Source organism: Eupeodes corollae, chromosome 1 (assembly GCF_945859685.1).
Source record: "Eupeodes corollae chromosome 1, idEupCoro1.1, whole genome shotgun sequence".
Classification (NCBI taxonomy): domain Eukaryota; kingdom Metazoa; phylum Arthropoda; class Insecta; order Diptera; family Syrphidae; genus Eupeodes; species Eupeodes corollae.
The window spans coordinates 218,786,431-218,857,896 of record NC_079147.1 but is presented as its reverse complement, the minus strand read 5'-3'; the positions used below and the strand labels follow the sequence as shown (position 1 = coordinate 218,857,896).

Sequence of the window (71,466 nt, the reverse complement as noted above, 5' to 3'; positions counted from 1 at the left end):
CATCAAGTGTTATTGGGTGCTCTTTAGGACATTACTTTTCTTTATATTATAATTCAATAACATTAACCTGCTTTTTTGTTTGATAAAATAATTTATGCAGTATGTACTTGAAATACGAAGTTTCCCTCGTTTTAACTTTTTTTAAAAACCAGCGTCTTTTTTTCGTTTGTCCATGTATGTAGTTATTTCTAGAATTAAGTTAAGAAAATTGTTTTATATTGTTTTTAATTATTCTGAAAACTTTTCTATTGTATCTTTCACAATTTCTCACTGTAAAATGTATGAAATCCCAAATATACAAGGCTGTTATTACAAAATTATTCTTACTAATTAGTATTCTTTTAAATGTTAGTTTTCCTGAAGCATCTTTATATTGCATATTACTTAAATATTGTTTTAGTATCTTCTATGCCTTAGTGTTAGGGCCCTTTTCTACACGATTATAGTCAATTTTTAAAGTTAAACCAACGACAGAAAATAATATATGACTACTTCAAAAATATAAGTTTATTGTTAACCCTCTACTCATACTTTAGCACAATTTTATCACTGTTGCCCGCCATATCAATTTGGTATTGTTCCTCTCCCATATACACTTATGAGCCACCCTAATACCCATAGATATTTTTGTGTGCTGTTTGATGTTGGCAGAATATGGCAATGGCAGAGCTGTGCTGTGGAAGCCAGTGAAGCCACCTTACCGAATAAATTAATATTAAATTGAATAGGGATAAAGATGGGGAGAGAAACTATGACTTTTGTAGCTCAGCTAGCTAGGTTAGGTACGATAAGTCGGTTCGGTAGGTACCTATACTTTATTGTGTTCCAACATAGATTTCTATGTTTACATTATTATTACAGTACACTACAAATATGCATGTGTACTGTCCATACATACATGTTTACATGCATACACTACACACTAGACTTGTGGTGTTGTTACGGAAAATTGTATGCTTCTTTGGATTCCGTTTATTATCTTTTAAACTGTGTGAGTTGTTCGTATATTGTACTTATATATTTATTTAGTTGGAATTGGAAGTGTTTTATGTGCACGCAGTTTTTTCTTCACTTCTATTGTCCTTTCCCGCCTAAACTGTGATTGAAAGAAAATCAAGAAAAAATGAGATTTTTTTTTGGTTTCTTTTCTATTCCTACCAGAAGGTATAGATAGGTTTTTTAGTTAAGAGAGGTTATCATCATAAAAGTCTGGAAGTTATTCATTATGCAGGTATAATAATGACGCCTAGGAAGGTATAGGTGCATGAGAAGTAGGAAATATCATAAACAGCTGACCAGCAGCTGACTGTGGATACATGACTACATACAATCAGTTATTTGTTTCGCTTCGCTTTGCTTTGTATGGTGTTGTGTAGGAAAGATTGTTGATTTTTCTGTTCCGCTGTCATTGAACAAAGATTTACAAAAGTAGATCTCTGCCTTTGGCACTATAGCTATTTTTCCAGGGGGGGAATTTTTGTTTAAAAAATTACATAAAAACCAAATCAGCTGTTCTTATGAGTTTCAGAAGCATATACCTTACCTACCTGAGTCTATAATAAAGATGCAGGTTTTGTGTTTGAAACTTTCTTGGCATATGTATATGACCTGTAATTTTAAAGAGGTGTTCCAATTTTGTATACTATGGTAAGCACACGAAATCTTCATGGTACATATTCAAGATATGTCCCATTTTGATGATCAGAATAACGTGACAAATCATCACTCAATCACCCTTATTACGATTGTCGGATCTTCAAAGCGATTTCAAAACGACAGGGTTTTAATGGCTTGACCACAAACACGCTTCTTGAACGGAGTCAAAAAATTAAAACAACTTTCAGTTGTTCACAAAAATCAGGGAAACATTTAAGCTTCGAAGTCAAAATTCGGAGATAAATAGCTTCTCCATCGTCTATGTCACAGAACATCCTCAAATACAACTTCAACTTACATTTTGTATCTTTTTGTTTACCAACAAAAACAAAAATTTGAAATCAATTTTTTAAGTTTCTCGTAGTTCAACCATGTCTTGAATCAGCTGTTCTGTCAGATACCTACATACCCAGATTTTCTTGGATACCTTTGGATTCATTTCTTCACATCTCAGCTGTTTTTGATCAGCTACTAACAAAAAAGTATCCGGATACCCTATCGGTCTGAGATTGAACACAGCCAATGAAGCTTCGACCTCTCGTTTCATTTGACAATCGTAAGGAAATAACGTAATGTGACTTCAAACGGAAGCTCTAGTTCAAATTTGCTTTGTCTGACAGCTCAACAGCTGTAAAAAAGTCAACAAAGAAAATAAATTTGCTTTTGAAATTATTACCATTGGTTATTATAGGCTGTGTAAACTTCTTCCGCGATTAATTTATTTGTTTCGATTTCAAAACTCGTATTATTTATTTTGTTTATTTTGAGAAAAAATAACAGCTGCTAATGACACAAGTGGCATTTTAGAAATGTCATATTGGAAGTGTCATTCAGAACAACCTCGATGCAAGCCCAAAGTTATATTAACATTCAGACTTATCAAAGGACCGACCGTGGTAAAATTCGTATATCACAAGTTTTTGAAGAAATGTCTCAATTTAAATATTTTTTTTAATTATTCAGAGTCAGTTTGTTAAAGACTTTCTTTTAATTTGATGAAATCCTAAAAAATTGAGCCTTTCTAAGATTCATGTAGAACCACTAGGCTATAACAAATTATTAAGTTTTTTAAGGGATTAAACCCTGAGAAATAAGCCAATAATCACTCCCTATGCAGTTAACGTTACGTTTAATTTTCAGCTGGAATTGTTCTCGATTCCGCCATAAGCTACTTCCAGCAATAGAAATATAAAATTTGATATTATTGTGACGGATAAAAAGTAGAGTAACTAGGTATGAAGTTTTGAGAACATATACTGATTATATTAAAAATGTGTTGATGAAACAGCAATCTTAATAAGGGTGAATAATCAGGTTTTAGCTATGCATTAAATATGCACGAAAACACACCACCCAGGCTGGATATATGTATGGAGAAAAAAAAGTTGTTCATCGTTAAGTAAGAAAAAGCTAAGAGTATAATTTCTCTTATATTATAAATAAGAATGTTAAAATTACTTGGATCCGATCAATGAGTCATTAATTGAAGTAAACGGAACTTTTTATCCGAATTAAAATCTTCTCTATTTCACAGTATGTATTTATGTGTCATGTGCAGGAAGTGAGTTCATCTCGAACCCTACATAAATTAGAATTTAATGAAATTATATGAAATACGAGTAAATAAAAGGAGCGAGCTAATATATGCGGCACGATGGAGACTGCATAAAACTGGCATAGTCGTGTCAGAGGCCTGGTTTCAATAACTATGTACTTCTTACGAGCAATTGACAAATCCTCCAAATATTAATTCTTGTCATGGAAAGTGCTTTCTCAAATTAGACGTTCCGATTCGGCATATAAACTGTAGGTCCCTTCCATCTCTGACTACATTACTCGCACACAGGAATGGTTGAGAGTTCTAAGTCACTAGGCCCTAGTTCTTCATGGACTGTTGCGCCACCTAGTTTATTTATTTTTTTATTGATAAGGCACGTTTATTTTAGTATGAAAATATACACTTGATTAAAATATGTAGAGCAAGATGATAAAAAAAGTGCTTGAGTGTTCTTTGCTATAACATCTAATAAGGTTTAATTTGTAGTATAGAAACTTACAAAGAGTAAACATATAAAGAACGCTCCAAATTGTTTTAACATAAATTGCTCATTAATATTCCAAAGAAAATGCAAATTTCATAATGAATTTTGATTATAATATAAGTAAATTATCTCACCACCTATTAATTCGTTACTGGTCTTATTTTTAGTCCAAAATGTATATGTTTAATGTGTGTATGCAAAAATATATGTAAACTAATATAAACATACTTTTTAACAATTCTGCAATTAGCTTATATTAAATTTTTCTTTATTTTTTCTATTGCAGGTCTGAGCCCAGGCCAGAGTCAGCTCACAAAAATGTCTTCAACGCATGCAGCAACCATTGCAATAATATCGAATGTAACGAAAACTCAGCACATGAATCCAATAACAATTCAACAGCCCTCGATACAACCTCGATTCCACATGCAACACAGCCACATAGCCTCACTGCAATGACCAATACATCCGGATGCAATCATCACATTAAACATAACAGCTCAAATTGTTCAAAGAAATCCACAATATGCTCAGAAAAGCGCGACCGCAAACGTTCGTTATCTAGCAACAGTGTCGATGCCGATTTGGAAAAGCTCGATCGTGAATTAAGTGCTATTAATGCATCAATGCCTCTTATTGATCCGGAAATAACCCAAGGTGCCGAACAGCTTGAAAAGGCAATGTCATCGCGCAAGCGTTTGCGCAGCGAAGACGAAAGTGACCGTTTGGTTCGTGAGGCTCTTTCACAGTTCTACATACCACCGCAAAGACTAATATCGGCCCTTGACGATTGTCCCTTAGATAGTAAGAGAATTAAATTGGCCGGTGATCTAGATCTCGATCTGGCACATGAAATGAATCAAAGCCAAAAAGAATTTGAAGTTATTATGGATGCATTAAGATTCGGCACATCAAGCCCGACTGGCAATGACTCCTGTGGACAGGCAGCCATGATGAGCGAATCGGGGTTATTTCATAATTTAGTTGTGACATCGTTGGAGACGTGAAAGTATCAATAAGAGATACCAATAAAAGCTCTTCAATAAAATAAAAGATTCTCTATTGTGTTGTTCCAAAAGTAAACATACATACATACATACATTATTTCAGTTTGTATTCCTTAATTTGTATAGAACTCGAACAAAAATAAACACACCCAAAAATAAAAATAATTTTTACACGACGTGATACTAGTCATCACTAATTTGTCAATATTGTTATCGTGTAAAATACTCAAAGTATTCCAAAATTCCATTAGAACAAATCTAAAATGTAAAGGCCAAATTTTCCTAATTTTCCTAATTTTTGTTTTTACTATATTACTACATATTTCAAAAACAGCTATTTGTAGTACCTACATATGAATAATTATTGCTTTCTTTTACATAATTTCCAATGCCTAGTAAACAAACATCAAAAATAAAACAAAACTCTTCATGTTTTTTCAACAAGTATGTAATTTGATTAACCAATATTAGATTATTAGAAGTGCTGTGATATAATTCAGTAAGAGACAACAAAATATCCAAAAATACCGAAATGGCTAATAAACAATGCTTGAATAATAATTAAAAAATACACACAACAAATGTTTATATTACATACATACATGTACGTACATGTAGGTACAAAATGTAAATACCTTTCAGTAAAAGGTTTTTCAAAATATATTTAAAAAAAAATATATATAAAATATGAATTAAGTTTTTACAAAAAAAAAATCAAATACAAAATTTAAAAAAATGTAAAAACATTTTTTAAGGAAAATAAGAAAAAATAAAAGTTGTTCTTTTTTTTTATTAATCATCTTTTTGTTGCATTTAAAAGCTTAATAATAATAAAAGTGTTCTTCTTAAAAGAAGGTATTTTTGTTGAGAATAATTATTGCTAGTAGCATTATTTACTTGTAAGACGATAATTTTTATATTGGAAAATTTACTTACTTATTTAAATTAAGAGAAAACAAGAATTGACATTTTGTTTTTCCTTTTTGTTTGTTTGGCTTCTTTAGATTTATGTAGTTAATATTTTTATTTTTATCATTTATTATTTCAGCAAAGATAAAAAAGTTAAAGTAAATTTTGTTTGTTTATTAAAAATTATTATTATTATTATTATGTAGCTATTTTAAGTTTATTGTTTAAGTTATCTTAAAAATATACAAAAAAATATTAAAACAAAAAAAAATTAAGTAAAATAAAATTATTTAAAATTGCTTAAAAATGTTTGTTTCTTATTCCGAAATGCTAATGCGTTGTGATGCCACATGGTTCTAAGGATGTCCTTGGCTTCGCTCATTTCGTTGCGGTGATTATGTTTTATCATATTTCGAGGAAACTCTAAAAATCAAAATAATCCCAAACTGATCTATAGAGTACAATGACAATTATTAAATTGGCTAGCTTTTTTGACGGACGGGGCGGGCGTTGGGCGTGGTTACTTCCTTATTTTAAAAAATCATAACACAAAAAGTATTGGCAATATTGATTTAATTATTTTTCTGTGTATAGAACGACATTTAAAGTTTAATGTTATTTGATTTTAAAAACGACATCTCGAAGGTGGCCACCGTTCTCATCAATGTAATGAGAAAGTAGAAATTTTAAATTGTTTTCCACTTTTTCCAGCATATCTGTGCTTATGTCGGTTATAGCAGCACGAATATTATTTTTAAGATGACGAAGGGTGTTTGAACGATCAGTGTATACCAACGATTTAAGGTAGCCCAACAGGAAAAAATCACATGGGACTAAATCTGGCAATCGTGCTGGCCACTGAAGATCGCCTCTAAGAGAGAAGAGCCCTATGGCTAAGTGTTCACGCCAAATATTCATTGACCTTCTTGCCGTGTGAGCTGTGGCGCCATCCTGTTGAAACCACATTTCCCCTACATTCATTTCTTCAAGTTTGAGCAGAAAAAAATCCACAATCATGCTGACATAACGTTCAGAATTGACTGTAACTGCTCTTTCGTACTCTTTAAAAAACCATGGGCCAATAATGCCGATTCTAGATATTGCACACCAAACAGTCACACGTTCTGTATGCAGAGGCTGCTCATGAAGATCTCTCTGAGTGCCTCGTCACTAAAGAAAACAAGGGCGCCCTGAGGCAGGTTTTCTAGAAAGGCTTCAAATGCATTTTGTTCCAGCAACATAATCGCGTGGAATAAGTTATTGCACCACTGCCAATATATATGGATGAAAATTAAGTTCCTCATGAAGAATTCGTCTCACTGTGCGACTAGAAATCCCTAAAGCAGTCAAATGTTTGTGTGCAGATCGCCTAGGGGATTTCAAAAACAACGCGCTTAACCTTTCGATGTTTTCTGGTGTCCTGACGGTTCTGGAAGGTCCATTATGTTGCTTCTGCACGCTAACGGTATCCCTGAACGTGTCCACCCACAAGCAAATCGATTTCAGATGAGGTACACGACCTGCAGGTGCGATATTGAAATGGTTTCTGAAAGCACGCTCAATTGCCAATTGCGATGATCGAACAGCTGAAAGAAAAGTAGGCCTCCACGGCGAATGCGCGCTCTTGTTTTGTCCACTACATTGTTTACACTTAACTAGTTATAACGAAAACCTTAGATAACGTGCTTTCGAACAAGCCATAAACCAAGGCTCTACTATTAATAGCCGCTCAGTAGCGAGAGTTTCAGATAAGGAAGTAACCACGACCCACCCTGCTACGAAGCCAAGGCATTTAGATTGGCTAAATGCAGCTACAAAATGTGTTGGATAGCTGTATTGAGAAGCTGTCAAAAACTGAAAACAACTTTCAGTTGTTCCCAAAAAGCTGAGAAACATTTAAGCTTCGAAGTCAAAATTGTTGTAAGATAAAACATTTAATAGATAATTCAACTGATATGTCGGACGATGATGAATTGATAGGTGCGTAACAATTTAATAAATAAGGGATACTTTTAATCTGTAATCTATGTTAATTTCTAATAAAATTCGGAGGCAAATAGCTTCTTAATCGTCAATTATTTACAGAACATCCTCAAATACAACTTCAACTAACATTTTGTATCTCTTTGTTTACCAACAAATACAAAAAGCTGAAATCAATTTTCAAGTTTCTCGTAGTTCAACCATGTCTTGAATCAGCTGTTCTGTCAGATACCTACATACCCCACAAATTCTAGGATACCTTTGGATTCCTTTTTTGACATCTCAGCTGTTTTTGACCAGCTGTTATTTTACACGTAAAACACTAACAAAAAGGTATCCGGATACCCTCTATGTCTGAGATTGAACGCAGCCATTGACGGGTGGATGCGCTTTCTTTTCAAATAACACATGAGGTACATTTTCCACAATTACCAAACAATTAACACTTCAAATGCAGGCAACCTCGGGTTATGCCATGTTTTGGGACCTAACCGGACGTCAATAGCTAGTAAAATTTCCTGAAGTTTTAATAACTTTTATTTTTACCTAAACATTAAAGATTCATATAAGAAAAACATGAAGAGAGGTAAAAAAACGCAACACCAGCATCTTGAAGACGAGCAATTTTGTGGTGGGCATCAGATTGTTCTGATATTGTGGCAAAAATAAAACAGACAGATAGATTAAATTCAAGTCACTCAACAGTTTTAAAAGTTATCAAAAATTCGAGGAATTTTAAACAAAACTAAAAAAAAGGGGAGAGTACGATAACTTTGGCCACAAAGTTTGATGACGGATTTGTATAGAACAGTTAAAAACAAGCATTTTTTACTATTGGAGGGGGGTCTATCTCCCAAAGTTTAGGCGGTAGGGGCAATTTAAAAAAAATATGTACATTAAATGGAAAAAAAATAATTACAAAATAACGGCAATACTTACAATTAAGTATTATACCTTTTTTTAAATCCAAAATTTTTTGTCTTTTAGCTTGTTTTTAAATCAAGTCAAAACTATGCATAGTTTTTGATAAAAATAGTTTTAAAGTCAGAATTTGTGCACAAAAAAGTAAAAAAAAAGGGTTAAAGTGTAATTTTTCTTCAAGATACTTCAAGATTAATTAACACTGTTTTTATTTCAGAATTTATTGCTCTTATTTGTTTCTGATCAAAAACTGAAAACTAGATGATTTTATTTCTTTTAGCTTTTGAGAAAATTGAAAATTACCAAAACAAAATATTTCAAAAGTCGAAGAAAACCCAAAGTGAATCCTGTTACAAAACGGAACATCTTTAGATCTGTCATCACTGGAACATTTGAAAAAGCTGTACAAATAAAACAGAACTTATAAGCTACTCAGGGAGTTGATGTCAGCCCAGAAACGGTTAAAAGACTTCTAAGACAAGCCGGAATGAAAGGAAGAACAAAAGCTGCGTTTGCAGTTTGCAAACAAATATAGAAACTACACCATAACGGACTGGGAAAATGTTGTGTGGACTGACGAAACTAAAATCAATCGTCTGCGTTCCGATGGCAGAGAATGGGTTTGGAAAAAGCCCAAAGAACCTCTATCAAAACGTTCGGTAAAATAAACGGTAAAATTCGGGGGCCGTAATATTATGATATGGGGATGTATGCATTCTTCAGGTGTTGGGGTGTGCTCTAATGTAGATGGTCGAATGACAGCACAATCCTACATTCAAATATTGAATGATAGCCTTGTCTCATCGGTCAGAAAATGGGGTAATAGACCTTCGAACTTTGTCTTTCAACAAGACAATGATCCGAAATGTTTTAGACTGCCCACACCAGCCCCCTGATCTGAACCCCATTGAACATTTTTGGGGGATCCTTAAACGCATGATTTCATCTTTTAATCATTGTGCTAGATCTAAGGATGGAGTATGGCAAAGAGAGGAAACTGAGTGGTAAAATATTAGCATAAAAGAATGCCAAAAACTAATTTACAGTATGCCAAAACCGGATAAAAGCTGTTTTAGCTGCAAAAGGAGGGCATACAAGATATTGAATTGCCTTAGATTTTCCATATTGTATAAACTTACTTCCAAAGACTTGCCTTCTTAGTTCTCGTAGCGCTGGACATTTATCCATTAAAAACACACATTTTTTTTGCATAATTCGTAAAGGATAATGGGTAAAGGTCATCATTTTTAAGTCATCTCGGAAGTAAGTATTTTGATTAAGATTGTAGTTCAGCTTGCTATATGACATTCAATAGATGGATTCTTTTGCTTCGAATATACACCTCAGTCTATTTCGATCGACTACTGCAGCAATTAACTGCTACAGAAGGTGTTTCCACCTAAAATAGTCTTCAGATGCCAGATTTATACCTTTTTCGTCAGCTAGCTCTAGCCACTCTCTGAACCAACCTGATTTTTTCACTCTATCACCTGCAGTGCTGCTATTTTCGACAGACGCTCATTGGACATGTGAAGGTCTTACATGTGTAATCAATATTTAACTTCACTGTTTTAATAAACAATTGAGATTACCTCGTTTCAAGTATTAACATGTAGTTAGGTGCATTCGGTGGTAATCGAAATATCCTTTTTATACAAAATCGAAGCAGGTTTTCAACAGTTTTATATTTTTTGCTACCCCAAACTTGAACTGGATACATTAATGTACTAGGCAGATAACTTGTTTATTTATCATGAGCTGTAGCGATTCTGGTGAGTACACAAACAACAGTAACTTATCGGCGAAAAGGAGATACTTGAAGAAAATACTAGCAGATTCTACTTCTGCTGGAAGACAATCAGTTATATCGTCAATAAAGAGTGCAAATAAGATTGTAGTCAGCAAATATCCTTTCCTTAGACCCCTGTTCGTTTTAAACCATATCGAAATATTTTCTCCATCCTATACTGCAGTATATTCTGAAATACCCATCTGAACTTGAATGTCATTCCTAATCCAAACATCTTGTACAATTATGCATTGTGGTTGATCGTTTCGAAAGCTCTCTTTAAAATCGATGAAGAGAACATACAGCTTTTTGCATCTATCCAAACTAAAGTCAACAATACTTCCTTGTCTGAAGCCAACTTGAAATTCCTTCAATTGCTTGTGTTCGTTTCGGAAATTTCTGCGGTAGCGATAAAGAAAAGTGAAGCAAATCATAGACGATAACTTTAATGATAATCATTGTGACGATTATCGTTTTAAAAATTACGGCATGACTCAATGAATGAAACATTTTTAACAGGATTAGAATTTTGTTGACCTAAAAAAATTAAAAAAGGAAAAACAAAACACTCGAAAAGGCAAAGAAAAGGCATTTATTAAAAAATGCTAGAAAAAAAAAACAAAAATATATTCATTGGACTACCAAGAGTTTTTAAAAGTTCTCAGGTAGAAATCTTCTTCGGTTGTCCCTTAAAAGTGCTTTGAAGGAGCTTAATGATGTCTCAACTTCAGCTGAAGCGAATGGAGCCCACCTTAAACTTTCAACATTATTCTCTTCAAGGTTTTCTGGAAGTTTGGAATCCACGTCGCCGTTTATTACAGAATTTATCTGCTCAATCATTTTTAGCCCTGTGTTTCCATTCAAAACGGCAGTAAACTTCTTCAAGACTTCCTCTGCAATGGGCCCTTTTGCTTTTTTTAATTTTCTTGAATGTCTTTCAAAACAAGCAGTACTTCGCCAATTGATGTTCCTTGATGAGAATATTGTTAGCTTAAATTATAAGTCGGATCGACTTAAAACCCAAAATTGACTTGTACTTGACTAATGTACGCCAGCAGGTATGCATTTTTCGAGGAAGAAGTACCAAGCATTTTTGTGCAGATAAACATTAATACATGCACAAATTCGAACATTTTCCATCATTCTTTTGTGCTTGAAACTGCACAAGATTTTTAACTAAAGATTCTCAACGGTACGAAAAAATATTCGCATTTCTTTAAATGCTAAACTAATTATTAGATATTTCTTAACATAAAAAAGCAGAAAAAGTAGAAAAAGGCAACTTTGGTATAAAAAGGCAAAACAAAATACATATATTTGCAATCACCAAGGCTTGAAACATGTCTGGCGAAAGTCGATTTTATCTTCCGCTTAACCAAAAAAAAAAGTCAAAGTTAGTAAAACCCTATCCCTGATTATTAAATATACTTGGGGATGGTTAGCAATCATAAATTTTATATTTTTATAAAAGTTTTTTTCAATATGGCAGTTTTTCCTATTTGTGTGTCTTATCTTTATATTATTACACAATCGAATTCGTCTTATTAACCTCTTTTTAAGGAGAGACTCTTTGTCCAGTGACAATACAACGCATGATGCAGAAATAGCCTTAGTCAACGCATTATTTTTTGCATCGAATCACTTTCCTAGACAACATTATCCAAAGCGTCCAAAAATCTTCTTGAGTTGAAAAATGTGTTTAATTTTTTCAAAAACATTCTTCAAACAATGGATTATAAAAAATAAAAAATAGAGAAAAAAAAACAACTTTAATGTAATATCAACAGCTTTAACTTGTATTTAATATTGTTTGTGTATACTGATTTTCAATTAAATCCATATCCATGGGAATAGTCTTTCAACCGCGACCGCAGCGTACTTTTGTTTGTAAACCTCACATAAACTTCGGTCGCTCGTCGAGACTAGAAATACTATTTTCTTCTAACACAGAGAATGCATAAGTTGTTTCGAAAAATATAAGACAACTTTTACTTTAATTTTTACTTTTTCGTAGATAATGTAGATAATTCGTGGTGTAACTTTTTCAAACTATTTTATTTAGTTTTTGGCACTTATTTGTTTTATATAATACCGAATTTATATACTTTAAATTTATTTATTTATGTACACTATACAGTAATGTAATTGTCTTGAAAACTTATGTAAGTGGTAATTTTGTTTGTTTGTTTGTTTTTGTATTTGTTTTTGAGCAAATATTAGTTTAATATCTTAACATGTTTTGTTTTTCTATTTTACGATATACAAAGTATATTGGTTAATTAAAAAAGCGATAAAGTAAAAGCTAGATTTGTACAATTTTCAATGATAAGTTTATATAATCAACAATATTTGTATAAGACCTATTTGCCCTCAACTTTTGTATGGAGGGTTTTTTTACGACTCTGATGAATCGAGGGAATATCTTTAATTGAATATTTGTTCCTGCCAAATTGTGATGGCGGACATTTTGTTTGACTGCTCTCAGTCATGGGTGCTCTCTTGGCATCTGGTTGTCGTTTTTTGCTATCAGTTGGAATGTGTTTTTGTGCTGAAGTCTTCTGTTCTACGAGTTTCGCATTCAGCTTGCGAACTGTGTCTGGCGATAGGATTGTCACTTTATTGACGTTTGATTTTGGGTAGATTTCGCTCTTTGTCTCAGATGGTGACTTTTTCGGATGCTCGGACCTTCGCAGATTAAATCTAGTGCTGAATGGTAGTTCCTTGCTCTGCGGCGATGGCGGTGGCTGTGAAGATGTCTGGCTCTCGATTTTTTTCCAAATTGATCTACTAGGAGGTTTTACTTCCGGACTTCTGTTAGAGGGAGCCATTTTCCTTCGTAAATAACTGAATCGTTTGGTTGGTGGTTTTTCAGGAATGACTTCAGTTGGGGACGAAACATTCTCATCCGAACCGGCCTGTTTAAGAACAACTTGGGTGGAAAATTTGTGCCGTCCAAATATGGGAGTCTCATGTACTCGATAAGCTTTGGAGTCCGAATTATGCTTGTTGTACATTTTGAGCGGAGATTCATCTCTTGCATCACGATTTTTGAAGAAAGTTTTCATTGAGTTTTGAGATTTTGAAATATTATTACGATTGGCTTCGTCTAAAGTCTCAAATTTAGACTTGCACAGGTTCAGTTTAGCCCTGATGTCATCAATGGCCATTTGATAAGATTTATGGGCTGTATTCTTCTTTACTTGTATTTTTGTGTTCGCTTTGGAATCAATTTGTTCGTTTTCGTTTACATTTTCGTTCTGTTCGGTAAGTTGAGAATGATGCTGAGGCACTATTTTGTTGTTATCTACCAATTTTGATGAAGATGGAACCCAACTATTAGCTTCCATGAAATCCAGGCTCGTATCGCAACTCGTATCACAGCTATCCGAGCACTCAGTCAAGTCTTTGACACTGTTAAGAGTCAGACTGCCGTTTTCTTCTTTGTGAATTAGAAAACCTTTTTGGCCAATCATATCACTCTTGCATTTGGGCTTCTTATTGAGAATATTGTCGTCTTCCAAGGCACAGCGGACGGCTTCCAAAACTCTGTCAGTCTTGAGCGTTCCTTCAGATGACTTATTCAATACTTCATGGCGCTCTTCTTCACTAACTGAACTTTGTTTCATATAACGATGAGGACTACTAGAATTCTGTTCGTTTAGCATCTTTTGCTGCCGTCTCTCTCTTATACTTCCACGAATTCTTTCGCCATTTGGTGAGAAATCTTTGCCCAAATGAGGCGATTTTGGTATACTCGTCGGTACGAATACTGGTTGTGTTTGTGTTACTACCGTTTGTTCTTCTTTTATGTCACCACAATCCTTTTGATTTTTGTTTTTCTCTGCGAATAGATTATCATTGCTGAGATTTGATTTTGGTGATAGCAGGCCATCTGGGGTTGAAGTTTGACTGGAATCTCTTGAGGAATGCATTTTAAATTGATCAACTTCGTCTACCATTTGTGGAGGTATAGGTTGGCCATTTGATGTGAGTTTGTATAAACGTTTCAGCCAAAATCCAAGGACTTCGAATGGAGGCCTAAGGGCAAAAAGAGAGAGAGACATTTGAAGTGATCGGTTGCAAAATTTTAGTTCGGAAGTTTAAATCTATTTTTTTCATAAAATTAATGTAATTTAAAAATATTTAACAGTGGATATTAACAGATAAGAAAAAATAAAAGACAATATTATTGAAGAACAATAAAAAACAAAATCTTTAAGGACAATGAGTGGTAATTGCCACAAATGTGGCGGAAAGTCAATTAAAACTGATGCATTAATCCAATGCAATGGCCAATGCAAAAAATTGTTTCATGCAAAAAGGTGTCTAATGCTAAGTGAAAGTGAAACTAAGGTTCTAAATGAAAAGACCACTGCAGGTGTCGGATATACTTGTGAAAATTGTTTGAAATGTATGCATTTGGCTATAAATAATTCAGATTTAATTGACAAAATTGATTTAAATAAAAGTTTAATTATTCAAGAAGTGGAAGAAAAAATGAGAATCTTATTAGAAGAAAAATTTACACAGTTAAAAAGAGAAATAAGTGAATCTATTGTTATGGATAAAGAGAAAAAGAGTGAGAAAGTGGAGGATACAAAAAAAGAGAAAAAAATAATGTATTCAGATTTATTGAAAAAACCAGTTGAGATTGCACCTGTGTTGGTTAAACCAAAAAAAATTCAAGAGACTAATAAAACAAAGAGTGATTTAAAAAGTGCTGTTGATCCCGCAACACTCTCAATCAAAGTTAATAATATATTTGAGCGAAAGAATGGTGCGGTGGCAATCAGCTGTGATAGTGAGAAATCTGCAAAGATAATGGGCGAGGAAATAAAAAACAAAATGAGTGAAAAATATGAAGTGCATATGCCCATAATGAGAAATCCAACAATTTTAATAAGCGGTTTGAGTGAAAATTTAGAAGAAAATACAATAATTGAATCAATTAAAAACCAAAATAATTTTGAATTTAGAAATATTAAAGTTATTAAAGTGTATCAATCATTTAAAAATCGTTCAATATATAATGTACTTGTAGAAATTGATAAGGAAGCTTTCAAACAAATGATGGATGAAAAGTTTGTTTATATTAAGTATGATAGATGTGTTATTTATGAAAAAGTGAACGTAAGAAGATGCTTTAAGTGCTTAGGATTTAATCACAAAATAGAAAACTGCACGAGTGAAAAAATTTGTTATAAATGTGGAGAAACAAACCACGAAGTAAAAGAGTGCACAAGTGAGATTATTAAGTGTATAAATTGCAGTAGAGTTAAAACAAAAACAAATTTTGACAACATAAATGTTGATCACGATACAAGAAGTATAGATTGCCCGGCGTATAGAAGGCAATTACAATCTGAGAGAAGTAAAATTAACTACTAGCAATTATCAGAAATTAAATGTTTGTGTCTAAATATTCAGGGATTGATAAATAACTTCAGTGAGCTTGAAACCATTATAAATGAGAATAATTTTGAATTCATATGTCTGACCGAAACCCATATAACAAGTGCAAATGAAAATAAAGAAATTGAAGTTCAAAATTATAGTGTAGTGAGATGCGAATCCATATCTACATATACAGGTGGTGTTGTTTTTTACATTAAAGATGGTTGGAACTATGAAGTGTTGCAAAATATTGTTATTGGAAAGCAAATATGGTGGTTATTGATAAAAGTGTCACACAAAAATTTAATGTTTGTACTTGCTGGTCTATACCGATCTCCTAGCTATAGTGAAACGATTTTCTTAAATTATTTCGAAAATTGGGTTGATAGTTCCAACTTTGCTCATAATTCAAATTTAATAATAATGGGAGATGTTAACATAGACTGGTTTAAAAATAATTCATTCAAAAAACAAATAAGTAGTGTATTTAAAGACAACGCGCTTCATCAGATGGTTTTTGAACCCACCAGAATCACAAAGAATTCAAGATCGTTAATCGATTATGTAATTGTAAACGACAAGACAAACATAAAAGCAAATACGGTGAGTGAATTGAAAATCAGTGATCATGAAAGCATTTTAGTAAAAATCAAAGTTCTTTCCGATATCACTTTAGAACCTAAATCAATAACATTTTTGAAATATGACAGTGAACAATTTTTGAATGAATTGCAAACTAAAAACTTTTATTTTGAACAAGATAATGTTGAAGTAAATTCACTTGCTGTCAAATTTAGTGAAAATTTCATAAGTGTATTGCAAATGTTTATGAAAACTATAACTATTGAGCAAAATCAGAACGAATGGTTTTCTGAAAACTTAAGAACATTAAAAAACGAAAAAATATTAGGATATCATATCGCGAAATTGTCTGCTAATGAAAATGATTGGAATTCGTATAAGAGGAAAAGAAACCGTTTTAAAACTGCCTTGGAGACCGCAAAAAACAACTTCGTTAGGAGAAAAATTGATAGTTCGAGAGATCAACAAACTATGTGGAGAAATATTAAACAGTTAATACTTAGAGAAACACCTAAAGAAATAAAAGAAATTTATCATAATAATACAGAGTATAGAAATAATATTGATATTGCTAATGTATTGAATAATTTTTTTGTAAAAAGTATAACTGAAATTAGAAACCAGATACAAGATATTGAGTATGTAAATCAAATAGATGATTATTATTATATTAAATTTGAATTCAAACAATTAAACACACTAGAATTAAAAGAAATTATGAAATTGATGAACAACAAAAAAGATACAAACTATGCTAATATTAGAATGTATTTAGATACTTTTGAAATCTGTGGAAATTTATTGACAAAGGTAATAAATAATTCAATTCTTGAAGGAATTTTTCCAGATTGTTGGAAAGAATCAACTATTGTACCAATTCCTAAAGTTAAAAACACCAAAAACGCAGAAGAGTTTAGACCTGTTAATATGTTGCCACTAGAGAGTAAGATTATTGAAAAAGTAGTTTACATACAATTGCAAAAATACTTAGAATCATTCAATCTTATATCACATTATCAATCAGGATTCCGGAAAAACCATAATTGTGAATCTCTTCTCAATTTAATAATAACTAAATGGAAAATTGAAATACATGACAAAAAGATAATTGTTGCAGTTTTTTTGGATCTGAAAAGAGCCTTTGAAACAGTAGATAGAGATATTCTTTTAATGAAGCTAGAGAAATATGGCATTAGGGCAAACGAACAAAATTGGTTTCGATCATATTTATACCAAAGACGGCAAAAAACTAAGATAAATAGCTGTTTTTCAGACTCTATAGATATAAATTGTGGAGTACCTCAAGGATCTCTGCTTGGAGTCCTTTTGTTCTTAGTTTACATAAATGATATGGAAAAAGTTATTGAATTGTCCAAGCTGGTATTGTTTGCCGATGATGCCCTTCTTTTTGCTTCAGGAGACACTGCTGAGGAATGCATTATAAAGATAAATAATGATTTAAAAAATTTGCAACGATGGTTCAATATGAACAAATTGAAACTTAATATCAATAAAACTAAAGCAATGGTTTTAAATGGTAAATCAAACAGTGATATTTGCATAAATAATCAAAAAATTGAAATAGTAAGTGAGATTAAATACTTAGGAGTCTTGATTGATAATGGTTTAAGTTTTAACTCTCATGTTGATTATATTTGTAAGAAAATTGCCAAAAAAATTCACTTTTTTGGTAGAATCAGAAAAAGAATTTCAAAATCAACTGCTATAAATGTTTATAATACTATTATTAAACCTCACTTTGAGTATTGTTCTAGCATCTTATTTATGTGCAATAACACAATGATGAATCGCTTGCAAAAACTTCAAAATAAAGGAATGAGAGTAATTTTGTTGTGCAATAGACTGACGCACATAGAAGACATGTTAACACAATTATATTGGCTCAGTATTAATCAAAGAATTATATTTAATGTTTTGTTATTTGTTTATAAAATGAAGTTTAACCTCTTGCCAAATTATCTATGTGAAAATTTAACTTATGTAAATGAAGTCCATTCTTATCAACTAAGAAATGCAAATGATTTTAGATTATTAAACTACAGAAACCAAAGAACTAGGAATATGGTAATGCATAAAGGATTATCTATTTTTAATAGCTTACCAAATGAAATAAAGAATGAATTCAATATAGATAAATTTAAAAGACTAACCAAAATATATGTTAAAAATAGATTTTAAGATAAAAATATGTATTTTTAAATAGCTTTTTTTAGCTAAATAAAGTTTAATAAAAATAAAAAAAAAAAAAATAAATAAATACGTATACATTATGAAGATTGTGGTTTAATTAAAGAACCTATTAAAAACAGCTAGAAAGCTGTGAACAAAGGATCTAGGATTCAAATAGCATTAATTTCTCATTTGCATTTCTTTGCAACAAGCTTAATAGTTTTTTATCATTTTGGAATTCTGAAACAAATAAAAATATACAAACCTTTTATCTGGATTGAGGTCACAGCACAAGAAGGTTATTTTGTAAAATATCTCTGGACACTGCTGGCAAAATTTTTCCATAAAAACCTGCTTATTTAGCCCAAAATCAGATGTCCTTGGCAAGTAGTCAGGATCAGCTTCAACACGCCCAATTATCTATAAATAAAAGATTAAAGCATGTCAAACTGCTATTCATTTGTTCCTATTCATAAAACACATACCTCACACAATATTATTCCGAATGAGAATATATCAACTCGCTCATCATATTTGTTTCCTTTCATCATCTCCGGCGCCATCCAATAAGGGTTCCCAACGACAGTGTACCTTTGTCGCCTCTGTCGACTTCGATTTCTTCCAATCGAACCTGTTTTTGATGGTTTATTTGAGCATCTTTCGAAAGTCCCTAGCGTAGGTGATGTAATAATTCGTGCTAGTCCAAAATCAGCCACTATTACCGTCAGGTCATCTCGGACAAGGCAATTAAGTGAATTCAAATCTCTATGTATAATGTTCTTCGAATGAAGATAGCTCATTCCACATGCAATATCCTTAGCAAACGAAATTCGCTGTTCCCATAACAAGGGGCATTCTGAGTCATGGATGAGTTCCTTAAGCGATCCACCAGCAATAAATTCGGTTATTAAGTGTAATTTCTTTTCTTTGTACAAAACTCCAATGAATTTCAACACATTTTCGTGATGCAATGATCTCAAGACTGCTACTTCTTTTAAAAAATTTTGTTGAGCTTCTGCATCCACCCGATAAAGTTCTTTTAACACCATAACCTCTTTGGTCACTTTGTGAGTTACCTTAAAAACTTGTCCGAAGAAGCCTTTTCCAATAAGTTCGCCCTGTACCAAGTCTGATGGTTTGAATATTTCATGTGGATTCTGTTCTATCCGAAAAGATTTGGTTCTGGACAAATCATAGAGTTCATTATTAGGTTGATGGTTTTCATCCAACAACTTGGACATACTTGAGCTACGCTCTTTTTGATTTAAACTAGAGGAATTATAAAGAGCTGAGCCTTCACGTTTTTCCGGTGAATCAAATGGAATGAGATTATTTTTTTTGTTTTTAAGTAGACGACTTTTAAGACCACTCATATACCCTTCGTCTTTTTTCTGAAACAATCTCTCTTTGTCTTCTTTCGTAAGGCGCGGTGAGTCAGATTTAGGTAATATCGGTAAATAATGTTTTTGTGGCGACTCATAGTCATTGTTGTTACGACTCACATCTTTGGGATCATGTTCTACGGTCAGTTGTAGTATTCTATCAGTACTCCGAATGAGATTGTCAATATGTTCAATGGAAGTATTTCGAACCGGGGTACCGTTTACTTCGAGAATTCGATCACCAATTTGAACGTTTGCTACTTCAGGATGCAAGTCGATTCTGAAGGATGTATTTTTACACAATATTCAATAAATAAATCTGATTTTATTAAATTTAAAAAATAAAACAAACAAACAAACCAACCAACTAACCCAAAAAAAAACAAAAAAAAAAAAACAAAATAGTTAGGAAAGGTTAATAATTTATTTACAAAAAGAAAAACAATGTTAGTGATTAAAAATGTACCTATGGCTATGAAGTCCATTGGGTGAATTTTTCGCCGAAGTTATAGAAGAGAAAACATATTTTCCAACTTGTCCCAAAATTCTACATACACAACTTAACATTAAAGAGAAAAAATATATTGTATTGTTTTAATTCGTACACTTAAAATTTTGTAATTTATTTTATAAACAATGAGTAAGTTTATTTTATAGAGATATAAAAATAACGATTCGTTAACGGACAATCTTAATTTGTAGTGCTTATTGCTTTACATTTTACCCTTCTCTTGTTTATCGGGAACTATTCATGGGCAAAACGACGAGACTGAACCTCACCAAAGTTATATCTGTGGTTTTTGTCTCATACATTTATTTTCAGATAACAACAAAAGAAAAATAAACTACAGAAATAATAAATGATTTCATTTTCTTTTCTGCATAAAGTCATTCAATTTAGATGACATAGTGTTCCACATGTAAACAACACACAGGCGTAGACATTTGGACTTTGTACCTATCTAACCTGATAGTCAGTATCTAAAGACCAAACGTATGAATAAAGATCACTGACGGAACTCTTTAATTTTTTTTTAATTTAGCATGCGTGTGTCCTAATATCCGAGTCTCAATTTAACAAGGGATTCCCAGCATGACAGACAAGATCCTCTTGAATCTGATTTATTAAATAGAAGAAGTTTATTTTTTGTTAATAAAATCTTATTAAGAATTAATAAACAAAACAATGTAGACTTAAAACTAAAACAACTCTAATATTCCGTTTTCCACACATAATCGGACACTTGCTACTGATGCAATGTAGAGTGCTAGGCTTTATGATAGGCTTTAGGAAATGTTCTATTGCTATTCATATTCAGTTTGTTTTTTTAAAGTTTTCCGCTAAACCTTAAAATGGCCCCGAAAGGTAAACAGACGTCTGTTGAAATACGAAAATGGGTTATAACGCATAGTCAGGATGGAAAATCAGTTCGAGAAATAGCCAAAATTGTCCAACGGAGCCATTCATTCAAAACTTCAAGGCATAATTTCACGTTTCAAAAATGAAGGTAGGATCCTTAATGTTAGGAGGAAAGGACAAGGGAAAAAGTTGGATATGTACGAAGAAAAGCTACTTGTTCGTCAAGTGTCCTCGTAATCTCTAAAGGTATTTTTGAAGGAGACCACGAATAAGGAAGTGAGCAACGAAGTGAACCGAAGAGTATTGCGAAAACAAGATCTGTCGCGTAGCTCGAAAAAGCCATTCATAAGTGAAAACAACAGAAAATAAATGCTTAAATTTGCTTGGGAACATTTAACTAAGGATTAGGATTCTGGAATAAGGTAACATTTACTGAATTTGTATTGTTTGTGTACGAATGCACATTATAACATCATAAAATAGGATTCGTTCACGGATGAAAGCAAATTTAATTTAAAAGGATCAGACGGACGAATGTTTGTATGGAGAAAAGCAAATGAAGCATTCTCTCATAAACATACACGGGCAACTGTGAAACATGTCGGTGGGTCGGTCATGGTATGCGGAAGTAAGTTGAGTTCTGGTGTTGGAAACTTACAGTTTGTGGAAGTTCAAATGGATCAAAAGGGCTACATCAACGTCTACAGCAACATTTGGTGCCAAGTGTCAGTAAGCTTGGAATAAATTCCTTCTTCTACCAGGATAAGAGCCTATATATAATATACATACATCTTACACAGCAAGATCGTGGTTGTTGTATAATTGTCCCAAAGTGCTGCACAGTTCCCTGACCTTAATGAAATTGAGCATATTTGGGATGAATTGGGACGTCGAGTCGCTCAAAAGGATTTTCCAAATATTCAGGAGCTAAAGACGGTCTTCAAGAAAAATGGAAAAAAATATCCCCTGAAGTTCTTTCAAAACTGATTTCTTCAATGCCTCGACGCCTTGAGGCGGTAATTAAATCAAAAGGATGCGCCACAAAACGCTAAATGCAATGCGTTCGATTATTTGTGAGACATGAAATTATTGAGTTGTTTTAGTTTTTCGCTTCCTTGTTTTAAATAGTAATTTAAAATGTTGTTTTTGTTTATTTAAAATACATATGAGTTCCCTTATGATAAAATATGATGTTTAATTTTAACACCCCCATACAATTTCTTAGAGAAATTGCACTGCGAACTTTTTTCTTTTCTATGTCCGATTAGTCGTGGGGGCACTGTATACAAAGTTTTATTATATTTTATTATGATTACAATTTATTTTAAAGCAATGGGGAGACCTTTACTAAGTCACTCAAGTTCAGTTCTTTATTTTGAATACAAGTTATTAAAAAAAAAATTCTTAAAACGCTAGTCCTTTGGCATGTCACAACCCCAAAAAATTAAGTGACTGTCTATTCAAAATTATCATTGATTTGAGAAAACTTATCAATATACAGTGTTCTAAACTTTACTAAAAAAAATGTGTGTTTAGTTTCATTCGTCAGTGCGTTTTTTGTTTGAAATTTGTCCGAAATATCGCCGACTCAACGTAAAATGCTACTTTGAATGTTAATATTGGTAATGAAGTTATTTGCAGATCGCACAATTTGACGGCCACCATAACTGTACCTGCAAAGCCTGTATATGGATACTAATACAGCAGTTTGGAATGGTACAGAAAGGTCAGATTGGTTTAGAACTGAATCAGACGTTAGACAAGGTTGTACTATGCGTCCAAGCATATTGGCTCAATTTATCGAAGACTTAGTCGATTTCTTACCTGCTGGTATCGAACACGCGGGAGAACCCGCACTCTTGTTTGCGGATGATATTGCGGTTCTAGCGTCATCTCCAGAATCACTACAGCTCATGATAAATTGGAAGATCATGATTTTCAAGAACGGAGGAGATAGAAACTGCCTTAATAAAAAATGGAACTACAATGGTGAAAATATAGAGATTGTCAAAGAGTTCAAATACCTTGGAGTGGTTTTGACAACAAATTTAAATATGGAAACGCATCTGAGAGAAAAGCTTTCAAGTGCAAAAGCCGCCATCAGCGCATCTTGGAGTAGGTGTTTCTCAAACAAAACTATCGCACACAGCAGTAAGTACACTGTTTTTAAGGCAGTAGCAGAATCAATCTTATTCTATGCACCTCAAGTGTGGGGAGCATAGCAATATGAAGATGTGGAAAAATTGTCTACGTTAAGAGGATCTTCCGGCTGCCACCAAATACGCCGAACTATATAGTTATGTGCTCAAAATCATGAATATGGATAATTACCGGTTACCAAAGATAGTGGCACTTCAAACTATTCGAGAGAGGTCGGAATGGTATGCAGAATGGATGAAACTTGCTAGGGAGAGTGAAATGGACCTTAACATAGATAACTTTGATTTCAATCAATGGAAAAAATCACTGTACCACCTAATTGCAAAAGTGGATGATATGTTATGGGAAAAATGCCTTAATGAAGCAACTGGGTCTCTGCACAGAGCAATTTACAGTCAACTCAATCACAATTTTGACTCGAAGAACTATTTCCGGGATGAATACAGCATAGATGAGATTTCGATGATGGTAAAGCTGCGTGGTGAACTCGTACCTCTTAACTTCATTCCACATAGGAAGGATTTACCAATATTGTTTCCCTAATATAATCTACAAGTGAGAGAAGATGTATTTCACTTCACGGGTAAATGTCCAATTCTTAAACACATCAGGAGTAATGTTCTTGGAACGGGTTTTTTGAACGAAAATGAAATTTTATCATTTTTGAACGAAATCGACGTTAAAAAACTAGTATATGTACTGCAAACAATTCCAATTTATGTTTTGTCAACTAGGCAGACGGCAGAATGCCATGCTTTTTTTTTTTTATTTTTGTAAACAATGTATGTAAATTATTTAAGACGAGCAATACAAATGCACCAGGGGGGCCATTCCGTAAAACGATTATCGTCAAACGACTGCGTTTTGACAATAGACTCACTTCCCTTAAGACGATAATCGTGAAAGTGATATCGCCAAAACGATAGCGTTTGCACGATAGCTTATTAGGTATCGTCTGTGATTGATTTCCAAATACTAACTAAGCAAATTAAAAAAAAAAAATGTTTCGACGTAATTGAGTTTTGTTAAAAAGTGAAATTGAAAACTCAGAAAAAAAATTAATATAGTAATGGAGACAATAAACAGATAAATCAGAGACTCTTTCTCTTCCAACCTTCTTTGTTTTTTCTTTCTCGCTTGTTGTAAAATAATTTAAGTCATTATAGTTTTGTTCAATGTTTTTCAAAGGAGGTCTCATTAAGATACTGGAAACAATAGATAAAAAACAAGTTAAATAACATTCTCAAGTTATCGAACAAGCATTATCTTTCGTTGAGTTCATTTTGAAATTTCAGTTATCTTATGCTGAAAGCGATAGACGAGGCGATAGTGATAAAGTTACGTGAAGCAAATTATTGACGGTATCGTTAATAATAATCGTTTTAAAAATTACGGGATGACTTCCCTGTTTATAATATGCATCAGTACCATGGCAGTTAAATTCTGAAATTTTAAAATATCTTAAAATGAACTCAAAAAAGTGACTGGCTTGATTTAGAACAATATATTAATTAGATTAGCTACCAATACACCCGAATTCGATTTAATAACTATCGTAAACAAAATATGCTCAAAAGTTACACAACTTTTGTATAATCACCCATATGTACATAATATGGCGAGACAGAAGTCACTAAGGACTATTTTAATATCTACATATTGTAATTAGTAATTTCAATTGTTTCTTCTCGCAAATTGAATTAATTTAATAACTCAACAGGAAGAAGGAGAAAAAAAGAAAATAAAAGTGAAAATAAGGATTTTAAATAAATAAATTGGGTGGCGCAACAGTCCGTTGAAAACTAGGGCCTAGTGACTTACAAATCTCAACCATTCCAGTGTGCGAGTGCTGTTCTCAGGGATGGAAGGGACCTACAGCTAATTTGAAAAAGCACTTTTCATGAAAAGAATTACCCTTGGAGAATTTGTCAATTCCTCGCAAGAGACAGTACCCGTGAAAAAAAAAAATTGGATATCAAAGGCAGGGATGGAACTAAAGACCTCTGGCATGACAGTCCAACGCACTAACCATAATGCCACGGGTACTACAAAAAAGGATTTTATCATACAAAAATTTGAAGCAAAAATGGGTAATTGAACACTGGTTGGTAATATATAAGATTGATTTGGAGAACATTAAAACTACAATGTCCGCAAAAGTCTACTTACGACTGCTACGACGATCTAAAAAATAAAAAACTTTTTATATTAAATTAAATGTTGTACTATTTTTGTTTTATTTTCTTCCTTTTACTCTGCATACTGACAATGTTTCAGCGATGCAATGTTTTAGAACTATTACCTATGTATATAAGATATGTTTTTCGGATAAATACTGATGATAGGCCATATTTTTATAATTTGTTTTACAAAACAGTGTTTAGTTGAAATTTGAGAATGAAATAAGTTTTCAATTTTAATTTTTTTAATTTTAAAAGTTCTCTAAATGAAATTTCAAAAGATTTCAAGTCTAAAACTCAAACCGTCTTTAATAACTTCGAAAACAAAGACATTGTTGAAAACAAGATGCGTATTTGCCGTCGAAAGAAGCTTAAGAGATGTCAGGTGTGTACCTTAAATAATTACTGTTACCATAGTCGAAATCCTCGCAAAAAAAAGCGAAAAAAAAATTTGAACTTTGTTTGGAATTCGAGGCAAAGGACATAATTATGGAAAGAGATTTTTTTACTGACGAGTCGAAATACAACATATTTAGTAGTGATGGAATAGAAAAAGTATGGCGAAAACCAAATTCAGCGATGTATCCGTTAGTTGCTACTGTAAAGCATGGTAGAGGCAGCGTAATGGTTTGGAGTAATGTGGCTGCTTCTAGAGTTGATAAGTTGGTGCTTATTGAGAGTATTATGGATCGTTATCAATATATATCAACTTTGGAATACAGTTTAAAAGCATCATTAGATACTTTAAACCTGTGGTTCAACTTGGATTTAAGATAACGATTCAAAACATATCGCTCATGTTGTTAGAGATTTGCTCCTTTACTATGCTCCACGGCAATTATACTCCACACACCAAAGCCTAAACCTTAATTTTATTGAGGAATTATTGGAGATTTTGCAACGAAAAATCCGAAAACATATCATTACCAGCTCACCAATGCTAAGAAGAAATCTAGAAGAAGAATGGCAGAGAATTACATCGACGGAACTAGAAAATCTAGTTTGTTCGATGTCTAGACTATTGCAAGCAGTTATAGATGACCGATGATTGTCAATCATTTTGGAACTTAACAATTCATTTGTGTTTAAGATGTGACTAAGCAGTTCGAACAGAAAAAGCGTAAAATAGGCTCACACATTTTTTTAAATTTTAGATTGCCAACAGTAGAGATGTTTTGCAAGGTTTAAGCACTATATGCTAGAAAAGACTTAAAGATCAGTCTTAAAAGAAATATTCTGGAAAAAGGGTATTTCGAGGGCAAGAAATGTGCGTTGGCGTGCTTTTAATCATAGGGGTTTACGTTTAAGGGCTTAAAATTGATTTTTTAAGATTAAATTAAGAACTTACATTTTAAAAACAAATTTCCCTTACTTTTTGATCACAGTAGAAGATTCGGAATTCAGAATGGTTTATAAAGACTTCATACGTTATTATCCCCAAAATACTTTTGCCAATCGAAACAAAACTGACATCAGAGTAAGGCATCATTACTACTTTTTATAATCCAACACATACAGTTTTTGCAGAGCAATAGCTACTCTTAAAAATATCTTCAAATATAAAAGGGAATTTACTCCTTAGCTTTAAACAGGTTGCTATCAAATTAAACTTCAAGGGCTAAAACTAATTGCTGATGTACGTACAGAATTTTGATACGAACATATAAAAAAGAAATATGTAGTAATGAAATGATAAGCGACTGTTAGTTTTCTATTTAAATTTACCATTCAAATTGATTATTTTTAAATAAGTGCAATAGGTATGAAGTTTGAATACCTAAAAATTTTACATGAGTACAGGAATTTGTATGGCCATGATTTATAAAGATAAAGAAAAAAATAAAAACAATAACTCACTCTGATATCCGGACGGCACGGCAGCACACTCCATCACTTTCGGCAGGAAATTGATGGCTATTGTTCTCATGATCTGTTGTCAGACGCAAAGTGGACGCATCCGACCACGGAATCTTAATCAAACGAATGGAATGTAATGGCTGGCTTTTGTTTGAATCACCAAGAGTTTGTTGCTTAGATTGTTCTGAATTTGTACTTATTGCACTGACTTGTTCCTTATAGCAATGGCCGCAAAACAACTTTGATCTTTCAATCAAGGCATATGTATCTCCATCTCCGATATACGTGCCACAATGCTGGCATAGAAAACATTCTGGATGGAACTTATGATCCCCGGCAACCATTACGGGGCCAGTTATTATTAGATTGCACTGCTGGCACGATTGTCCGAACTGAGCCCAGTAGTCGTCCTTGCAGAAGAGCAAGCCATTTCTTTCGAAATACCAACTCGATAAGTGATTGTCGCATACCGAACACCGAAAGCATTCTGGATGCCAATACTGACCCAATGCAGTCTTGTATTCATTTTCAGCAATCTGATTGAGGCAACCTGAGCATTGGATATCCTTACGAGTGGACTTATCTGCAAAATGCAAAAATATAAATTAGCAACCAACATATACAGCAGAATGTTTCAAAATACAACAAATAAACATCAAACTTTATAAGAGCATAAACGAGTTTTAGTCGGAGTCAAGAACAAATGATTTGCATGATTGTCAGCTCTGCTTTAAGCCCAAACCACTAACGACTAACGCATGTTAAGAAAAAGTGTATTTTCAGCAACTTCCAAATCTTTTAATTTTCTTGTTTCTAGCTTATCTGAATTATCAGGTGCAAAATTGTTATTTTCCCAATTTTCAGAATGTTTGCTGCAAAATTACATACCGTTTTTTAGGATTTCCTCCATGGAACCATTCTTTTGTTTCTTAGTACAGAGGCAGACTTGAATTTGTGAGTAGGTATATTTCTTTTTTGTTTACTTCGACTTGTAGTGTTTTAGATGCTGAATAATCAGATTGTACACAATTGAGGAACTTTATTTCTTTTCTTCATCGATAATTATTTTTGTTCGTTTAATTAATAAACATGGCACAAGATAGGAATGAAGACATAACTTTAAAGCAAAGAAGAAAACATAAAATTAACTTTTCTGAAGTACTCTAAAAACCAAACCAAAACTAGTTAGCTATACACAAATTCGTCATACAATGCACATTGCTTGAGTTCGCTGTTCACGAATCACGAATGAGTTGAGTTGAGTACGATAGGAGACAGGAGAGTACGAGACGACAAGGCCAAGGCGCCGAGGAGAGAGGAATAAATTACCCACTGACAGTAGTACAGTGGCGGCCTTATAAAAAAGTCTGTTAATTTTGTATGCAGCCCGTTTATATGAGGTAATTCGTTAGCACATCAATCATAAAAGAGCTTGCTAGAGCTTATTTTGCAAATCGATTTTGACATTTTATAATTTTTTGAAAACCAAATATTTGAAATGATTATAAATTTATTTTATTTATTTATATTTTATTTTTATTCTGCTTTTGACCAGCAGAAAAGTTGTCTGTCACTTTGTTTCAACGGGTGAAATATTCAAACCATTCTTTCGTTTAAATTAATTTGGTTATAAGGTCTTTGCTTCACTTGAAATTGTCCGGTGGCATTTTTCTTGTTTACTCGGAAATACTAAAATCAATAATAAAGCAGCGCCAAAAAAACAAAGAAAGGAAAGAAAAAGAAACGTCAAAAACTATCCAAGTCAATCCTGAACCCACAACTCTGCAGGTTGCGACTTTTCAAAGTATTTCCTTTCTCTTTCACACTTATTTGCGTCTTTCTAAAAACGTCTGAGTGTAATAGCACATAATGGTGTAATACAATACATAACAACTGTCAAAACTTTATGTTGTATTGTTAAAATTCTCTCAGGATTTTGGTGAATAAAATTATCCAAATTTTTGTGATAAATTCAACCAAACGTCATTATGTGGCTTTTTATCACAAGAATTTCATTTTTTTAAAGAAAATACACAAGCCAACATTTTTTTCGAACCCATTTAATTTTGTTGCTTATTTTTATCATCTTTGAGTTTTAACTTTTTTAAATAAAAAAAAATGTTGTAACCGGAAAAAGCAATTGTTGATGTTTTATATTTGACGTTTAAGGTTAATTCATTCAATTACTCGGAGCAATAAACAAAATAAATTAAAAGGGCCCAGATGCAAGATTTGTGTGTAAGATTACTTATTTGATTTCCATTTTTTAAACTAGACCTTAATTTAATAAAAACTGAAGGAAAGGGATTCGTTGCTAGATTACAGTTTAAGCACCGTGAAGATGTTTGTTTGCAACAGATGGGGATATTTTTGTTGACACTGACTTTTCGCAAAACATCATTATGGCGAATGTCAGTTTTTGTTAATTTTAAATAGTTTTAAAATTAAGTACAAAAATTTACAACAACGATCGTGTCACGCACAGAACTTTAAGCTCAATTTTATGCTAAGCAACGTTGAAAACCAAAATGAGTTTATCTCCACATTTTTGTAACGCTGTTAGGTTCTAAAGTTGACACTGAGACGTCACAAAAGGTTTTATGATTACAAAAAAATTGATAACATACGTTTACAAGAAAGATAAAATAAAAGTTAAGTCGTCAGCTCATTGATAAGCCCACAATAAGTAATTCGATCGACTACTAGTCGATACTAATTCTCATACGAAACCCCCTTTATGGTAATTGTACGGCGGAAAAAATTATAATTATTTTGTAAACGCAATATGTCATTTCTTTGCTTCAAAACACTTTTGTTTGTAAAAAAAAAACTAAGGTCATTAATTAGTATAGAGTTTGACATAATAAAAAATACATCATGTTCAAAAGTTTCTCGAAATTTTGGTGAACCTGTAGAAGGACTAGTACGACACGAACAAAATTAATGACTCCATTAAAGACGGCAATGAATTAGATTTCATAGCCGACTGAAAATCCAACTGCATCCTGATTAAATTCCGATTCAATTTTCCATGTAATCGAAGTGACAGAAAACATTCACCTCCTCATTGACACACCGCCTTAAATCTAGTTCATCGGTTCATTGTGCGCTTTTGACAGACCATAATGAACTGTATTACTTTCGGCTCTCCTTGTCTATCATCTTTGGTTTGTACACGTACACTTCAATACATTTAAATACTTCGGCGCACTGCTGGGCTGCCTTCTCAACTCAATTGAAGGAACACGTCAGTGACTTTCTAGAAAACTAAGATCTTTTTCAAATTCAAGTTCTTGAGCTATTTATGCTAAAAGATAATAATATCTTCAATTAAAATAGTAACTTCCACTATAACATAATTGAAGAGGTGACCTATTGAATTCTCAAAAAAAAAAGGAAGAAGCCGGTTACTCGCCGAGTATCGACAAAAGGTAAGATTAACCATTAACCTGAAAAAATAAGGAAAAGTTGAATAAACTTGTGTTTTTCTTTTTGTTTAATCCACTTTTTCATTGAAGATGGCAAAGATGCAATTAATGCCGTCTTATGGCCTTCGTGCTATTGCCATATTGGCCATCACTTTATGCAGCCTTCAAATGACCAATTCGGCTGCTGTGATGTCTGTAGATTTGGGCAGTGAATGGATGAAAGTGGGAGTAGTTTCACCAGGTGTTCCAATGGAAATCGCTCTTAATAAGGAATCTAAAAGGAAATCACCAGCGGTTTTGGCCTTCAGGGATGGTGTTCGATCGTTTGGTGAAGATGCACAAACAGTCGGTGTAAAGGAACCAGCAAGTGCTTATGCATATTTGTTGGATCTTTTGGGCAAACAAATTGATAATCCAATTGTCGAATTATACCGGTGAGTGATGTTAAATTGTCGTTGTTTCTTATTTGAATTGTAAAATTACATATTGTAAATCGTTTAAACTTTACTAGTCACGTGGCAATTGTAAAAAAAAAACGTAATATACTAAGATTTTTAAACTGCTCTTCAGTTCAATGAACTCATCACATATTGTGACGTAAAGAGGAGCATGGTCTAAGTTGACCAAGCAGAATAATATATCTACCTGCTTCCAATTTTGTTTAAACATTTCTTCCCACAAAATCTGTCGGATTTAAAGTGTGTTTTTATTATTAGTTAATTATTTGTTTAAAAGGTAGATTAATAAATAAACAAAATAAACCTAATATAAGTCTGAAAGTCGGTTTTAAATGCATAATTTATACTAATTTTGTTAATCTTAGGTTAGCCAGTTTTTGCCATTCTCTTTCATTCAAAATAATTTATGTATGTTTGATGCCCCGTAATTATTATTCACTTTCATCGATGTCAATGGTGTTTGAAATACATACTTGTCGTAAATAGTTTACGATGTTTTGTATTGATGAAAAGCCACAACTTAACTATGCATAGTTCCTTATGATTTCATTTCATAGAGTGAGTACCCAAAGCAGCAAAGCAAATATAATTATTTCCTATTAACCAAATCTCAAACCTTTGTTTGAATTAGATCAAATTGCCGGCTGGCTCAAAGACTAAAATACTTACACCCTTTAGTCCATTGTGATATTACATATGCGTCTAGAGAATGTTCCTTACTCGCAGCAAAGCCTTGTCAACAGTGTTAGACTATTACATCAGAATTTGTCAGATTATTACAACAAATAGATGCTTCGTATTTGTGATTGATCAGGCCATCTACAGGTTAGGTTAGGTTAAAGTGGCTGTCCATGATGGAATCGAACATACTTAGGCTAGTTTAATGACCCATTGTGATACCACATGAATCTTTAGGCTTCCTCCTAAGCTCAATGGAACCAGTTTTGGTATCTTACGAAAAGTGAGGGGCTGATTATGCTTATATGATTAAGATCGTTTAGATTGTTAAAGAAGAATTCTCCTAGGTAATTCTTCCGTTTTTGAGCTAGAGCAGGGCATGTACATAGAAGGAGTAGAACTGTTTCCTCCTCTTCCTCGTCCATACAGGTTCTGTAAAAGTCAATTGAGAATACGCCTAGCCGCGTGGTGTGCTTCCCTATTAGACAGTGTCAAGTTTTGGCACCTATTATCGACCTTATATGCGATCTGCTTAGAGATAGCAAGCACCGTGATCCCTTTAATCTAGTGTTGGCCAGATGTTTTTTGTGACCCGAGAGGAGGTAGAAACTTCCATCCTCCTTCCAAATAGGTTTTTAACACATAAAGTGGAGCTGCTGGACAATTGACGAGGAATCAGGTACTTACAACATTTGAAATCAAGATTTCGTTATACAATTGTTATTTTTCTTCCAACTTGAGTCTTTTCTCTCTTTATTAAAAAAAAACAGTTTCACTAAAAATGACAAAATACCATTTCCAGCCATTAAACGATGTGGTCGTCGACCTATCAACCTATAGTGGCACTTAATGTTTCTATTGATGTTTTTGATATTGCTTCCTTTAACTTTATCTTAATTATTTAAATATTTCTTTGAGAAGTCTTTCAGGCACACTCATCAACCCTTACCAGAAAAAAAAATCCTAAGGATTAAAATATGGACTTCTTGAGAGCTAATCTAGGATAAGCTTCTTCAGGAGTTGCCTGACCATTTATCTCCATTGAAAAAAATATTTGATGAACATTTCTATGGTACAACTTGTCTATTGTGTTCATATGGTGATGGTTAGGTTTGACCCTTAGAACAACAGTTTTAGTTTGATACGATGATGTCGCATAAATTATACTATTTTCTTCGTTATGAACTTCTTGAATGCTTACTTTACTTTAGATGGCGATGCAGCGCATTGTGCTCCTGAGCCTCAAGAAATAACTTTCGCCACATTACTCGATGTCTAGCTTCCTGCCTCCATTTTCGATTACGAAGTTGATGTGCGTCGGCCTCAACTTGATCACTCCGCCGGAGATGAGGCCTGCCTCTGCTTCTTGTTCCCTCAGGCTTGGCGTTGAATACCTTACAGGCTGGAGCTTCGATGTTCATTCGCTCGACATGCCCTAGCCATCTTAAGCGTTGTACACGCAGTCGCTGTACAGCTCGTATAACTCCTGATTAAATCTTCTCCGCCAGATGTTACGTTGCCTATCGACACAAACCGGACAATAGATCGTATGAATAAACTTCCTCGCGAAGATACCAAGAGATCTTTCATCCGCTTGGGATGATAAAAGTTTTGTACAGTGTCTCTTTGGTACTTCGCGTAGGGCCTTATTCCTCAACTGCTTACTTAGGCCAAAGAAACAGCGATTAGCATGGGTAACTTTGCGTTTGATCTCCGCGCTGATGTCATTCGCAGCAGTGCCCAGATAAAAAAATTCGTTTACAACCTCGAAGTTGTACCTGTCAATTGTTACATTTTGACCAAGTCTACGTTGTGAATCGACTCTATTTGACGACAGTGAATACTTCGTTTTGTCTTCGTTAATGTCAACACCCATTTTTTTCGCCTCAGACTCGGCATTAGAGAAAGGACCCGTCACTGCTCGTTTGGTTCTTCCCATAATGTCGATGTCATCTGCATATCCAAGATATTGTGTGGATTTTTGAAAGATGGTGCCACTTGTATATTGGCGTTGGTGTTGCGCACCACTCTTTCGAGAACAATACGAGTATTGAAGCAACTACAAGACAGCGCATCGCCTTGACGAAGTCCTCTGGTGGTTTCCACCTTTTATGGATCGGGCAGATAATGCTTAAGTTCCACTCGTTGGGCATGCTTTCTTCCGACCTAATTTTAGTAACTAGCTTGTGCATATTCTTACCTTCCGCTTTGTTCGACTTCACCCTGGTGATGGCTAGTTTGATCTCACACTGGTCTTCTTGAATTCTAAGGTTGGGTTAAAACAAAAAATATATTGTAAGATATTTTCACAAAGTTTTGGATATACGTTTGGGGCTGAAACCCGTAAGATGTTGTCTTGACACCTATAAATGAAAGTCTACAGTTTCCTGGTAATCATTACTGTTATTTTCCAGGTGCTGGAACTGTATAACAATACTGATTCGACGTTTAAGCGGTTGTTCCTTCTACACCTTAGCTTATTCTGGGTAGATTATCAAACACACGATTCATGCTTCTCTAATTGTTATTAGTTATCAGATTACTTATGGGTCTTCATTTGACTGTATCTAAAATTGCGAGAAACCTTAAATTTAATTTTTGTATCTTCTTGAATAATTCGTTTTAGAATTAATTTTTAGTTCTGATTCCAAATCTCAACTCTGTCTTTAGCTGTGTGTACTCAAACTCAGAAATACCCGTTTTCAGTATTATTACTGCCTTTTGCTAAGAATTGACAAATCCTCCAAGAGTAATTCTTGTCATTAAAAGTGCTTTCTCAAATTAGCCGTTCGGATTCGGTTAAAAACTGTAGGTCCCCTCCATTTCTGACAACATTACTCGCACACAGGAATGTTTGAATTTCGTAAGTCATAAGGCCCTAGTTCTCAGCGGACTGTTGCGCCACCTAATTTATTTCTTTCTTCTTCAACGTATGAATAGAAATTTAGATTGTTGCCTATAAATAAGTTTTCACTCGAAAATGGACGAAGTGCTACGAAGGAAAATAAAAACATGATTTTTAATTTTGTTTCAATTTTAAAACTTCTGAATATTTTCTCTTTCAATTTCCTAACAGAAAACGTTTCCCTTACTATGAAATTGTTGGCGATGAAGAACGCAACACTGTGCTTTTCAAAAAAGGCGATGAATACTTTTCGGTTGAGGAATTAGTTGCACAAATACTCGTAAAAGCTAAAGAATTTGCTGAAGACTCCACCAGTCAGATTATCACTGAATGTGTCCTCATAGTACCAGGATTCTTCGGTCAAGCCGAACGTAATGCCTTGCTTTCTGCCGCACAACTCGCCAACTTAAAGGTTCTGCAATTAATCAACGATTATACAGCTGTTGCTCTAAACTATGGAGTATTCCATCGGGCAGAAATTAACGAAACCGCTCAATATTTCGTTTTCTACGATATGGGAGCACAGAAGACATCAGCAGCTGTTGTAAGCTATCAATTGGTTAAGGACAAGCAAACCAAGGAAACCAATCCAGTGATACAAGTTCTCGGAGTTGGCTATGATCGTACTCTTGGTGGATTAGAAGCTCAGCTTAGGTTGCGTGATTATTTGGCTAAAGAGTTTAACAGTTTGGGTAAGACTAAAACCGATGTGACCAAGAACAATCGAGCAATGGCTAAGTTGTTCAAAGAAGCTGCACGACTAAAAAATGTCCTCAGTGCCAACATGGATCATTATGCTCAAATTGAAAATTTAATTGAAGACCATGACTTTAAACTTCAGGTCACAAGAGAGGTGTTCGAAGAACTCTGTGCTGATATCTGGCCCCGGAGTATTGAACCTTTGCAGCAGGCTATAAAATCATCGGGCTTGTCGTTGGATATGATTAAGCAGGTTATTTTGTTTGGCGGTGGTACTCGTGTGCCAAAAGTGCAGGAAATTTTGAAAGATTATTTGAAACAGGACTTGGGCAAGAGTTTGAACGCAGACGAAGCAGCTACAATGGGAGCAGTATACAAAGCGGCTGATTTAGCAACTGGCTTTAAAGTGAAGAAGTTTTTGTTAAAGGATGCCGTCATTCTACCCATTCATGTGTCTTTCGAGCGTGATCCAGGTGATGGAGCTAGTGTTCGTCAAGTTAAGAGAGTTCTTTTCGGGCCAATGAGTTCGTATCCACAGAAAAAGGTCATAACTTTCAACAAACACACAAGCGACTTTGAGTTCTTTGCCCACTATGGTGATTTGAATCATCTCAGCGCCGAGGAAGTGTCTTACGTTGGATCATTGAATTTGACAAAGGTGAAACTTGTCAATGTCAAGGAAACTTTGGAGAAAAACTCAAATGAAATCGTCGATTCAAAGGGCATCAAGTCCTACTTTATGTTGGACGATTCTGGATTATTTAGTTCAACTGGAGTCGAGTTTGTCTATGAGAAACAAAAGTCGGAAAAGGATGATGCAGATATTGAAGGCACCTTAGCCAAGTTGGGTAGCACAATAAGTAAACTTTTCTCAAACAGTGATGATGATTCCAAGGTTGATGATGACAATTCAAAACCCGAAAAACCTGAGGGCGAAAAACCATCCGAAACCGAAAAGGAACAAAAAGCAAAAGAAGATAATTCTACAAAAAAAGAAGACAATAAGACTGAGGAAAAAGGTAAGTGCAATTTGTTTTTAACTTTTTGATATAAAATTTAATATTTTTTGTATATCTAGTTCCGAAAAACAACACATTAAAGATTGTAACTACCAAGGAGCCAATCGAATATGAGCTAACTCTACAATACACCAAACCTCTGGAAGGTGATGGATTTGAAAATTCCCTTAAGAAACTAACAGCTATCAATAAAGTTGAAAGCGAACGTGTGCGTTTGGAGTCGGCTTTCAATGCTCTCGAATCGCATGTTATTGAAACACAAGAGAAGCTTTCAAGGAGCGAATACTCAAATTGCGCTACCGAGGAAGAGATGGCTAAGATACTAGAAGAGTGCTCATTTATCTCTGAATGGCTATACGAAGATGGTGCTGACGCTGATGCAAATACGTACGAGAATAAACTCACTGAATTGAAGAAATTAACCAATGTTGTCCTTGGGCGTCATTGGGAGCACGAAGAACGGCCCGAAGCTCTAAAGGCCTTGAATGGCCTCATAGATGGTGCCAAAGGATTTTTAGAAAAGGCCAAGAACTTAACAAAAGCAGTAAATCCTGAGAGAGATATCTTTACCGAAGTTGAAGTGACTACATTGTCTAAGATTATAGAAGAGACATCCAGTTGGCGTACAAAGGAGGTAGCAGCTCAGAAAAAACTCAAACGCAATCAAGAACTGCGGCTAACTGTCAAGGATATCACAGACAAAATGGCTCTACTCGATCGCGAAGTACAGTACTTAGTGAATAAGATTAAGATCTGGAAACCAAAAGTTAAGCCCACCGTAACTGAGAATAAAACAAAATCAGATTCAGAAGCAGGAGCAGAAGCGGAAGAAGAAGAACCCCAAGAAGCTAAAGAAGAAGGAGAAGGGCAAGAAGAGCCAGAATTAGCCGAAGAAAATATTGAACCACCTCCCGCTAAAGAAGATGCTAAAAAAGTTAATGATGAGGAAGCTTCACACGCCGAGCTGTAAACAAAATCGGAATTAGGATGTAAACTAGATGATAATTACATATAATAAAAACAAAGTGACGTATTTAATCCAATTTTTTTGTCATCCTTTTTGAAGAAAAATCTTTCCATTCCGTTTGAACTATATTTTTATACTCGATGAAATTTTATGAACCAACAAAAATATTTCAATAAAATTTCAGTTTTCTGGGCGTAAAATACATAGTTTCAAAACAGCATTCTAAGTTAATTTTTTGTACATTGTGTGTAAGTCTGAAGACATTTTCTTAAGTTATTTTTAAATAATAATAAAAAACACGTATTTAAACGGAAAACTGTATTTGATTTAATTAATTCATTTATTAATAAGTGCAGATTTAAAAGAAATGAGTTTAATTATCGTCTTTAGAAAAGCATCATTCAAGAAATATAATATGATTCAAATATATCATGAGAGATATGTTTTTCTTCAGAAATACTCGTAACTGTAGGGGAAACCTCGTCGGTACCAAACTCTATGCCGCGCTTCAAAAAATGTATTGAAGATTTTGGAGTAATGGCTGCATGCTGAGCACAATTGATCTTGAGTAATTCAAACTTTCATTCATAGCTGTTATGAAAGGACTTTGTTTAGAAAGGCGATTAATGTCGTGGAATTTGTTAACGCTGAAAACTAATTTTCTAAATCGGTCAATTCACGAAAGAGCAAGATATGTAGTTCTCCGAATCAATTAGGCATGTGTGTGATCAAACCTTATTTCTTCATTTGATTCGAACAATCTCGACGGTAATTTAGTTAGGCTAATTTCTGTTATTGAATTTTCATTAACCTTGGACTAAAATGCGCAGATGTTTCAAATAAATCAGAAGTCTAATAGTCTTAATATGCGCCAAAGCGTGAAAATGCGATTAATATACTTTTAGAGTGAAATATTATTCAGGTGAAACTCATAATACGACTGATATTGTCTTTTTAAAGATAAACCGTTTGAGACTATGTTATTTTGAAAATCTAGCCATTTTAATATTATGACATTAAAAAAAATGGCATTAATTCCGATCTCATGTCACATTTGTGCAGGCCTTAAGTCAGTACCCGCTGACAAGAGGATACAATAAACGAATGTTTTTAATCACTTTTTTAAACTTTGTCAGGGGGCAGGTTCAGACGACATAAGGGACTTAAGAGTTAGGAAAGTTTCTAGTTTCTGATTGGCTAGCTGCCAAAAATTTACCTTAAAATTAAATCAACTTTAATGGAAGGTTGACTGGAAGGTAGTCAAGAAAAATCTCCCGAACTATCAAGTCAAGTTAACTTTTGTCAAAATGACAGTTGATCATGTTTTTTCGTTTAACTGAAAGCTGAACTTTATTACACCGATCTAGTTACCTTCTACACAGTTCCATTGAATTCTTTCTGTAAAAGGGTTCCTTGCCAATCTGGAAAAGAAATAAATTATATTTCTTTACAATACAAAATACAAATCGTGATAAACTTGTAGCTTTCCTGAGGAGTGTTTTGTAGACAATAATGTTTTTGTAGTTCTTGTACGATAAACTAAAAGTAGAGAATTGTGCAGTAAAGTTCTAAATTTGAAGTTAATGGCACTTAAATAACTAACTAGTTGTCTTGGTCAAACTTTACGTTCAAAGAATGAAGTTGACTGCAAATGAAGTCCCTTGGATATGACTTGAATATAAAACCCATATTATTATTATCAGGGGACTCTACGGGACCGAAACCTAGTGCTTACGACGACATAAGGTAGTGCAATTTTGCCTTTTTTAAGCTACAAAACCTCCAACGCCACATTGTAGCATTTATGATAATAACAGGTGTTTTTGTTTTTAGAGATGTGGTTTTCAATATGAAAGCTTTCACTTGATTTATTCCATAAAAAATAGACTGACGACTGAATAATCATGGATAATTTTTTAAATTTTCAAAGGCGAATTTTGTTAAGCGATGAAGTTCATTTTTTGTTCAATGGATACGCTAACAAACAAAGCTTCCGTAATTGGAGTGATCATAATCCACAAGCCATTGGTGAGACGCCACCGTTATATCCTTAAAAAGTCAATGATTGGTGTGCTCTATGGGCAGAGGGAATCAACTTGTTTGCATATTTCTTCAAGAATGAAGCCGGCTATACTGTTACAGTCAATGAGGAACGTTATACTATAAAGCTATCATTACCGACTTTTTTGTGAGTCATTTATATAATGTTGATGTGAAAGACCTTTGATACCAACAAGATGATGCTACATTCCATACAGCTTACGAAACAATTAACTTATTAAAGCAAACGTTTGTTGAGCGCATAATCTCGCATCCTGTACCGTGCAATTTATGTGAATCAATTTTCTAAGGAAACAGATAAGCCCAAGATGATTGATGTCTTGGAAGAGAATATTCAGCGCGTTATTTCTGACATATGGCCCACATTGTGCCTTTCGGCTGGCTCAAATAAATTCCAGAGGCTAACATTTGCAGGAAATCATTTTAATAATAATATAAACAAAATAAATAAATTAGGGGGCGCAACAATCCATTGAGAACTAGGGCCTAGTGCCTTTCAACTCTCAACCATTGCGAGTACGATTTTAAGCCGAATAAAAACGGCTCATTTGAGAAAGCACTTTTCTAAGAATTACCCTTGGAGGATATGTCAATTCCTCTCAAGAGGTAGTACCCGTGAAAAGAGCACTTTCGATGGCTCAGGCAGGGATCGGACCAAGACTTCTGGCATGACAGTCCAACGCACTAATCATCACGTCACAGGTACTACAATTCTTGACCACAGCATTATTTTACCTTTACCAGTATGTTTTATATAAAAAAAAATAAATTTAGTTCTTAATATTCTATTTATTTCTTAATTGAATTAGTGACGGAACATAAAATAGTGTTTAATTCCTTTTTATCCTGATTCTCATTATTTTTCTATTCTTATTGCTAACAAAAAACAGAGTTATTAGAGCAGCTTTAAATTTGACAGCTCTATCGCACTTGTTAAAATAATAAAATGACAAACAAAAACAATTCCAATCGTGCTCCCAGCGCCGCGAAATAAAATCACGGAAATCTAAATTTGCCCATGGAAAACTCCATAATTCTAGGGTCTTGCTCCAAACCTTAAGTAGTATTCACATGAGCGCGACCAACGAACGACGAATGAATTACAGAATGTGAGTTTATATACGTTTGAAGACATATTTCCACACAAATTCTTAACAAAACGAAAGCAATATAGTTTCTATTTGATTTATGATACATACTTTTACTTTTTATTATAATATATTAATAAATTTAAGAAAACAAATTTATTCGTCGCGAAAAAAATTATAATTGATACGAACTGTCAAACTTTATTCGCGTTCCACATTATACACACTCGCAACGAATAAAATAATCGCTCGTACTTAACCTAAAAAATCATTCTTGTTTTGGTTTCGGTGGTGAATGATGTTCGTCTGTGGCCTCATTCGCGACGAATTAAAAACTCTCATGTGAAAGAAACGTCAAAATCGACGAATATTCGTTCATTCGTTGGTCGTGCTCATGTGAATAGTACTTTAATATTCATTATTCGGCCGCTTTGGCGGTTTCTACACAGTTGTCAAGCTTCCAAGTCTGATTCGATGTTTGCTGCATCTGTATCGTCTCCCTGTCGCGTTTATTGCGTACAAACCTTAAACATTCATCTTGCAAAATTGCAACTTTATGAATTTATGTCTATACGGTCGTCCTTTAATGCGATTTGTTTTTGTTTCACAACAAGCTTTACGTTTTCTCGTTTCCCCAGCCAAATTCTTAAAGAGGTGTGAAAAGGTAAAAGACTTTCCGTAATACGCCAACAACAAAAAACTACTAGCTATTGTATTACAAGAACAACTATGCTATCTCATTCTTCTATGGCTTAAATAACGTGATGCTGGCCTTCTTGCTCAAAAGCAGATAAATAGGGTGTATTTTATTTTTGTCCCACCACCGAGCTAGATGTTGTCCTCTTTTATCTTTTCCATGTAGTGTGTTCTGTTTCTGTGTTCTGCTGTTGTCTGACTGCTTGAACAGTTGCAGTAGTGGTCGTTTTCGTTTTGTCTTTGTTTCGTGTGAAAATAATTGGTAGTGCTGGCAAAAGTGCTATTATGCAGTGAAAATGAAAATTAATATTTGGAAAAAATAATTGATTGAAAAGCACAAGAAAGAAAAATCCATTAAAAATAACTCGAGCTCTTCAAATAAATTTATTATTCAATTTGTTATCTCTTACCCTTCTCCCTTCACCATAATAGTGCTGTCAGTGTGAAAACAAGTAAATACAGAATCAGACCAAATCCAAAAAAGAATATTTTCTGTTTGATATTCCTCCATCTGGAAAGGTCGGAAGCTCAGTCAGAAGAAAGCAAATAAAAGTATAAAAAAGAGTACTTTGAGTACACAAAGCAGCAGCAGCAGCAGCACAGCACCACCAGGAACAGCAGTTTATTGTAAACTGTTGGAACATGGCGTGTTTGAATACTTTAAAATTAGAAATAAAAACTCTTGAAAAAATATTTAACAGAAATCATGAACGTTTCCAAATACTCAACTCTAGTGTGGATGAGTTGACTTGCCGTTTTATCGGTAAAAATGGAAAGCGTTATGATATTCACGCAAATATAACGGTAAGTCTTCCTTCCTGTCTTAAATAATACACAAAACACAATTACAATACAGCCCTGTCGAAAGTCGATTCTAAAAAAGTCAAGTCGACGATCGGAAATCGAAAATCGAAGAAGACTGCAAAACTATACTATTTTTAATTTACATATGTAATTTATTCAGGAATAAAAGGAAAGATTTTAAAATTATTTTGGTTTTGGTGTTCGAGCGAGTCAAGTCGCCGCCGCCGCCGTCGTCTCGTATAAGTGATGATAGGTGATGGAGATGGTGACTGTGCATCACAAGTTACAACACAGACTTGGTGTTTTATTATTTTTTTTTCCTCGAAGAAAACGAAGGGTGAATATTGAAATAGAAAGAAATCCATTATTTGTATTTGGTAGCAAAAATAAATAAGAAAAAGATAAAATGTGACCCCCACCCTGTGTTTTGTTTTGTATTTTATTTATTTATTTATTATTTCCTTTCATAAAGTTAATCTGGGAAAAAGGTTGGTAAACAACTTTATTTTTGTAGTTTTGCGAACTTTTCTCTTAAATAAATAAAAACAAAGTCAAAACTTCTATTTTCGCATAAGAAGATAATAAACACAATTAGGTAGGTACGTTTATTGTGACGTATTTAGTGCAGACAATATTTTGTATAGCTATGTAGGTAATAAACATTTATTGATAGTCTAGGTACCAATTGGAATATACAGTGGCTCACACGACTAATCTGTGAAATAAATGTTAATTTTTGTAATGCAAAAACATGTATACAATTAATAGAGCTGAACCATCATTTTATAACATATTTAAACTTAAGTTAAGTTTAAATTTAAAAAAAAACTACATTTCTAATTATTACACAAAATCGATCATTCGCTGTTTTTGCACTGTAGTAACTCTGTAACGGTACTTTTCCCCTTAAACATAATGGAATTTATTTTCTGTCAACTGCAATTTTCGAACTAGGTAACTAGTAAGTTTTTCAAGTGTCATACATTTCAAACTCGGAACTTTACTTCACTGCCCTCCAACTTCAGTTTATCGTCAAAAAATTACCTACAAAAAAAATTGTGTAAATTCACAAACACATCATTGCAGAAATGATTTGCGATCATACCTTGCACGCTGATAAATGCAAATAATTGGCATCACTTAAAATATCAATTGTTTATTATTGCAAATTCCGATAAACTGATGCGGAACTACAAACAAAAAAAGTATCAAGAATTTTCTTGAGAAGTTGTTGATTTGGAGCAAAAATGGCGGAAAAAAGACAATGAAAAGTATTTAATGAAACTCTAAATTGTTTATAAATTAATTAGTTTGATGATTTTCAGGGGATATCTTACCAGCACACAAATTAAACTATTAATAGAAACCAGATTAAAATATGAAGGTCAATTTATTGCCAGAAAATTCAAGTCAATATTTTGGAAAAAGTTCTAGAGGAGATAAAATGTGCGCTTTTCGAGTTTTTATTCATCGCATCGCATTGTACTCAGCTGAGCAACGATCAGCATCGCAAAAAAGCAGTGATGCCTAATACTACCAAAAAATTTGACATTTGTGAATTTACCCATAACTTACAAAAATTCTTAGCTAAGCTACAAGTCCATCACGACTTGTATTTTGTATTGTGAATTTTAATTTAACAAGGAAATAGGTATGATCAGCTTTCATTTTGACATAACCGAACTTGACTTGGTAGTTAAGGAGTTTCTTATTGACTAACTGTCCACTCAACTTTCCAATAAAGTTGCCTTAATTGGAAAGCAATTTTATAGCAGCCAGAGCCTTGACTTTAGCTTGCCAATCATATTCTAGAAATTTGCCTTATTTTTAAATTCCTTATGTATTCTGAACCTGTCCAATACTGTTAACCTCAAAATATAAATTACTAAAGAATTTTACCTGCATTAAAGGTGGTTTCCTGCTCCATGTCGTAATAGCAATACAAAAAAAATTAAATATCTTTTGAAACTCAAAAATTGGTTCTGTTGCATAACCAGGACGGTAAATCAGCTAAAATTGAGCAACGTAGCCCTTTCTACAGTCTACTACAAAATTGTACATTTTAAAGACGAAAATAGGATTCATAATAAGGAAAAAAAGGAAAGAAACCTGAGACGTATGATGAGACAATTAGCTTCTCAAATTAATCAAATTAACTAAGATCCCTTCTTATATTTGAAATCTCTAGGAATTTTTTTGAAAAAAAACGGCAACGAAAACATGAGTTGTGCAAAACAATGACCGAAATGTGTAAGGAACCATACATCAGTTAGTTGGCTAATGAACTAACGGGATATTACCTCTTGGAACATAGAGAACTACATACATATTTTTGCATTGTTAGTTAGCCATTATTAGTAGTACCCGTGGCGTGACGGTTAGTGCGTTGGACTGTAAGGTCTTGGGTTTAAACAGGGTCTGTGACATTTAAATTTTGTTTCAAGAGTATGTCTCTTGAGGGGTATTGACAAATCCTCCAAGAGTAATTCTTGTCTTCAAAATTTCTTTCTCAAATTATCCGTTCGGATTCGGCTTAAAACTGTAGTACCACTCCATCCCTGAAAACGTTACTCGCACATATGAATGTTTGGGAGGCTTAAGTCACTAGGTCCTAGTTCTCAAAGGCTGTTGCGCAATCCAATTTATTTTTATTTATTTTAGTTAGCCAATAGACATGACAATATTAGAAATAAACATACCCGAGCTTCGGTCATGGTATGGCGATGTGTTGAAAGTTGTTGTGATAGTAAGTGACATTTTTTGGAAGGTGTCAGTAAGCTCGGAAAAAAGTCAATTTTATCTTCCAAGACAACTACCCAAAGCACAGATCTTACACAAAAACGTCGTAGTCATTTTATAACTGCACTAAAGTGCTTGAACACACAAAAAGAGTAAACCTTACCTAAATGCAATCGAACATATAAAAGATTAACTTGATTTCGAAGTGTCCAAAAAAATTTAGAAATATTCAGGACCTTAAGACGGCCGTGTTGTCTCTTGGCAACTACGTACTAAATATCAAGTGCCTTGAGTTTAAAAGTAATATAAAATGGTTATAAATTTCTACACTGTTTAAATTTATATTTCATGTGTCTAATTAGTCGTAGCTGCATGGACGAGGAGGAAGAGGAAACAGTCCAACCTTCTATGTACATGTCCAGCACTCTCCATTAAAAGGAATAACTTTCTCGGTAATCCCTTCTTCGATAATACCAGTGAACTGGCAACTATTGACACAAAACGTCGCTCTAACTTTATTAAAAGTACAAAATGGTTTGTTTAAGTTCATTACTCTCCCATGAGTAACCTTATTAGTGGTATCACAATGGACCCTTGAGGTCTACGTGCGTCAATGATATCTGGACAGCCACTAAAACCCAACATAGCCAAATTATTCGTGGAAGCCACTGTAGGTACTTTGGGTTTGGAAAATAACTTGAATACAAATTTCCAATATGACGATGGTGACAGATTTGTGTAAAGAATTATTGAGAGAAGAAAGGTATTAATACGAAAACCAACAAAAGACAAAGATTTGTTAAAAATGAATGTTTTATTAAAATTCACTTAACCACAAATTATCGAATCACTAAATTTGGCGTAAGTTTAGTTTTTTACATGAATATAAAATAAACAGACAGAAACAGGTGCTGTAAATTATTTTTTCTATCTGCGAATAGTTTCATATTTATGAATATTAAATAAACGTTTGATTGAAATTACTCATTTCAACTTAACAAAAATATATTCACTCCCTTCATTCAATAAGTTATAACTTTACATTACCTTTTATTAAAGTCTGATGGCTTTTTAGTTGACTCCACATTCATGAAACTCTTTTTTTAGAAAAAAGTGTTGATATATTAAACTCTTTTGCGACTAATTTCCTAGAGTCATTTTTTAATAACTCTGAAGTAGTTGATAAAGTATATTTTAATAATTAAATTCTTTTAGCTTGCTGAATGATAACTGCTCTGACTGACTTATTAAAAAATGTAAAAATGCTTTAGTTGACCCCTTGCTTTTTTTAACATTCCGTAAAAACTGAAAAAAATGTATGGTTTAAACTACAGGGCCACTTTCTTGGAATTTTAAACTCTTTGACCAAGTTGGTTGTGAAATTTAAGCATATAAGCTGTCCTCCCTACTTTTGAAGAGCGAAGAGAAAAAACCATATAAAATATATGCTAAACTGATATTTTCGTCGAACTCGATAATTGACAAAGAAGTTAACTTAACACTGAAACGAAAAAGAAATTACAAGACACCATCAGCCATTTTTACCATCCTTCTCTCTGGTAACACTAAATTTCCGTAACAAGAGTTGTTAAAAACAAAAAATTCTGATCTACTGGAACCTCCTTGGCTCATCGACTCCAATTCCTTTATAGTGATCCTCGCATCTCAAAGGAAAACCTATTCAAACGTTGAGATATATCAAAAAATATATCTCAGCCTTGCACGCAAATCATCAACCTACATCATTAATATTTACACCAAGAAGAACCTCAAAAGATAGCTGACGAAAACAGGAGTGAATCCAACAAAACAAAAACCTATATACCCTACAAACAGCGAAAAATCAAAAATAACCTGCAATACTACATCTGAACTCAAACAACAGAACTAAGCCATCATTGAGAAAATTCTAAATGGAAACGACATCATCCAAACGCTGAGATACCCAAGTTTTTCAAATATAATTAAGATCAATGATATTCTCTTAGAAATTGAAACTATTATTATATAAATGTATGTGTGTTAGATTAATTATAGAGCGGTAGGCCTTTGCAGCTAAAATTAGGTGGTGCAACGGTCCGTAGGAAACCAGGGACTAGTGACTTACAACTCTCAACCATTCCTGTGTGCCAGTAATGACAGGGATGGAGGGCACCTACAGTTTATATGCCGAATCCGAACGGCTTATTTGAGAAAGCACTTTTTCATAAGAGAATTACTTTTGGAGGATTTGTCAATTCCTCTCAAGAGGCAGTACCCTTGAATAAAACTTTAGGTGGCACAGGCTAGGATCAAACCCAAGACCTTTCGCATGACAGTCTAACGCACTAACCATCATGCCACGGGTACTACGGCCCTTGCAGCTAGAAGCTCAATAGTTTTATATAAACATGTAATTTATCTTGTTTAATAAATATATAATAATAATAACTGTTTACACTCAGACTTTTCTAAAGCTTTTTACCAACTATGTCACGGAATATTTTCATGAAAACTCAAAGCTCTTGGTTTTTTACCGTTTATCTTAGTTTAGATTGAATCTTACCTTGAATTTTACCAAGTAAAATTTATAAAGTGTATTTCGGAACCTTTTGTTGCTCAATCTGGAGTTTAGCAGGGAAGCAATCTTGGTCCTTTTTTTTCATCCTCTCTATTAACGACGTTACATTGTTTTTGTTGTTCACATATGATCTTGCCTTTTACAGCCTGATAATAATAGTTTTAAATTTTGGTGTAGGAAAAATAGGCTATCCCTTTTACTAAAAACGAATTTCTCAGCAAAAACTCTGTCGCGTCTTCACTTATAAATGTTTAGGTGTTCGTTTCTGTTCCATCTCACTACTGTCCATAGAAGAAAAAATACGTTTTAGAATAATTGGGCTACATTCTGTGAAAAAAAACAACTTGCCATCAATTAATATAAAGATTAATTCAGGAACACACCCGTACCTGACCCTGTCAAGTTTTATTTCGTTCCCAAATCAAGCTCAATACTAACATTTGTTAAACACTTTATAACAACAAATGTACATTTTTTAATTTAGGAAACATACCCATCATCCCCTCCAGTTTGGTTTGCCGAAAGCGAAGAGACCAGTGTCACAAATGCTGTTCAAATTCTCAGCAACACAAACGGTCGTGATAACCACGTTATAAATCAGGTAAGCTTTGTTAATACTTTAATAAAGAATGTAATAAAATAAAAACAATTTAAAAGGTTGGAATCTTACTAAGAGAACTATGCCGCCTACACAATGTCCCGCTACCACCCGACTTAGATAACCTTACAATACCATTTCAATTGCCACCGCCCAGTGTATCACCCTTACATCAAATGCAACAGCATCAAATCGATGACATTGACTCTGATCCAGACGAAATCGAAGATCCTGTAGGTGACAGCGAACAAGAAAGCGAAGGCGACGAAGATCTTCCACTTGAAATGGATGATGGCCGAAATATAAATAAGGTTTGACAATTTTTGTAACAACTTACAGAATTGTTAGTAACATCTGCTCCCGTTTTAAAACTTAAAAAAAAAAACAGAAGGATGAAATGGAGGTAGAACACTTAGCCACACTTGAAAGACTGCGACAAAGTCAAAGACAAGACTACTTAAAGGTATAAACTTCTAATTTTTTGCTGTTGGAAATTTTGTAATTATTTTGTATTAAAATTCAGGGATCAGTTTCTGGTTCTGTGCAAGCAACCGATCGTCTCATGAAAGAGCTACGTGATATCTATCGTTCGGATTCCTTCAAGAGTAACATGTACTCAATAGAGCTGGTAAATGACTCAATATACGAATGGAATATCCGTTTAAAATCGGTCGATCCGGATAGTCCGTTACACAACGATTTAGTTATGCTTAAAGAAAAGGAGGGCAGAGACAGCATTCTCCTGAATATAATATTCAAAGAAACATACCCATTTGAGCCACCTTTTGTTCGCGTTGTGCATCCCATTATCTCAGGTAATTTTTCTTCTTTTTTTTTAAATACAAATTTGGAAAACATATAATGTGTCTATTTAATGTGTTTTATTCGAGGCGGTTATGTTTTGGTGGGAGGGGCAATTTGCATGGAGTTGCTTACAAAACAAGGCTGGAGCTCGGCTTACACGGTAGAGGCCGTCATAATGCAAATATCAGCGACTCTAGTCAAAGGAAAGGCTCGCATTCAATTTGGAGCGACAAAGGTAAGTATAAGAATTTATTAAACACAAAAAATAAATAACAAAAATAAATAATAATGACCCTTGTTTTAGGCTTTGGCCCAGGGACAATACAGTCTAGCCCGTGCGCAGCAAAGTTTTAAGTCATTGGTACAAATACATGAGAAAAATGGTAAGATTTTACAATTCATGCCTTAAACCTATTTAAATATATAAGTATTTTAAAAATCTGGGTTAAAAAAATGAAAATTAAAATATAAGTTAATTTTTATTTTGTATTGTTCGCTTTTAAAATGTTTTGGTTATTATTATTATGTAATTATTTGAGCATTATTAATTTGAGTTATGTCTGCGTTTCGAATGTGCATGTATTTTAAGGTTACAGAAATTGAAATTAGAACGTTCATAGAATTGAAGTTACTGTGGCGAGGATAAAAGGGTCGGGTCCGTTGTTGGTAAAACATTAATAAGAGTGACGCGGATTTTACTATGCAGTATAATTTTCATTGAAACTTGTACAACGTTATTCAACACGAAGAATAACTAATTGAACATTAAGGATTCTTAAGAGGACATAATGCCCACATAGACGAATTGACTTCTTTAAACAAACAAAATGTTTACCTATGAAGTAATTCCTTGACAAATTGTCCATGGTTTTTCATGGTTCTCTTGTGTAGTCTTATACTTCAAAAGCTTAACATTAAAACTTACATACATTATTTATATACAGTTATGGTCATTAAAATAGAAACAGCAACAACTCTATCATATAAAGTTAAATAAAAACAAAAACAAGCAATTTTCATAATTCTAACTTTTATTATAAACTCCGTAACACTACTTTATTTTAAATTATGGGATCCTTAGTTTTTTTTTCTTTCTTTGTTATTGTAAATTACAAGTTCATTGAGAAAACAAATATTTTGCCTGGTCTTTAAAATAGAAACAGTTCAATAATCAAGAAGTTTTTATCTTTAAGCTCAAAAAATTCAATAATATTTTAAGAATCTTAAACGAGCCAAGCGGTATTTACCATCTGGATTTCTGTTTAATATATAAATTTTAAAAGTTTAGAGATTATGGGGCGTAGAAGGCACTGCAACAAAGAAGAGAAAATTGCAATTTTAATTTTACGTGAAGAAGGGTTTTCGTTAAAAAAAATAGCTGAAAAAGTTGCTCGATCTCTCAAGCTAGTTGTAAACGCAATTAAACCAACGAGGAAAAAAAAAACAATTGGGCCAGCCAAGAAAAAGGACCATCAGAGAAGATAGAGACATCATTCGTGTATCAAAAAACGATCCTTTGAAGTCTTCAAAAGACATTAGAGCCGAGTTACAGCTTGGAGTTTCTTCCAGAACAGTTCGCAGGAGACTTGCCAAAAATAATTTGCACGGGTGAATCGCAAGGAGAGTGCCCCTTTTAATAAAAAAAAATATATCATCTCGCTTAAAATTTGCAAAACACCATCTTAGTTGGACCGGAAGGAGTTAAAAAATGGAGAAATGTTTTTAAGAATGACGAAACGAAGATCAACTTGTTCGGAAGTGATGGCAGCCAAGTTGTTTGAAGGCCAAAAAGTTGAGAACTGAATTCTAAATATACCATCAAGACTGTAAAGTATGGAGGTAGAAGTATTCTACTTTGGGGATGTTTCTCCTGGTATGGCGTCGGACCTATTCATCTTATTGAAGGCAAAAAGGATCAAGTATCGTATGTTAATATTATGAAGAACACGATGCTGCCATATGGGGAAGAGGATATGCCTTTAAAATGGATCCTACCGCAGGATAATGATCCGAAGCACTCGTCAAAACTCGCAAAAAAATATTTTGATGACGAAAAAATTAAAGTTATGGATTGGCCATCCCATAGAATACTTGTGGGGGGGATTTAAAAAAGGCGGTTGGGAGGCACTCCACAAAAAATAAAACGGAATTGTGGCGAGTTATAAAACAAGAATGAGCAAAAATTTCCGTTCAGAGATGCCGTCACTTACTTGACTCCATGCCCAATAGGTGTCAAGCTGTAGTTAACAATAAGGGTGGGGCAACAAAATACTAACAAAAATATTATGAACTATTAAATGTTGTAGTTGTTTTAATGCTTAATTTTTGTATCTGTTTTAATGACCAGGAAATATGTTAATTTTTTGTTTAAAGATATGAATATTTTTTTTTATAAAAACTAGTTTTAAAAACAAAAACAAATTAAAGTCCAAATTAAAATTTATTTTTAGTTTTTATTGAATAAAGTACTTGAATTCTTAAAACCTTAAGTAGTGTTTATATCTTTATGTCCATGACTGTATTTACATTATGTGTATTTTTTTAATCTGAAAGTTGTCGCGAGCTGGATTTGTCGGCGTCCATAACTGTATTTTCTAACAATTAATTATTATTGCATATTAAACAAAATTTGGTGACTTTAAATTTAATAAAACAATATTACCTGACCATTTAATCGTTTAAAAAATTAAAAACATTGATAAACCGAGTTCTAATATCCTGGGCGGTATTCTGTTATTCACATGAACTCATTCATATTATACAATTCAAATCCATGTATGAAACGTTTCGGATTTGTCTTTACTGCGATTTAAATTCCGAAATAAAATTAAATACAGATATATTTCAGAAGATAACATAAGTGGGCTTGTAGTAAGCCCAGTATCTCCTATAGTACTTTGCTAAATGTGGACTAAACTAAGACCACATTAAAATCTTGCCCAACGTTATATTGCAGAAAAAAAAAGTGTTAAACATTTCTCTGTTGGATGATTTCCCTATTGTTCTGCTTACTCTTCTAAAAATTGTCCAATACTTTTCATATCCAAATTTATTTTATAAATTAAAAAAGTTACAGTGTGCTTGAACTTACATTTCTTATGAAATCGAAACCAATCATTAATGATTTTCAAATGAACAGCCGCTTACGTGAATGTCAAATTAAATATGGATAATCAGTTAATCTCATCGAAAGGACTCGAATGTCAACGCTGGGGTGACGGAGTCGTGTGAAGTCATGTTATAGTTAGATTTATGATTTTAATATAAGACTTTAGTATTTCCTGGATGAAACTGCTGTAAAACGTACAATCTTCAAAGTCATAGTAATTAAATACGTTTATTTAATATTCAATTCATTAAAAATATTACAATTCGATAGAAAACAATAGATTTTTTAGAAACATTATAGCCACTTTTTTTCTTTTTTTTGATGAAAGAGGTCAAGTATGTAAATATTTCTATAATATTGTAATTATCAGAGAAAAGTACCTGCATTCTGCAATGGATCTCATTTTGATTTTTTATAAGAAAAATGAGTTCGTTATGTACAATGCGATAAAAAAAACATATTTCTAATGTTTTAACTTTCAATTTATCTCAAAAGATCACTGTCACCTTTTTTGTTCTTATTCACAATCTTAAAACCGAACCTTATACTTATATATTTCTTTTTTTTTTCATTTAACAGGATGGTTTACTCCCCCCAAGGAAGATGGTTAAAACTTAATTGCACGCATATTAATTATATATTATACAGTATAAATAACTTTTATTTTCATATCCATTTCCGTTACGCTTTTCGTTTACCGTTAATTTTTATCACGAAAACAATTGTATATCTTAAACAAATCTCGTTTTTCTGTTAAAATATGTCTACTCAAGAAAATAAAATAAAAGAAAAAACAAAACTTTCAACGACGCATCTATTGAAGTAAAACAAAAAAAAATTAGAAAAAAAAAACTTTAAAATTATGAATATTACCTATAAAAATATATTATAAACAATAAAACTAAACATTTAGGTTTATTATTCAATTAAAATTAAAACAACAACAAAAAAACATAAAAGCTAACGAAGTATTTAAAATAAATAAGGAAACCTCAAAAAGAGACAATTATTTTTAATTCTTCTTGGCAATTTTTTTTATTTTTCATTTTTTAAAGGATACCTTAAAATTAACAAAGATAATTCGGAAGACCTAAGTATATAAGAAGAAGCTAGAAGAAGAAGAAATACTTTTTTCTCACATACTTACTTTTTCACTAAATAAATAATTTCAACGAATGAGCAACGTCCAAAAAAATAAATTAGGTGGCGCAACAGTGCGTTTAGAACAGTGTGCGTGTATGTTAGGGATGGAGAGCAACATTTGCAAGTTTGAAAGCTTGTCTGCTAAAATTCGGAGTCGTAGACTGCTACTTTACGATTACACATTTTCTTATTAATGAATCTCCACTTAATCCACAAAAAATAACTATTTAGTGCGGTTTGAATGCATCTTTTTTCTCCAACGATAAATATCGTCACGCCGTGAATTGGAAGATTGGGGCTACGTCAAGTCATTACTTACTTAGGTCCTCAGACCTGTTAAGTGCGTTGGGAACCCCTTAAGGGGCATAGGGCCTCTACTACGCCTACGCGCTATCGTGTACGGTTTCTGGAGATGTGTTTCAGCTCCCTCCAACTCTTGCCTAGTGACGCTGATTCCGCCTCTACTGCCCTGCGCCATGTGCTTCTCGCTCGTCCACTCTTCTTCCTTCTTGTGTGAGCGGATTTCACTGCATTGCTTGGCCAATGCAGTCGTTAACTTTTCGAAGCGTATGTCCACTCCATTGCTACTATAGATTCTATAGGTTCCTGACCTGTCCTTCTATGAAGAACCTCATTTGTTATGCGGTTTTGCCCAGAAAATCCTTAGGATGTTACGAAGACGTTTGTTTGTAGCTTTCTTGTTATGATTCGACATTTGTGCGAAACAGTCGTAGCTTTGTTCTTAAGCTGATAGAGTTCTTCCTCCAAATTTTTGATAGCATACCGAATGGCGCTTTTGCTTCGCCGATACGGCAGATGACGTCTTGTTCGGTTCCGCCTTCGATGGAAACGATACTTCTAAGGTATTGAAAAATCTCCATTTTTTCCACCGTTTGCGAAAAAATATTTATTTAAGAGGATGGTCCGGTTCCGAGGCTGATCCTTTTTGTTTATTTTCAGTTCCACAAATTTTACTTCTCTGTCCACACTTGTTGTCATTTGCTGGAGATCCATGATCCTATGAGAGAGTAAGCAAACATCATCCGCATAATCCAAGTGCTCTAAATAGGTTGTCAAAGTCTATTGGATCCCTCCGCTACCTGACAGAGCTGAGCGTAGTACATCACTTATCACCAACAAAAACAATATTGGCGACAGAATACAGCTCCGCTTCGGATTTCAAAATCACCTGACAACCTACCACCACCGTGCAGAACGCGACACTTGGATCCATAATATGTTGCTTTAATAATAGCAATTCGTTTTTCTAGGATGCCTCTCCTCCGCAAAGGTAACCAGATATACTCCCTGTTAACGCTATCAAAGACCTTCTCGTTAAGTCATTGGTTCAAGCAAACAAAAAGCGTTAAATGAGCTCAGAGCCAATATTTTGGAAAGTGTAAAGTTCATTTAATTCCATTTGAAATTGACATCCTTGACGAAAGCCGTAAGTTTTGTTTGCCTTAGATTTTAATGTATGTAAGTAATTTTATTCTGTAATTGGGTTTTAAAGGGTAAACTCAAATTTCCTTCAAAAATGATTTTTATGGAACTTGGTCTACCTGTTGTTCAGAAAATGATTGTGTAGGTACAATGGAGTTTACCAAACGTACGAGTATTTTGTATATCCTAAACAATGAACGACTAAAAATGGAAACACTTTAAACACACGGAAATTCGAATAAACAAAGAAAAAATGATTTATAATTGTATATAAAAGTTTCATGCTATTCCCTGCTAGGGATATGAACATGTTTTAATGTCGAGCCCAACTTAAATACTGCATGGATCTTATTGATGATAAAACAAGTACCACGTAACACTTAAATCATCGTTTATAAGTTGTAAGTACTTTAAAGTCTATGATCGATTGACAAATTTGTATTCTTTTGAAAGGGTTAGGTTAGGTCTAAGCCCCATAGTTTACGACTCTAATATTCATCATCATTAATGACGCTCTTAAACGAATCTAATTTACTAAATCGAATAGACAAAAGCAAAATTGAAACAAAATATTAACCGATTCAGTTGTTATTTACTATTATTGGCCATTGGTATAAAAGTTCATAAACTTTGAAGTCTATTTAGTTCATTAAAAGTGATCAATGTTGTCCTTTTAATGTCACAATTTTTTTTTGCCATATACTGCCTTAACCCCATGGTTTACAAGAGCTAAGCTTTCCAATGACGTACATACAGTGCGTTTCATAATTAAAACCCACTTTTCCATTTAAGATACCTCCAATGAAATTGACAAATACTCTAAATAACAAAGGGAAAATTTACAAGTGAAAACGTTTGTAGTCTTCGATAGTACCACATTCTTGCTTGATTTTCTCTCAAAAGCACTCCGTTATATTTGAATTGAGCTACGTTGTTCGGTCGATTTGATGTGGTTCATATTTATAACACACATCACAATGCTCCCTATTAACATCCAGTGTGTTTAATTAAAGTGTTTTGGCTCAGTCATTTAAGACATTTTTGTTTGCAAAATATGCCCCGCGGTAAGGTACTATCTGGTGTCGAAAAAGGTAAAATGTTGGCTCTAAATGAAGAGAATGTGAGCATCAGTGCAATTTCGAGGAGAACAAGCAGAAGGTGGCCGGGTTATTGCTAATTTTTAAAAAAATCCAGAAAGTTATGACACTGGAAGAAAAAAAAGGTTAATGGCCGCGAGGAGCAAATAATCGCTCGCGCGGCCAGCAATTCAATCGTAAGTTGCGCAAAATTAGCAGCGCTGATTCAGACAAGAGTGTCAAAAACAACGGGTTGGAGAGCTATTTAGTGAAATCCAAACTTATGTCGGTCTAAAATAAATTGGACACCGCGTCTTTTAGACCATCAAAAGGTCGCTATGCTGGAGTTCGCCAAGAATAATATGGAAACTAATTGGACATTTGTATATTTGAATTAAAAGTTGTTATTGAATCTGTTTTTTTTTTTTTTTTCATTTACCTAAATATGCTGTTTAAAGGTTGTTTTTTCTGATGAGAAAAATTTGAATTTAGATAGTCCTGATGGCGTGACTTACGGAAGGAACCGAAATATTTCTATAGGCGAAATTTTTGTGGCGGCTTAGTGCTTTCTCATCCAAGGGGTGTCTAGAAATGCAATTGACTTCATCGAAAATGAATAGTAGATTATATTCAAGTTCTTCGACGCAGTTTGGTACCTTTTTTGGCAGATAACCATGAGAGATATTGGATTTTTCAGCAGGATAATTCCAGAATCCATACCAGCATAGACACAATTTATTGGTTATAAATACTATTGATGTAATGAATTGGCCCGATTGCTCTCCTGAGTTCTGGTCAGGAGAATATACGAGGAAGAAAAGACATATGAGACGGTATCAGAGCTTAAACACGCTCTTCGTGAGGAATGGCTTAAAATCGAGCCCCAACTTTTGGATAACTTAATTAAATCAATAAGAATAAGAGTTTTTGACTTGATTCTTGCCAAAGGTTCTCAAATATATTATTAGTTTCTGTTTTTCAGTTAGTTTTATTAACTGTTGAAGCCATGGGTTATACATTTTAAACACTTGAATTTTGTTCTGTTTTTATTACTAAGAAATAAAAATATACTTGCTACGTTTTTGAAAGTTATTTGTTTTTTGAATTAACTGCCATGACCATTACTTTTATTTCCTATCATTTTTTTAAAATTGTTTATAAATGACACAAAAATTCAATTTTCTTAAAGTGGGTTATAAATATGAACCGCACTATATACATATCTATGCTGTGGGCGATAGGCAGACCAAAATGCCCATTTTCATTTGTAAGAGATTTTTTTAGGTTTAGGATGTATGTAGGTTATAGTAAGAAATTTACATTAAGTTCACAAATCAAAGGGCTTTGTTTAGCCTTAGTACATTTTTCAACATATCGATTGAAAAAAAAACACGGTAGTTCTTTTGTTAATTTTGATTTTTTTTTTTTCAATGTGAAATCCCTGAAAGAGGAATCGTTTTATGATTAAATTATCAAACTCTATTGCAAAATATGTTATTCAGTTTTGAGTTTTGTCATATCACTTCCTATTTTTAAAAGCTTTCCTCTAATATGCTTAATCTATAACAAAAGCATCCCAAGTACCACATACTTACCTAGAAGAAACCGTGGTTAGAAATAATGTTGTTCAGCTCAATTTTAATCTTGTGTTCAAATCAACCGACATCTTACAACGCTTGAATGTCTTAAGACTTCTAAGCTTAGATTTAAAACCTTAATTCTCATTGTTGAAAAGAAAAACATTTAATAACCAATAAAACAAAACACTTTTAATGTGGTTTTATTTTTTGAAAAATCTACTCTACATTTTGCCTAAGGCGTTATTTATAATACTCAATATTACTATTTGTTTTTCTATGATGCACAGGCAGTTCGATCATGTTTCAGCCGTTTATGCTTACGCAGTGATGTTTTCCGAAAGAACTTTGCACCGCAATCATCGCAACTGACACGAGATTGATTTTGTCGGCAAATCTTAGACGTGTATATCTGTTTCTTTACCGTGTTTCGATTGATGTGGATACTTGAGTTAGTCACATTATGAGTTTCATTTAAATGTTTCTTTAATAGCTGCGGGCTTGTGAAGCCTTTGCCACATTTATCACACTTGTGCGCCACTGAGCTAGAGCTTAAATGTGTGCGCATATGTTTTCTTAAGTCTGCTAATGTTGGCCATTTTTTTTGACAAAACTTACATAGCATCTCCTTTTTGTCGAGTTTGTGCCTTCGGATGTGTGCTCTGTACGACTTCATGTCCGCAAATTTGGTCCCGCAATCTACACACCAGGTTGACCGTTCTTCAGTACTTAAATGCGTTGTTGCGTGGGTGCGCAGGGCTGATCGGGAAGGGAATCCATCGCCACATGTCTCGCATTTAAATGGATTGAAGTCGTTGTGTACCTTGGCTCTATGATCAACTAGCTGCGATAAAAGACGAAATCCTAAATTGCAGTCGGTGCAGCGACGAAGATTATTCGTGTGCTTGTTGCGCAGATGACGCATGAGAAGCTTTTTGGTCTTGTTCTGCCAACCGCATACAGTACAATAAAAAAAACCATCCTTAGATTGAAAATCCTCACTGGTATGAGTCGACTCCATGTGAGTTAGCCAAGCCGCGTGATCGCTGAAGGATGTGGCGCATATGGGGCACTTGCCACTTCTTATTTTCTTCCTAAAGTTGCATGGCCGCACTTTAAGCTGTGGTGGCGGATTTCGATTTTTCTTCACTGATATATTCTCCATAAAGAGTTCGATCTGTTCGTCTGGTATTGATAAACAATTTTCGGAGGTAATAACATCTTTCTTAGTGCTAGCTAACTCAGCATTTAAATAATTGATTCTACGTCCAACTTCAGCATGGTTGGCCTCCGGGTCATGTTCATGGAGGATATCCAATAAAAGATCATACGATTTTCGACGCATCAAACGGGAATAATATTCCTTATTAGTCTTATCCCAGAGACAAGTTTGCGACCTGTACAGGTCGATGAATTTATCCACTACTTCTGCCGGATACTAGCAAACCGTAGTCTGAAAGGTAAACATCATTCTTAAAATATTGAAAATTTCTAGTGTCTTACCTTATTGCTGGGCGGTTTATTCACATCGTCAGAATTGTCTATTTCTTTGGGTTTCGCCAATTCAATATGAAACTTCATAAGGTGATTCCATAGGTCTTCTTGCGAACTGAGGTCTAACGTACATATAGGGCATATAAAATCTGTAAAAATCTGTACAAAAAAAAAAAAAAACAAACAATGAGGATTGCAAGTTCTTTTATGACAACATTTTATTTTATTTACACTTTTATCTAGGTCAACGGAATCACAGTTCAATATAAAACTTAGATAGGGATAATACCACGGAAGAGAATCAGCTTCCGTAGTCTGTTTTAAATCTTTGTACTCCTCCAGGAAGCAATTCTTTACTTGGATTAGGATGCGACGCACATAGTCAACTGGTTTAGATTGTTGGGCGTATTTGTTGAAATGTGCAGTCAGTAGCTTGTAGACACCGTCTATTATATCCGAATTTGTTGTGGATGCAATACGCTCGTGCCAAACACATGGGCACTTTTTGTATAGATCCAACAACTCAATAAATACCTCCCCGGTAAGTTCCGACACATCTTCCTCGACCTGCGTTGGCTTTGACATGGGTGTGTTTTTCTCATTGCCTTGTTGCTCTACTTCAGGTTTATTAACACCCACTAACTCACTTTCATGTGGATGCGGTTCCATTTCAATAAAATTTGTTATGGTATTCGATGCAAATAATTCTTCAGGAGGGGCAATCCAATCAGTCAAGAACTCGGGCTCTTGAATTGGAGGCGCGTCATCTTCTAGTCCATCGAATCCAATGTTTCCAATGCCATTTTGTAAGATTGGCGAATTTAAATCTCCACGATCATCCGATTCCGAACGATGCCAACGAATGTGATCAATAAATTCTTGGAGTGTTGTAAAGTATTTGTTATCAGGGTCGCCGTCGTCGCAACAAAAGGCGCAAAATATATAAGCATTCGTACACCAGTCATTAATTTGTATTTCACCGCATTTCGTTAGTTTTAAAGGATTAAACTCCAATTGCAATTTATTGGAGATGATATCGGTTTTTGTGTGGGTCATTTTTGTATTACACTAATTATTATGAATACAGAATTTCATAATTTTATTTAAACTAGATGTAGAACTTTTAAGTGTTTGGTTTTTGGGTACGAAATCAAAGTCAACATCCTGGCCTGGGACCTGGGACACACAAATCGTCATTAGCCATGTTAAAATGTCACACTCCACCCATACAAAAGCAAAAATTAAATAAAAGTGACAACTTAATGTTGTCCTGCGGGTTTCTCTTTCACACAAATTGTTATGAGTGGAATTTGGAGTGGAAATTGATGACATAGAGGGAGAAAGTATGTTGACAGGAATTTGCTGGAAGTGTTCAATTCAAATGCTTGGTTCGTTATCATTAATCTAAAATCTTGGTGTACACTGTTCTAAATATTTAAGTTTAACTTTGAAGTGATGGTATTTTTGTTCTAAGGGACATGTTGATAAAGGGTGTTTCTTTAAGTTATTCTTAAAAGCTTAGAAATTGTTATTCAGGTGTAAAATTCTAATTAATATGAGTTGTGTCTTCAATTAATATTTTTTAGGTTACTCCAATTTCTTACCAATTGTTTCAAAGCATAGTTCAGAATTGATAATTATTTATTTCGAAATGTTAAAATGCAACTTTTTGGTTAGTGCGACTTTCATGCTACAGGTCGTGGGTTCAATCCCTACCAGCGCCACCTACAAGTTTTTTTCTCAAGGGTGCTGTCCTACTGAGGAATTTTGACAAATACTCCAGTAGTAATTCCTGCCATGAAAAGACTTTTTCAAATTATCCGTTCGGATTCGGCATACAACTGAAAATCCCCTTCATCCATGGCATCGTCCTGGTTCCCTAAGGACTGTTGTGCCACCTAATGTATTTTTTTAATCTAAATTTAGTTCATTCTGCTTTTCGTTTCTTATAGCACGTTTTTCAATGACTGGAGTTGTGAAATTAAGCCTGATTAAGAAATGTATTCTTTTTAAGAGAAAATTGGGCCAACTATTAAAATGAAAAAATGACATTTGAAATAAATAATTTTTTTGTTCTGTTTGTATCTCTTTCTCAAGAGATACAGATACATACATATATAATTATATTAACTACTAATAATTGTACTAATGTTACAAATACTCTATATTTCAAGAGCGCGTTTATGTGTGTTTACTTTTAACCATAAAAATAGACACGCCTTTTACTTGTTAAGTTTTAAATGGATTCCGACGATTTAATTATTGAAGATGTAAACATTTTGGAAGATGTGGCCAACCGTCCATAAAATATGACGGCACTGAAGGTATGAACTTTTGTTTCCCGGCAAAAGCCTAAGAAATTAAAACATACATTTAAGATTTGTTAAGATAACTGACAAATCATCATTACGTCGCCAATTTTTAAATATTAAAAAAAGTATTTTTACTCTTACTTTTTTCATAAAATATTTGTGACAAATATGTTTTTGTGTGTGCTGTCAAAATGACAGTGGAAACAATGGAGTTACATTTTACGGTAGGTAAGTTTTTAACCTAAATATTAATATGGTAATTGGTATAGCGAAATATTTAAAACATAGTTAAATTTGTTTAAGTGAGCTTTAATTTTGATAGAGAGAGCAATTTTCTTACCATCAGGTTGGAGCGTCGATATACTCTGCATAAACTCTGCATGTCTACGTTACGTTGGGCCTGCTTCGAGGTTACTTTGAATGACACTTCCAATACAACATTTCTTAAATGGCACTACTGTTATTAGCAGCTGTTATTTTTTCTCAAAATAAAAAAAATTGAGTTTTGAAATCGAAAAAAAATTAAATTTACCGTGGAAGTAGCTTACACAGCCTATAATAACCAATGGGAATCCCTCCAAAAGCAAATGTATTTTGTTTGTTGACTTTTTTACAGCTGTTGAGCTGTCAGACAAAGCAAATGTTCAGCAAATTCGAACTAGAGCTTACGTTTGAAGTCACATTACGTAACATTACTTTCTTTTCCTCACGTTTGTCAAATAAAACGTGAGGTCAAAGCTTTATTGTGATAGCATGCACTGAATTACTATGGCTGAACTCATAAACGTCAGGCGAAGCCGAAGCTTGTTTGTGTTTCGGCCATTAAAGCTGGTTTGTTGGATTTTTTTCTGCACACTCTATTTGGTTGTTTGGATTCACTTTCCATTTCTGACATTACTCTCACACACCAATGGTGGAGAGTTGTAAGGCACTGAGCCCTAGACCGTTGTTGTCTAAAAGATTTATTTTTTATTTTGAATTTAAATCAGAACGTTTATACACAGCCTTACATTGAAAACCCTTTTTTGTCCCTTTCAATGACAGCACTGTTTTCGTTAATTGTCGATTAGTTCCATCTCTCTTTCATTGACAGAAGTTGCAGTTCTTTTTCGCATTAATTTTGTTAACGTACCTGTCTCTGTCTAATATTGATATTTACACTCAATAGTCACAAATGAGTGTTTTTGATCTTTAAAAATTTATGTTTCTGAAATGACTCATTTAGTAGTTTCTTCAAAAAACAGCAACAACGCTGTGTAATTTTTATAAAATAACAAACATTTTTTAGTTATTTCTGTTTTTGTAAATATGAATAAAGACTGTTTATGTTATACTTCTTTATAATTCCTTAAATTTGAAGAGAAATTTGTAGTTTTATTGTGTTTTATTTTTGTTATCTAAATATAGGCAGAATACACCTAACGTGAATTTGTGAATTATTTGCGTACGCCTTGGTTAAATAAATGTTTACAGTGAATATCTAGCAACATCATAACAAAACGAGGGCAAAAGGTTTTACAAAAATCGATTTGCCTTTTGTATTTTTTGTAAATAAGAATAAAAATAATTCATAACACCGCGGAACAGAAAGCATTAAAGCAACACATGAATGACCTGAAAAATCATCGGAATTTATAGCCTGTTGAATAATTGCGTAGCTTGTAGCTACATAGCATAGCTAAGAAAAAGGGCTTCCTTTAGTTTGGTTTAACTAGAAACCAATTACGTGAATAGAAATAATTATTAAGTGAAAATGTTTTCGAAAAGAAAAAAGAAACCACAAATTTCAATGCCCAGTAACTTTGAACATCGAGTGCATACGGGTTTTGACAAATTGGAGGGACGCTACGTCGGATTGCCATTACAATGGGCGTCTTTGGTCGGCAATAATCAAATACTCAAGTCAACAAATCGGCCACTCCCGCTTGTGGATCCCTCGGAAATTACTCCGACAGAGATTTTAGATTTAAAAACGATTGTTCGACCTCAGAACAACAATAAAGTGGATAGCGTATCTTTGAACAGTACGGGTGGAGGAACATTGACTCTTAAGCAAGACGCAGGACCAGGAGCGCCAAACTCGAACGGAGGACTGATTCTTCCGAAGACTTCACACGTTGCCAGATCGAATTCGTTGAGGAGTTCAAGTCCGCCACGGGTAAGACGTGACTTACGAGGCAACGCGAATGTTCCTCCGGCAGTACCAGAAGAGCCGTCCCCAGGTCCGATTTTGCCCCACCAGCAGCTGCAACAACAGCAGCAGCAGCAACAACAACAGCACCAACAACAACAACAACAGCACCAACAACAACACCAGCAACAACAACAACACCAACAGCACCAACAGCAGCATCATCCACAGCAACAACAAATGCTCTACCCAGGTATTCGGAAAGATGTGGGGACTAACGTTGCTCATCTGAAACCACCGATGCAAGCCCCACAAATTGGGCCACCTGTTCTGCAACACCAAGAAATTATTGATCCACACAATTCAATGTATGCTTCTAAAATTCCATCCAATGGCAATGGTCCTCTGTCCGTGCATACGGATCTGAACCTACCACTGCAATACCGACAGACACCACCGCAAGCTAATTCCCCAGCTGGATCCATAGGCAGCTCAGCGTCGCGTCCGTCCCTGCAACACCAATATTTGTTACAGCAACAACAGCAGTCAAATCAAAATAATAACTTCCCGGCACATAATATGCCACCACCGTCCACCCTAATTCAACCACAACGTCCACAACCTCCAATGAGATCGCCACCTACAGTGGACAATTCATTTTCGCAATCCATTCCAACAAACGGTCTTCAGATGACAGATCACAGCCCTAATTCACAACATGTAAACAATCCTTCGATTGTTGGAAGCATAAAAACCAATTCCCGTGCGTCTAGTTCTAGTGGGGGAAATAGTTCTCTTGCTCCGGGAAGCATCGGAACATCCGCAGCTAATCCAAAGCAAGAACAAAGGTTAACACACGAACAGGTTAGTTCATTATTGTTTTATTTTATGACTTGAATCATTTCTTGACTCTTAATATAGTTTCGGGCAGCTTTACAAATGGTTGTATCGGCTGGAGACCCACGAGAGAACCTCGACAATTTTATGAAAATAGGCGAAGGCTCAACGGGAACAGTTTGCATTGCAACGGACAAAGCCACAGGTAAGTGTTTACGGAATAACTATAACAATTAAATGATTCGATACAACGTAATGTTGTGGTCAAGTTTTAATTCTTGAAGACAGATGAACTCAGTCAAAATCTAAGCCTAATATAATTGCTTCTTTTGTTTTGTTTTTAGGACGACAAGTTGCTGTTAAAAAAATGGATTTGCGCAAACAGCAACGAAGGGAACTTCTTTTTAACGAAGTAGTCATCATGCGTGACTACCATCATCCCAACATAGTCGAAACCTATTCCAGTTTTCTAGTAAACGATGAATTGTGGGTGGTGATGGAATATTTAGAGGGCGGTGCACTCACCGACATCGTTACACATTCCCGTATGGACGAAGAACAGATTGCTACTGTTTGCAAGCAATGCCTCAAAGCACTAGCATACCTTCATTCCCAAGTACGTATTTTCAGCATGTACATATTTTTTAAAATCGTATCGTTCTAATTTTGTAAATTTCCATTTTAGGGTGTCATTCATCGAGATATCAAATCAGATTCGATACTCCTTGCTGTTGATGGTCGGGTTAAACTTTCTGATTTTGGATTTTGCGCTCAAGTATCCCAAGAATTACCCAAACGCAAATCACTCGTTGGAACTCCATATTGGATGTCACCAGAAGTTATTTCTCGTCTTCCTTATGGGCCAGAGGTGGATATCTGGTCACTTGGCATAATGGTTATCGAAATGGTTGATGGCGAACCACCATTCTTTAATGAACCGCCTCTGCAAGCAATGCGACGCATTCGTGACATGCAGCCTCCGAATCTTAAGAATGCTCATAAAGTATCACCGCGTTTGCAGTCGTTTTTGGACCGCATGCTAGTTCGGGATCCAGCTCAAAGGGCAACAGCTACCGAATTACTAGCTCATCCTTTCCTTCGTCAAGCTGGCCCTCCATCACTTTTGGTACCACTTATGCGAAACTCAAGGCAACATAACTAATACAGGACAATTTCGATTATTGTTTTAATAATCGAAAACTAACGGAATTAAGAATGCATAGATATACACCATTTTGTTTGATAGAATTCGTTAAAGACATTAAATACTTAAATATACATTATACACACATATATATATATATAAACAAAACTTACATGATATATATACAATTATTTATCTACATTAAACAATATTGACACATGAGAATAAGTTAAATGAAATTTTTTAAATTAAGTACTTACCTTAATCGTGCCTTAAATATTAAACAAAAAAAAAATTAAACATCGAGCTTCAATAGGTCATTAAAAAACATTGCATTTTTCAAAATTAAGTTATTAAAGTTGAAAACTTTTAAATTGTATTTAAATCGAAAGTTGAGGAATTAAATGCCATAGAGCCACATTGAAATTGAACTACTAAACCTTAAAAGAAAGAAAAGTTAACCTATTTTTTTAACAAAATAAATTGTTGATATAGATTATTGTGTATAAAAATATTAATTCGGTATAAATGTTGCGAAAAATATTATGTTATATTATTGTTCCCTAAAAATTTTATTGGGAAAAATATTATTTTATCTTAACAGCGATTATAATAGTTCAAAAAATAAAATTGGTTTAAGAATGATAATACAAACATTTTTGTTTTTTAAATGAGAATAAAAAGTGAAGTACATACTGTACGTTATACAATAGGTAGTCTTAAACAACAATAAATCGAGCTGCCATTCCAGTCTGCAGCCTAGTTAAATAAATGGACTTATAGAAAAAAATTAGGACCCTCAGTTTATAAAAAGCCAACGTTCCAAAAAACTGTTTCTGTAGCCTCCCAACCTGGTCGGCCAATGAAAAACACTCTAATAATCCAAAGCATATTGTTATTCTCCTTCAAAATAGTTCTTCTGATCTCTATCTCTGCTTTGGTTTTGAAGACAGTTGTTTGGTAAGCGGGGTTGAAGTAGTTGTGGTTCAGTTTCCATTTTCGAAAAAAAACGAATTGGTGTAGTTTTTCACCTCTGTGAATGTAACATTACGAAAAATAGACAAAACTGAAAAAAAACGGTGGTACCTATATATTCCCCAAATCCCATACCATTCTTCATCGAGCTTAATATTTTCACTCCAGAGTTAAGATATACAGTGATCAAAAAAATATTAGAAACATGTGTCATCATCATTTTCGATACACAATATCTTTTTAGCAATTAAGTCTTTTGTAGTTAGTCTTTCTATATTTTAATCGTACCTAATAATGCTCTCAAATGGCAAAATTCTTTGTGGAAACAACTTTTTGTTTTCAATTAATGGTAAAAAGTTTGAGACCAATAATGATTTCGCCTGCAAAAAATAATAGAAACAAGCTATTTTAACTGTTATTCTAACTTAAATGTCAGTTTCTGATTCATGCAAAAAGTGGTTTTGAGTTTTTTCATTAGTTTGTCAGATATTGCAGAATTTTAAAGTTAAGTCCGTTATCCGCAAATCTATATATATAAAAATCAATGCCACTTTTCGTTGTAATGTTATAACTCAACAATGCCTTTACCGATTTGGCTAATTTTGGTCTTGAATTATTTGTGAAAGTCCAGAGAAGGTTTGTACGTAAAGAAAATTTAAAAAAAAATCTTGAAAAGGTGTAAAACAAACATCTTTCTTTTTTCCATATACAAACAATTTTGTACTAATACTTTAAGAAATCCCGATTTGTTGATTACCTTGGAAAAGTAGAATAAAGCTGTAATAGCAATTGAAGATATGTGTCTAACGGTTGTGAATAAAGCATTAGCACAATTGGGTATGACCGCAACAAATCGTGAAATACATGATTTTTTCGGTCGTGAATTGCAAAGTGAGCAGGAGCTGCTACATCATTAGAAGGTGGTCATACCGCACTCTTTGCATTAAATTTGCCATTGAATGAATGGGTGATTGAAACTTCAACTTGCTTCTTCGAGAAATTCTGCTATGGCAAAAGTTCTGCGATTAACGTCAATTATTAAATGGGATGAGTGCACAATAGCGAATATTACGCGGTAGTCAACAGCTGTTTTGGTGGTGCTCTGATATTGCTGTCAGGGGACTTTCGTCAAACATTGCCTGTCATTCCTCCATCAACTCCTACTGATGAAATAAACGCCTGTTTGAAGTCATCAGTTCTTTGGAGGTATATACGCAAATTGACACTATATCAATATGCGTATTCACCTACATGATGATGCAACTGACCATGAGTTATCAAAACAAGTGTTAGAAATTGGTGAAGGCAAAATATCAATCGACAGTACCAACGGATTGATCACTTTACCGAATAATTTTTGTACAATTGCGCAATCTATAGATGATTTGATTGAATGTTTTTTTCCGAATATTCTTCAGAATTAGAGAAATCATAATTGATTGAGAGAACGCACCATTTTAACACCGAAAATTTAAGCAAAACTGCCAAGTGCAGTCACGACATATAAATCAATTGACAGTGTTATGAATCAAGATGGGGCAATGAATTATACAATTGAATGGTATACCACCGCATTGCTTGAATCTGAAAATTAGTTCCTTGATTATATTATTGCGAAATATTAATCCACCAAAACTGTGTAATAACATCAGATTGGCATACAAAAAGTTATTGCCAAATTTGATTGAAGCTGCAATCTTAACTAATAAATCAAAAGGAGAAGTGTGTATCCCTATGATTCCAACTGACATGTTATTTGAATTACACAAAAGATTACAATATCCTGTGCGTTAATCATTTGCAAGGTTCATAAATAAGACCCGATTTGGAGGAATCATGTTTTTTACATGGCCAACTTTATGTTGGCTGTTCCAGAGTCGGTACACCCAACTTTATTCATTTATTCATGCTTAAAATGGAAAAAATAAAAATATTGTTGATCCAACGGTTTTAGACTAACCCACCATAGTAAGAGTACCCAATTCATTTTTATTTTTTAGTTTTTACTCATTGCTGATAAATATAATATAAACAATATTATAACAATATTATCATTTAGATTTTTAAATAGCTAGCAATTTAAAAAAAAATTGTTTGAATAAATTAACTTAATAATCTTTTTTTTTGTATTACTATATTCCTTATACGTAGCAAAGCACGTACCGAGCCGCTAGTTACATATGTAAATAAATAGACACATATTTGCGAATGTATTGGTAAGGAATCGAAAATGGCAGACGCGAACGGAAGTAAAAAAAAATGGTAAACTAATACTCCTGTCAAATACTGGCCGTAGCCAGGCAAAATATTCTAAGTGGTTATATTATATAACTTCTTCGCATTTTGAACACTTTTGGTGAGAATATGTAAGAACAAACAAATTTCTTTCTTTAAGACAACTAAAAAACGGACCAGTGATAGATAGAACAATAAGAAACCAACTTAAAGAAGCACGTCTTTTTGGAAGAAGTCTACGAAAAGTGGCATTTTTTAACCAAGAAAACCATTATATAAAGACTTCCCTTTGCAAACAAGCACTTACAACACTTGAAAAAATGTATGTGAGAAGGCCAGAAGTTTAACTCAAAATACACAAAGAAAGACAGTGAAGCACTTAAGATATGCGATGTGGATTATGTCCAAATCTTAAATTCAGTTATGCTTACATTAACTGAAGAGGAGGTGCCAATCAAACGAGAGTTCCTGCAGGATAATGACCCGAAGCACCCTTTAAAATTGGGTTAACAATACCTTCAACAAAACAAAAACAATGTTATAGAATGACCATTACAATCCACCGGCCTAAACCCAATTGAATAGGGCATCCTAAAGCGAAGGATCGGAGTTTGTAAAACCAAAAAAAAACGAGTTGTGGTTGAAAATGGTTGAATAGTACTCCATACCTGTAGTATGTGCCGAACTGGTGAATTCGATGGGGCGAGCAGTGGAGGCAGTTATTAATAATAAGTTGGCCACTACAAAATACTCAAAGAATTTCAAATACTATTACCGTTAAGTTATTTACTCGCTACGAAAAGAGTACAATTCTAATTTTGGTTTTTATTTTTTTTCCAGGATGACAAAAACATAATAATCACAAATCTTCTTTTTATCATTATTTCCCATTGTTATATTTAAAAAATGTATATGTGTTTAAAAAAGTGAACACGAAGCTGGTTTCTATTATTTGTTCCATGGCAAATTGTCTATTTTTGTCATTATAGTCTTAATTCGTCGTTTTTTGTTGTAAAAAACGATTTTTAGTTAATTTTTGTACAACTAACATCTACAGACACAACTTTGTGGCCATCAACGTATAGTGGCATGCACTGTTCCAATTGATTAAGCCCATCCCATTTCAGTGAGAAGTCTTTCAGGCACGTTCTCCAATTCTGACCACAAAATATTATCAAGGATTATAATATGGATTCCCCGAGACCCAATGTTAATCTTCTCTAAGACATTAAGGTAAGTGGCTAAACCAGAACCACGCGTTAAGTTTTCTTACCGACTTTTTACGATATGATGTGTCATAAAGAATTTTAAAAACGTAATGTTGCTTCAAAATTCAGGCGTTGAGGAGCAAGATTACTCAAGTTCACTTACATTTTTTTGATTTATCTAAAATAAATTGGATGTCACAACATTCGGTTGAGAACTAGGCCCTAGTGACTTAAAACTCTCAACCATTCCTGTGTGCGAGTTGTCAGGGATGGATTTTGATTTATCTTTTTCTTTTATAAATTAAACATCAGAAGAAAAGACACTGCTGCTATACACAGATTCTGAAGTAAAACAAACAAAATTGCTCTGAAAATGCAATTTTTAACTTTAAAAACCCGCCACAATAGAAAATAAATCTATTCGGGCTCTGAGATCGAGCTTATGATATTTACGATCTAAAGCAAGCTCAAAGCATGAGGTAAAATTTTAAATTGCCTCTTGAGACTCCATTCTTTCTATTCAATATGTCAAAGTCGGCACGACCTAACACGTGACTGTGGTTTAGCTAAGAAGAATCCATTTATCTTCATTGAATGCTTAAAACGCTTTTTTTTAGTAAAAAATGATGTAATGCATTTGAAATGGTTTCCCTAGGGTTTTCTTTTCTTTAAATTTGTACTTTTGATGTCCTTTTTCTTGGAAATGTTGCCACTACGTTATTGCAAAATAACATTTCTGTTATCATCATTACTAAAGCTAAGTATACACGATTGAAAGATCTTTCAATATTGGCAGATTTTTTCCCAAACAAATTAACTAGTTTTCCAAAAACCATGTAAACACACAATTTTATCTGTCAAAAGTGACAAAATAAAAATTGGCAGACAACTGGACTTCTTGCAATCGTTTCGATACGTCTAAACACCCAATAGTTGTATTTTTAAATAATATAATAAACGATTGTCTACTAATTGGATATTGGATAATGTACTTTCCAAACAACATCATCCAATTTTTAATTGGTAGAAAGTTTTTAAGTAGGAAACAACAACAGAAATTCACAGAATTTGAAAATTACAAAAATGGAAAGAAACGAGAAGTCACCGTTTGACACAACGAGGAAAAAGAAGTTAAACAATAAAAAGGTTGAACACGATGATGGGACGCATGAAAGAATTGAACAAGATAGTCGATATTGTCTGCTTCTTTATTCTTTCAATACGTGTTGTTATCACTTCTAAAATAAATTTTCATATTTTCTAACATTTCTCGTGAAAATTGTCTTCTATTGAGTCCACCAATTTGTTTTTGTTTTATAAAATCTTTCAAAACGTGTAAACTGCCAATATTGTTATTTAAAGGAAACAACATTTTCAGCAATTGACAGTCGATTTTCAATCAACAAATTTTCATGTAATAATAATTTAATTAAATAAACGAACCTTATAAACGAACAATTTTCAATTGTCACCTAATTTGATGTTATTGAGAGACTTTTGACAGCTCGGTTGCAGTCTAAGCATAGTTTGATATGAACATAAAAAAAATGTATGAGCATAGAATACCAATACACAAAAAAGGTAACAAAAACGATGTAATGAACTACCGACCTATTGGTAAACTATATGTGATACCTAAACTGTCTGAGTCATCCGTATGTAGCGTCCTTTCTTTTCACTGTAGTTCAATTATTTATTTGTGATAAGCAGCGTGATTTGTCAAAAAGCGTTCAACTAGTTACTAATCTGTTTTTTCTCTGCTTTTGTTTAGATGTTTTTGAAAAATGTGAACAAGTAGATTGTATCTTAACTGATTTCAGCAAAGCCTTTAACAAATTGTGTCATAAAACATTACTTTTAAAACTA

At 33.8% G+C, this 71,466-nt stretch overlaps 6 protein-coding genes and 1 long non-coding RNA gene across 8 annotated transcripts in view; 4 read left to right on the top strand and 3 right to left on the bottom strand.

Annotated features, from left to right (window-relative positions):
- The window catches only part of LOC129939409 (uncharacterized), a 20,769-nt gene extending 14,997 nt beyond the window's left edge, over positions 1 to 5,772 (top strand). Inside the window, exon 2 of the mRNA XM_056047407.1 lies at positions 3,985 to 5,772. Within this exon, the coding sequence (XP_055903382.1) occupies positions 3,985 to 4,705 (721 nt within the window). The 3' untranslated portion in view covers positions 4,706 to 5,772. The remainder of the gene's footprint in view (positions 1 to 3,984) is intronic.
- A 6,303-nt stretch (positions 5,773 to 12,075) lies between these two features.
- LOC129938803 (LIM domain kinase 1) lies at positions 12,076 to 28,665 on the bottom strand. 2 transcript variants are annotated; one of them, XM_056046570.1, is made up of 6 exons: positions 28,301 to 28,665; positions 27,413 to 27,995; positions 20,322 to 20,414; positions 18,959 to 20,135; positions 18,739 to 18,893; positions 12,076 to 14,345 (listed from the first exon to the last, which is right to left on the bottom strand). In XM_056046570.1, exons 1-6 carry the CDS (start codon positions 28,320 to 28,322, stop codon positions 12,668 to 12,670), a joined length of 3,708 nt encoding a protein of 1,235 aa, XP_055902545.1. In that variant the 5' UTR covers positions 28,323 to 28,665; the 3' UTR covers positions 12,076 to 12,667. The 2 variants fall into 2 exon arrangements, with proteins under 2 accessions (XP_055902545.1, XP_055902546.1); XM_056046571.1 differs by lacking the exon at positions 20,322 to 20,414.
- A 1,954-nt stretch (positions 28,666 to 30,619) lies between these two features.
- Positions 30,620 to 37,887, top strand: LOC129938603 (hypoxia up-regulated protein 1). The gene is made up of 4 exons (XM_056046265.1): positions 30,620 to 30,843; positions 30,931 to 31,274; positions 35,053 to 36,599; positions 36,659 to 37,887. Exons 2-4 carry the CDS (start codon positions 30,931 to 30,933, stop codon positions 37,567 to 37,569), a joined length of 2,802 nt encoding a protein of 933 aa, XP_055902240.1. The 5' UTR covers positions 30,620 to 30,843; the 3' UTR covers positions 37,570 to 37,887.
- A 2,509-nt stretch (positions 37,888 to 40,396) lies between these two features.
- On the bottom strand, positions 40,397 to 42,621 carry LOC129939134 (uncharacterized). Its single transcript, XR_008780512.1, has 3 exons — positions 42,359 to 42,621; positions 41,123 to 42,285; positions 40,397 to 40,682 (listed from the first exon to the last, which is right to left on the bottom strand). It is a non-coding gene; the product is annotated as an uncharacterized LOC129939134 (long non-coding RNA).
- On the top strand, positions 42,054 to 53,046 carry LOC129939133 (ubiquitin-conjugating enzyme E2 Q2). Its single transcript, XM_056047014.1, has 8 exons — positions 42,054 to 42,215; positions 47,999 to 48,115; positions 48,172 to 48,423; positions 48,501 to 48,575; positions 48,636 to 48,927; positions 49,003 to 49,151; positions 49,221 to 49,299; positions 52,605 to 53,046. Exons 1-8 carry the CDS (start codon positions 42,054 to 42,056, stop codon positions 52,634 to 52,636), a joined length of 1,158 nt encoding a protein of 385 aa, XP_055902989.1. The 3' UTR covers positions 52,637 to 53,046.
- Positions 53,047 to 57,434: 4,388 nt separating this feature from the next.
- On the bottom strand, positions 57,435 to 60,015 carry LOC129941871 (histone-lysine N-methyltransferase PRDM9-like). Its single transcript, XM_056050638.1, has 3 exons — positions 58,990 to 60,015; positions 58,768 to 58,917; positions 57,435 to 58,702 (listed from the first exon to the last, which is right to left on the bottom strand). The coding sequence occupies exons 1-3, from the start codon at positions 59,812 to 59,814 to the stop codon at positions 57,542 to 57,544; spliced, it is 2,136 nt and encodes a 711-aa protein (XP_055906613.1). The 5' UTR covers positions 59,815 to 60,015; the 3' UTR covers positions 57,435 to 57,541.
- Positions 60,016 to 62,293: 2,278 nt separating this feature from the next.
- Positions 62,294 to 65,836, top strand: LOC129940610 (serine/threonine-protein kinase PAK mbt). The gene is made up of 4 exons (XM_056048998.1): positions 62,294 to 64,065; positions 64,123 to 64,243; positions 64,383 to 64,654; positions 64,724 to 65,836. Exons 1-4 carry the CDS (start codon positions 62,824 to 62,826, stop codon positions 65,198 to 65,200), a joined length of 2,112 nt encoding a protein of 703 aa, XP_055904973.1. The 5' UTR covers positions 62,294 to 62,823; the 3' UTR covers positions 65,201 to 65,836.
- The last annotated feature ends 5,630 nt before the right edge of the window (positions 65,837 to 71,466 follow it).

What these genes read in the sequence shown, in the direction of transcription:
- LOC129938803 (XM_056046570.1), bottom strand. Translation starts at nt 28,322, where the DNA reads ATGGAGGAAATCCTAAAAAACG. An exon ending in CGTGCCGTCCGGATATCAGA is followed by an intron (nt 20,415 to 27,412) that starts GTGAGTTATTGT and finishes TTTAATGTTAAG; the next exon opens with TTGTGTATGTAGAATTTTGG. An exon ending in GACCTCAATCCAGATAAAAG is followed by an intron (nt 14,346 to 18,738) that starts GTTTGTATATTT and finishes TTTTGCCCTTAG; the next exon opens with GCCTCCATTCGAAGTCCTTG.
- LOC129938603 (XM_056046265.1), top strand. Translation starts at nt 30,931, where the DNA reads ATGGCAAAGATGCAATTAATGCCGTCTTATGGCCTTCGTGCTATTGCC. An exon ending in CCAATTGTCGAATTATACCG is followed by an intron (nt 31,275 to 35,052) that starts GTGAGTGATGTT and finishes ATTTCCTAACAG; the next exon opens with AAAACGTTTCCCTTACTATG. An exon ending in CAATAAGACTGAGGAAAAAG is followed by an intron (nt 36,600 to 36,658) that starts GTAAGTGCAATT and finishes TTGTATATCTAG; the next exon opens with TTCCGAAAAACAACACATTA.
- LOC129939133 (XM_056047014.1), top strand. Translation starts at nt 42,054, where the DNA reads ATGGCGTGTTTGAATACTTTAAAATTAGAAATAAAAACTCTTGAAAAA. An exon ending in ATAACCACGTTATAAATCAG is followed by an intron (nt 48,116 to 48,171) that starts GTAAGCTTTGTT and finishes ACAATTTAAAAG; the next exon opens with GTTGGAATCTTACTAAGAGA. An exon ending in TTCAATTTGGAGCGACAAAG is followed by an intron (nt 49,152 to 49,220) that starts GTAAGTATAAGA and finishes CCCTTGTTTTAG; the next exon opens with GCTTTGGCCCAGGGACAATA.
- LOC129941871 (XM_056050638.1), bottom strand. Translation starts at nt 59,814, where the DNA reads ATGACCCACACAAAAACCGATATCATCTCCAATAAATTGCAATTGGAG. An exon ending in CCGTTGACCTAGATAAAAGT is followed by an intron (nt 58,918 to 58,989) that starts GTAAATAAAATA and finishes TTTTTTGTACAG; the next exon opens with ATTTTTACAGATTTTATATG. An exon ending in ATAAACCGCCCAGCAATAAG is followed by an intron (nt 58,703 to 58,767) that starts GTAAGACACTAG and finishes ACGGTTTGCTAG; the next exon opens with TATCCGGCAGAAGTAGTGGA.
- LOC129940610 (XM_056048998.1), top strand. Translation starts at nt 62,824, where the DNA reads ATGTTTTCGAAAAGAAAAAAGAAACCACAAATTTCAATGCCCAGTAAC. An exon ending in AAAGGTTAACACACGAACAG is followed by an intron (nt 64,066 to 64,122) that starts GTTAGTTCATTA and finishes CTCTTAATATAG; the next exon opens with TTTCGGGCAGCTTTACAAAT. An exon ending in TGCAACGGACAAAGCCACAG is followed by an intron (nt 64,244 to 64,382) that starts GTAAGTGTTTAC and finishes TTTTGTTTTTAG; the next exon opens with GACGACAAGTTGCTGTTAAA.